At 34.7% G+C, this 72,089-nt stretch overlaps 4 protein-coding genes and 3 pseudogenes across 4 annotated transcripts; 4 read left to right on the plus strand and 3 right to left on the minus strand.

Moving 5' to 3' along the window:
* The first annotated feature begins 5,969 nt into the window (after positions 1-5,969).
* On the plus strand, positions 5,970-9,372 carry LOC143609802 (receptor-like protein Cf-9 homolog; annotated as a pseudogene).
* Positions 9,373-11,438: 2,066 nt separating this feature from the next.
* LOC143609811 (receptor-like protein Cf-9 homolog) lies at positions 11,439-14,657 on the plus strand (annotated as a pseudogene).
* A 12,273-nt stretch (positions 14,658-26,930) lies between these two features.
* On the plus strand, positions 26,931-30,070 carry LOC143609818 (phosphoinositide phospholipase C 6-like). Its single transcript, XM_077084464.1, has 9 exons — positions 26,931-27,349; positions 27,854-28,050; positions 28,120-28,255; positions 28,373-28,504; positions 28,587-28,864; positions 28,931-29,048; positions 29,163-29,315; positions 29,454-29,540; positions 29,631-30,070. The coding sequence occupies exons 1-9, from the start codon at positions 27,029-27,031 to the stop codon at positions 29,922-29,924; spliced, it is 1,716 nt and encodes a 571-aa protein (XP_076940579.1). The 5' UTR covers positions 26,931-27,028; the 3' UTR covers positions 29,925-30,070.
* Positions 30,071-32,806: 2,736 nt separating this feature from the next.
* On the plus strand, positions 32,807-38,323 carry LOC143609812 (NF-X1-type zinc finger protein NFXL2-like). Its single transcript, XM_077084460.1, has 13 exons — positions 32,807-33,913; positions 33,997-34,110; positions 34,198-34,253; positions 34,349-34,415; positions 34,605-34,697; positions 34,770-34,855; positions 34,943-35,105; positions 35,179-35,316; positions 35,790-35,980; positions 36,050-36,131; positions 36,759-36,965; positions 37,047-37,136; positions 37,954-38,323. Exons 1-13 carry the CDS (start codon positions 32,807-32,809, stop codon positions 38,110-38,112), a joined length of 2,553 nt encoding a protein of 850 aa, XP_076940575.1. The 3' UTR covers positions 38,113-38,323.
* Positions 38,324-41,471: 3,148 nt separating this feature from the next.
* LOC143609800 (putative serine/threonine-protein kinase-like protein CCR3 pseudogene) lies at positions 41,472-44,310 on the minus strand (annotated as a pseudogene).
* Positions 44,311-50,641: 6,331 nt separating this feature from the next.
* On the minus strand, positions 50,642-55,936 carry LOC143609805 (uncharacterized). The gene is made up of 7 exons (XM_077084453.1): positions 55,649-55,936; positions 53,343-53,892; positions 52,983-53,262; positions 52,764-52,871; positions 51,810-52,088; positions 51,104-51,247; positions 50,642-51,015 (listed from the first exon to the last, which is right to left on the minus strand). The coding sequence occupies exons 1-7, from the start codon at positions 55,905-55,907 to the stop codon at positions 50,839-50,841; spliced, it is 1,797 nt and encodes a 598-aa protein (XP_076940568.1). The 5' UTR covers positions 55,908-55,936; the 3' UTR covers positions 50,642-50,838.
* Positions 55,937-67,939: 12,003 nt separating this feature from the next.
* On the minus strand, positions 67,940-70,222 carry LOC143609807 (jasmonate-induced oxygenase 1-like). Its single transcript, XM_077084454.1, has 3 exons — positions 69,681-70,222; positions 68,636-68,966; positions 67,940-68,314 (listed from the first exon to the last, which is right to left on the minus strand). The coding sequence occupies exons 1-3, from the start codon at positions 70,178-70,180 to the stop codon at positions 68,072-68,074; spliced, it is 1,074 nt and encodes a 357-aa protein (XP_076940569.1). The 5' UTR covers positions 70,181-70,222; the 3' UTR covers positions 67,940-68,071.
* Between the last annotated feature and the right edge of the window lie 1,867 nt (positions 70,223-72,089).

The following is a 72,089-nucleotide window of genomic DNA, read 5'->3' on the forward strand; positions in this document are numbered from 1 at the left end:
ATAGAGAGGCTGCTTTCGATGAGACCCCTGACTCGATAGTAGTTTTGCATCAAGCCTTGGGCATAAGACACATAACACTTAACCATCGGGACACCGCCGATTGATGCATGTACCATTGTCTTTCGGCTATCAACGCCACCACATGATGTCTGATTAACCTTCCGCCAATTTTAACGTTATATTCACGAGATTAGTAAAATAACGTCAAAATTAGTGCGATTTCACAATTACTGTAAGGCCCCGTTACCGGTAGCCCTACTTTCGTGTTGGATTTACTCATAAACGCAGTTCTAAATATCAGAGTTAATTAAAACATTCGCGGAATATAAAAGCTTTCATAAAACATTTCATAACAAAACACGTCTTGTCTTAAAACATCATTTTGTCTTTCAAAATAAACGAAACATTAAACTTAAACGTCTTGAGTCTTCCGATGCCAGCCTCTTATTCAGTGCCACGTGTCTCCTCAAGCGAGCTGCCCCATCCTACTCACCTGCGTGCATACTAAAAGTCAGCTACGCTGAGTGAGTTCTAGTTAATCATACACTATACAATACACATAAACTTATATTCTTTCATTCATACTTTCATACTTTCTTTTGTATTCACTTACTTTCATATCTTACGTTATAAAGAGCATTACGCCCTACATTCCTCGAGTATTATTAGGGCTCAGTACCCTCCTTCCTCGAGTATTATTAAGGCTCGGTACCCTCCTTCCTCGAGTATTATTAGGGCTCGGTACCCTCTTTCCTCGAGTATTATTAGGGCTCGGTACCCTATTTCCTCGAATATTAGTAGGGTTCGGTTCCCTAGTTTTCGAATATTAGTAGGGTTCGATTCCCTCTTCGTTACCATACAACCATACATCATACCTCGAGTATTATTAGGGCCCGGTACCCTCTTCGTAACCATACAACCATACAACCATCCTTTCCTTCTTTTATTAACTTTATCACATTCATACACATAAGCATACATATCATACTTACCTTATACATAGCGTTACAACCTGACAGTACGTGCAATATCCGAAGATCGTTCACGTACCATCAAGCAGTCATTTATACATATCACGTTATGCACATAAGGCATACACTTATCTCTTAGGATAAGCGTATTAACAAACATATTGAGTATGCACACAGCCCCGAAAACATAACACATAAATGGGGCTAGAAACTCACCTGAATCCTGTTACGCTCTCCGTTAATAGTTATTCCCTTCTTGAGCTGTGCACGGCTAACTGTATAATATTTACACGTATCAATTAACTACTACTACTCATGTTGTATTTATATCTTTATATGACCCACAACGAACGGGGGTCCAGGGGCAGCGCCCCTGGCAGCGGGGTCTAGGGGCGGCAGCCCCTAGCAGGGTCCAAGGGGCAGAGCCCCTGGCTGGGGTCGAGCTGCCAGGTCAGCTTGGAAAAATTTTATTTACATTAACTGTCTTAACACATTTTCCATTAGGTTTTTAATTTATTTTCTAAGCGAACTTAACTTTAGGCGAAGTTAAACCTTAAGCGAACTTAGCTTTATGCGAAGTTATCAGTTAGGCGAACTTGGCCGTAGGCGAAGTTATCAATTAGGCGAACTTGGCCTTAGGCGAAGTTACCAGCTAGGCGAACTTGGCCGTAGGCGAAGTTATCAATTAGGCGAACTTGGCCTTAGGCGAAGTTACCAGTTATGCGAACTTGGCCGTAGGCGAAGTTAAGCTTTGAAGGCGAAGTTGCCCAGTTCAGCTACGGGTTTAGTTTTTATCAAGCATTTTGGCGATTTTAATACCCTTGTTATGGTTCGACATCACCCACTACGTTCCCTAACCGTTTTCGGTCGTATATATATCCCGTATATACTATAAAGCTTGGACCTTTAAGTAAAAACGTTCAATACTACGTAAACTTTAAAGGTCAAGAACATACCTTTAGCGCTCGTTCGATCTTGGTTAGCTTGTTTATGCACTCTAGATCTCGTGTAATAAGATCTAATACCAACTAACGTTTACTCTCTCTCGGATCTTGCTCGTTTATGGTGTGTGTGTGTTTGGAGTGTGTAGAGATTATGATGGAAATGAAATGAGGGTTTAGGGTTTTAGGTTGGTTTAGGGGATATTTATATCCCTTAAAGCCCATGGACCTAAGGCCCATTCTCATTTAACCCATCTTAATTAATCTAAGTCCATGATCCGTTCTTTACTCGACATTAATTAATTAATAACGCGAAATCACTAAACGTAACTTTCTTTATTTAACATTATAAATTTTAGGATGTTACAATTACCCACCCGATTGTTCATACATATATACATTATATGCGCGCATCGCAAGCATGGCGATTTAAAAGAAAACTAACCGATCACAATTAGTGATTGTTTATCCAACGGACAGAGACTATCCAACATTATAATACTTATATTCTACTAGCCCAACATCATTTACCAACTCTCAAATTCACACCAGCCCATACTCTACAAGCCCAACACTATTAACAGAAATCAATATATTTTCTAATTTCTACCACCATACATCCCTTCTATTGTTTCAAGTTTCAACACCACCAATCTGCTGCCATATCACCATTATCCCTTCTAATTACAACTATCATTTTTTTTTTGCTTGTTGGAGGCAGAATAATAAGAGCACGTTCACAGAAGAACACCTTTGAACACATTCTAAAATCTTATCTAAGATCTTTATTTCATTTTTCACATGTTAATGCCTTTATAATCTTCAGTTTTCAATCCTTCGTATATTGATTGTTTACGTGCATTTTCACAACCTTGATTTTCTTTTTAAAGACGCAAGTATTCAAATTGAACAACTACAGAATATGATGAATCGAATTTTTTGTAAAAATGGTGACTAAAATTGAAATGAACTCTCAACAAAATATGACAAGCAGAAACATGAAACTTGTAACAATTAAACATCGAAACTGCACTACAACATTCTTTACTATTTGTTGTCGATATGATCAAGTATATATACATCCAGACTGAATTTCATACTCAATGCAAATTCTTTAGTTACATTTTCATTTCATACTCAATATGTATATTGGACTTTATTGTATATTTTTGACAGTTTGTACAACAGTGTGCTACTTTTAGAAATGCCATGTACGTGCACTTGATTAGACGTCACATAAGAGGAACCACTTAGGACAATTTGTAATTTAGTAGAAACATGTAGAAAAAAATATTTGAAATAATCTGTTTTTTGCTAGGAACACATTTGCTCGTGTCAAATGCATGCTTCAAAGTGAACCAAGTGATGAATTCCGTAATGCTTCTAAATTATGAATTCCGTAAAACGTGTTCAGTTTTAATCTTGAAATAGTAACGGGTACAACGGGTACAACAATACATGATTTGTAGAACCTCGTTGCTTGAGTTGATGTTATCAACAATACACAATTACAAATACTGATTACTTTATTACAACGGAGTAATCATACACTCACTAATGCCGAGTGGAAATGATAAAACTTAGTAGAGATATGATTCTCAAGGAAGAAGGGTTCATTGATTCCTGAATGTTCAAACCATTACAAAGGGGATTTCTAAGGCCATGTGTAGTGGAGAGCTACAATTGGGGGCGGATTGTGACACGTGGCGCCCAGTCAGCATGGAGTTGAAATTTGTTTTTGGGGTGTAATGGTATAGGGGCTACAAGTTGGGCCCACAGTGTCTTTTTTTATTATTTTCTTTTTATAATTAAACTAATTAAATAAAAACCAATTTATTAAAATAATTAAATAAAAAAGCATTAAAAAGAAATACAAAAAAATACTTAACTAAAAAAAATACATAACTAAAAATATAAAAAAACATATAGCTCGGTTGGCGTACATGTTTAGGTTCGGGTCGGGAAATTGAAACGGATAGCTCGGTTGGTTTAGGTTCATCGGGTTTCATTGTAAGTTCACGCTCGGTTGGTTTTGCGAACCATGGTGTTGACCGAAAGGAGGGAATGGGTGGTTCGGTTGGTTCGGGTTGTTTCTAGGATTCATTTTGCATATACATATACACACACACACCACATATATACATATACATATACATATACGTATACATATATATATATATATATATATATATATATATCACACACACAACATATATATATACATATACATATATATATACAATAGTAATATAATAATAACATATAATATAATAATAATAAACTTCATCTTCTCCAGCGACAATTATCCCACGCCCCCGCCCATTTCGCCCCAAATTCGCCCAGGGGGGCGGTGTTCGCACCCCAAATTGCCACAAATCGCCCCTTCCTTGCGCCCACTACACATAGCCTAAGTTTGACAAATTTCGGAATTACAAACAATAATCGGAAACTAAATTAGTACATTAAATAAGATCTCAAACTACGTGAGACATCTAGATAACACGTAGAGCTATTTTTGGAAATGGTTAAAGGTTGCGAAAATTGGGGGAAACCTCTTTTATGGAGGAAATTGAGGGCCTAAATGACGGAATTTGGGTGATAGCTGGACTATAGTGGTTTGCTGCAAAGGTCCGACTTATCGAGACCTTTTTGTTGATTAGTAATGAGCCTCGTAATTCCACTCCCCGCCTGAGTTATACCTTTTTATGGTTGGGTCTAGTATGTCTATTTTCCTCTATCAAGCTAGTCCCATATAAGATTTGCTACCCACCAATTAATATTATTGTATGTATTAGAAATAACTGACCTTTTTAAATCTGTTTAAGTAAAGGAACTTCCTGATGTTTTAGTTTCTCATTGAACAATACAATGTTTCATTTATTTGTAAGGATAAAAATACCCTGACTAAACGTTAAAAAACTAATGAGGTTAGTAAAATGGCAGAAATATTAATAGCAGGATTTGGATACAAGGGTCAAGCTGCAAAAAAGTTAGTATTTGTATTAAAGTTGTGTAACTGACCAAATATCGAAAAGAACACTTTACTCAAGTATTTATTATTGACATCTGCATTTCAAAAAAAAAAATTATTATTGACATCTTGTAACGAACAAATACAGAAATTTAAGTAGAAAACTATCAAACAAGATAACTAATTTCCACTCCAAAGCTTGATTAATAAGAAATCAGAATATCACTGAAGCTTCTTCCGTTGGAGATCGACTGTAGACCTTTGTGGTCTTAATAAGCTGTATTAATATTACTGGACCTCAGGATTTATATATATTCTAATCAGTTAATTCTACTGAAGAAGCTTCGTCGATATTTTGGTTTCTCGTTAAGCTATATATAATGTTTTTAGCTTTTGGCATAGGTAGACAAAATAAAATAATCTATGTAAGGGCCTACAACAAGATTAATAATCCCAACTCTTAATCTTTGATGTTGAAACTATCTCAATGTTCAGGTAGACAAAATCTATATTTATTAGAATAGGTATATTCATTTAACATATAAATGACTAGCTATCTTTTCAACCATAAACTAACATGTGTCATAGCTATTTAATTTATTATAATAGGTAGATAAGTAGATTCATTTAACATATAATTTGACTTTTCTCTAATATATAACATGAAATATTTAATTTTAAAAAAAATATAAATACATTGTTTTGTTTAATTTTCTATCAACATTTAGATAGAATTTTTTTATTAAAAGTTGAGTTCTTTTAAAATAAATGTATATTTACGAGACAAAACATTAAACCTATTTTAAGGTCTAACCTCAATCAACTTTGTCATAGAAACTGTCTTGATGCGCATATTTCTCATTAATCAATTTCAAGTTTGGAATTTATACAAGTAGACAAAACAATAAACTTATTTTAAGGGCTAACCCAAGACTTATAAGGATTTGGCCTCTATAAAGTCGGCCTGCAGCGTATATTATAAGCAATTATTGTCCAAAAGTCATCAAATCATCTTAATCCATATATTAACACAGCATATATTATTTAATCCTTTTTAGATTTCTAAGATCCTAGAAATTAACATACACATTACACATCTATTCTGCCTTTTGTGGCAAACAGTATGACAAGTTCAAACTTTACTCTCTTCATTTTTCTGATTATTCTCTTGAGTGTTTCTTCCTCTTCGTTTTCCGCCAGTGATAATAATATCCTCTGTCATCCTCAACAACGCCTTGCATTGCTTCGTTTTAAAAAGGAATTTATCATCTCAAATGATGTTTATTATGATACAGAATGCATATTGGAATTTGGTTCCGCTTACGGTTATTATCCGAAGATGATAACTTGGAATGCAAGCACAGACTGCTGCAGGTGGGACGGAGTAACTTGTGACTCGTTGACTGGTGATGTTATTGGTCTTGACCTCAGGTGTAGCAAGCTTCAAGGTACCATTGATTCCAACAGCAGTCTCTTCCAACTTCCACAACTCAGAAGTCTTAACCTCGCTTTCAATTATTTAAGTTCGTCACACCTTCCACCGGAAATTGGCAGGTTTGCAAGTAGCTTGACTCACCTCAACCTCTCCAGCTCTTCATTTTCGGGCGACTTACCCTCAGAAATATTACATCTATCTAAACTGGTTTCTCTTGATCTCTCTTATAATCATTTTGATTCTGTACACCTTCAGTTTCTCAGTAAACTATTCGAAAACGCCACTCGATTGAGAGAACTTTCCCTCAGGTATATTAACATCCCTTCAACATTACCCTCTAACATGTCTTCCTATTTAACTTCTTTAGACCTTTCCGGAACATACTTACATGGGAATTTACCTGATGACATCTTCAACCTACCAAACTTGCAAAACCTCGATTTATCATTGAACATAGAACTCACTGGCTCCTTACCAAAAGTTAACAGAAGCAGAAACATTCCTCTTAGGCTGTTAGATCTCTCACAAACAGGTATAACTGGGGATATACCGGATTCGATTGTCTATCTCAGATCTTTGGAAGTCTTAAATCTTTATGATTGTAAGCTATCAGGGTTCCTTCCTAGATCCCTTGGAAACCTTTCCCACCTTGTCACTTTAGACATGAAGTCTAATAATGTCGGAGGGATCATCCCCTCGTCTGTCACTTCCCTAACACGTCTTGTCACACTTGATCTATCGGATAACTCTTTGATGGGTCTTCCTTCTTCCAGTAACATAACTGGACTTCAAAGGCTTGTCCACCTATATGTATATAGTAACTTGCTTGAAGGAGTTATTCCATCTTGGTTTTCCTTACTCACCTCATTAAAAGATATCCGCTTAGCTTCCAATATGTTAAGTGGGGTAATACCATCTGGGTTGTTCACGCTTTCTTCATTGGAGGTACTTGATTTCAGTTACAACAAGCTTGAAGGAACGATACCATCAGTATTTACCCTTCCATCGTTGCGTGAGTTAATGCTTGACAATAATCAACTTGTTGGGCAACTAGATCTTCTTGATGAAGACCTCATCCCGCGCTCATTTCTACTACTCGCCAACATCAGTTACCTTTCTCTCTCAAATAACAATTTCTCAGGTGTTTGGGGGTTAGATATATTGCTATCTAGCCTCACAAACATTCAGGGACTCGATCTATCTTACAGTGGTTTATCCGTTGTAACCACTAAGGCTAATCACTATGTCAGCCCTGGAATGGAGGTACTGAAATTGGCCTCTTGCAAGCTAACCGCTTTCCCAGAGTTCTTAAGATCAACAAAAAAAATCAGTGATCTAGATCTATCCCATAACAACATTCATGGCCAACTACCTAGTTGGACAGGGGATATGTGGATTGATTCGTTATCCACTTTAGATCTCTCACATAACTTCATAACGGGTCTCCATCTTCGTCCTTGGAAATATTTAATATTTTTGAAACTCGAGTCTAACTTCATTAAGGGACCATTCCCTTTGTCAATTTGTAACATGAGCTTCATTCAGATCTTAGATCTCTCAAATAACAACTTTAATGGAAGAATTCCAAATTGCTTTGGATACATCAATGAAGGTCTTGTAATGGTCGATCTGGGGAACAATGCTTTTCGTGGCACCTTTCCAAAGATAAGTGGCTGTGAACGGTTAGGGGAGCTAAATTTGAATAAGAATCTACTTCATGGAAAGTTGCCAAGATCTTTAGCTAAATGTGTTTCTTTGGAAGTGCTTGATCTTGGAAATAACCAATTTGAAGATGAGTTCCCTAACTGGCTTGCAACTCTTCCAATATTACAGGTACTTGTCCTTAGATCCAACAGCTTCCATGGATCCATCACAACCCCTCGTACGACTGATTTTCAATTCCCAAAGCTTCGAATACTTGACCTTGCTCAGAATAAGTTCTCTGGCTCTCTTCCATCAATGTATTTTAGAAATCTAAAAGGCATGATGAATGCAACTGAGGACGTAAATAAAAGAGAAGTATTCAAAAAGTCCTATTGGTTCAAACATATATTACCACACTACTCTAGTTATAAAGGGGATGTCGTATGAACTTGTGAGAATCTTGACTACTCTCACAACTATTGATCTATCAGACAACATATTTGAAGGAAGTATTCCAGACACCATTGGAAGCCTAAAGTCCTTGAAAGTTCTCAACTTGTCCCGCAACAGCCTCACGGGTCATATTCCTTACATGTTGGGAAATCTATCAAAGATTGAGTCGTTAGATCTGTCGGGGAACCAACTTGTGGGTGAGATTCCTCAACAACTGACTTCTTTGACTTTCTTGGCAGTCCTAAATCTCTCTCAAAATCATCTTGAAGGGCGCATTCCTCGAGAGAAACAATTTAACACATTCGAGGAGAACTCGTATTTGGGGAATCCAAAGCTATGTGGATTCCCTTTGTCAAAAAAATGTGAAAGCAACCATGAAACTATTCAAAATTCGGTTGAGCCAGAAGATAGCGAGGATACATTTACTGGATTTACGTGGAAGGAGGTCATGTTAGGATACGGATGTGGAACTTTACTTGGATTGGTGATGGGATATCTAATGTTGTCAACAGGAAGACCAAAGTGGTTTAAAAGAATTGCCGATGCAGTAGAGCATATGGTCAATAAAAGGCAAAACAAGATATGATTATATATTGGGAAACTGAATTAGTTTCTGAAAGGTATGTTGCAGGTTTGCACTTAGATTTGCAGCTCATGCTCCTTCAGAGTTGTGTTATATTCAAGCCTGGTTTATATTTCTCCCTTTTTCGAACCATGGATTGTAAGAAATTTGTTACATTACGAGTTGTGCCATATGTTAGTCTGTTTTGTACTGTGTTGTAAGTTGAATATGTTGTTGCGATATATTTCTTAGTGGCTAGTATGATCACCACCTACTTTCACAATTTTCTCTCTTACATTATAAGCCTAATAATATAACCAAAGTAACACTCCATTTTAAATGAGTTGAGTGTCACTCTTTTTTTCCCCTAACTTTACGAGCCTCGTGAAGGTTCTCTAGATAAATATAATAAATATACTTTTACGGCTCATAGTTTTGCTAAGTGTGTTATTGGTAAAGTTAAACTAGTATGGAACAACATTCAACACATTCGTGTTAAGTATAGAAAGCATAGATACACCACCAACCATGGATTTGAACATATTCTTTCTAAATTTTTTTTTTGGCTATGCAGTGGTCCCCCCTCCCCCCTTCCTCACTTCTTATTGGCTGATCGATAGGGTACGCACTAAGAATTCTTCACTTCACTCTTGCGCACGTTAACACACTCACGGGGGTGCCTTTGGTGTCCACAACGTGATGTTTTTTAACGACCCAAGTACTTATGTGGCTAGTGGTAATGGCGTCCATTACACGTAGCCTTAAAGTGTGGGTCATATCTTTGAGTCTTTTAACTTTCTGAATCTTTATACATGTCTATAATAGGATTACAAGTTAAGAACTTTAACCGACCAGAAATTAACACCAACAGTCTGTAAAACCAAAGACTTGTATATAGCACTGTCCGACATCCATAAATTAATAAACGCAAGTTTGTACAATCCTTTGGTCAAAGGAATATACAATGAGCATTATCCAAAACCTACCTATTCAATTCAACAGTTAAGGAAACCCCAAATTCAATATATTGGAATGATTGGTGTATCTTTAATGTGGGTTTATAATTCACTCTTTCTTGTATTAATTCACACCTGAAACATGGTTTCATTTGAGTTTGTGTGAATGTTGATATTTTATGATTTGACAATGCCTGACATAATTTTAAATTTTCTACATAAGATTAATTTCTTATGTCAAAAAGTGTATTTCAGTTGGAAGTTCTTCCGCTATGCGCGCAACAATCAAGACTTGTAGCCATGCTAATTTAACTTTTCGTAACAGAAATTAGTACACACGTGAACAGAATTAGACTATACCATAAGATGCGGGAAAAACAAGGAAATTTTTGTATTGATCATAGGTGGTTTAGGAAAAAAAATGAATAAAAATCCATGTTTCTAAGTAATTTTTAAATATGCATATAATATACTCCGTAGTTTATTTCTCTTACAACTTGTAACCTTTAAATTTTAGAAAAAGACCAAAATGATGTACGGAAATTGAAAAGTTAGTTGACCTGTCGAATCTCACTAGACTCAACTTTATAGTTGGAACTTGGAAGTTTCTTCCTTCCACAATATCTTTCATTAATTGGAGCATCAATAATATTACTAATAATTCATTTATATTTATAATGTGGACCGTGGAGCATATTTTTAAGTCTTTAACACTCTGAATCTTTCTTTGTTACCTATAATAATTTTTCTAACAACGTTTTTTCCAAGTATACTTGTGACAGGATTTAAATCGTCCCTGGTTATTTGATGCCTCAGGTCCGACTCAAAGATCTGTAGGCGGAAAGCCCAACAACCAAGTAAAACCGTCTCCCGGCACATGGCTCGAACCGGCGACCTCTCCTAGGAGAAATAGCAAGTTACCACTAACCAAGAAGACATGTACTGGTTGATCATAGTTGTACCATTAAGTTGATTATAAGTTAGAAATTTCTACCAATTTGACAAGAAATTAATAGTAAGGTCCCATCAAGAAATTAATACCCAGTCCAACAAAGAACATTATTGAGAACCTACCTATTCAACGATCTAGAAAAGCACAAGATCACCATGTTCAATTTCTTATTACTGTATGTCAATTTTAATATTTCATGATTCGATGATGTATTAAATATAGAACTTTATGTAGAAAAAGGGGCTTGATTACTTTTATCCTTCAATCAGTGTATTTCAATTTCGGGTTGGCGTCACGAATTCACAATAAACTTGAACACGAATAGACTTGGACTATGCAATGAGTTGATGAGACGAGAAAACAGCGTCACGATAGACTTGGACAAACGAATAGACTTGTACTATGTGATGAGTTAATGAGACGAGAAAATAGCGTCATAATAGACTTGGACTATCCAATGAGTCGAACGAGGCCAGAAAATGAACATGCATGATTTGGAATATATATATATATTGATAGCATTGTGTATATTTTAAATATAGCAAGGACAAACATGCAACTAAAGAGAATGAGCAATCCAATTTTGTTTCTCTTCATCTTCCTTTTGTCTATTTTCTTTGGTTTTCATTCTTCATCTTTCACTACTGCTCATAAATGCTCTACTCAACAGACCCTTGCTTTGCTACTTTTTAAACAAAGCCTTTCCTCCATCAACAACTCAGTCATTTGGCTTGATTCTAATCATAGTCCAATTATGATGACCTGGAACAAAAGTACAGATTGTTGTAATTGGAATGGAGTCACGTGCGACCAATCCACAGGTGATGTTATCGGTCTCGATCTTAGTAACGGTATGCTGCAAGGTACCATTCATCCTAACACATCCCTGTTTAACCTTCCTCGCCTTGAGAAACTCAACCTCGCTTTCAATGATTTTACTGCTTCCCAATTTCCAAATGGATTTGGAAGGTTTTCTAATAGTCTTACGCATCTCAACATCTCCACATGTGGATTTTCTGGGCAAGTTCCAATGGATATCACATTCCATAATAAATTGGTGTCTCTTGATCTCTCTTGGAATGCATTTGATTTCAGTCTTGGACCTCATGTTTTTAACAATCTGTTTCGAAATTTTACTATATTGAAAGAACTTTTACTTCGAGGTGTTGTTATCTATTCAGTTTTACCTACTTATCTTAATATCTCTTCCTCTTTAAAATCACTAAATCTTCGGGAGACTGAAGTGCAAGGAAAATTACCTCGGAACATTTTCAATCGTCAATCTTTGGAACTTGTCGACTTGTCATTTAACAATTTAACAGGCCAGGTCCCATCAGAAGTCTCATTTCTTCCGAATTTGGTTACACTTGATCTTTCTATGAATGATAACTTACGAATACAACCGGATATTTTCATCTGTTTTCTTCAAAATTCTTCTCTTCTGAGAGAAGTTTCGCTTGCAGATGTAAATATAGGTTCTGTTTTACCAACATATCTTAATATCTCTTCATTGAAATCACTGGATCTCAGCAACACTGGCTTGATAGGGAAATTACCTGATAACATCTTCAATCTTCAATATCTTGAAGAACTTTTCTTGTCAGGGAACAAAAACCTCACTGGTCCATTGCCCAAAGTTAACATGAGCAGTACTAGCATCTCTCTCACATGGTTAGATTTGTCAAACACAAACTTATCAGGAGAGATACCTGAATCAACTGGCCATCTAAAGTCGTTGAGCTTCTTGAGTTTCTCATATTGTGAATTGATGGGATCTCTTCCCAAATCCCCATTTAAGCTTAGACACCTTACTACTCTCGATTTATCACACAACGTGCTTAGTGATCCATTGCCATCTTGGTTGTTTACTCTTCCCTCTTTAGAAATTATATATTTAGATGATAACAAGTTCAGTGGAAATATACCGTTCGAGCTGTTTTCTCTTCAATCATTAAAAGAACTAAAACTTGCTTACAGTCTGCTTCATCAAGGCTCCATTCTTCAAACATTTCGACAACTCACCAACCTCACTTACCTAGATCTTTCATTCAATAATTTCAGAGGTGATTGGGAGTTGGATACATTGTTATCAAGCCTCGCAAGCCTTGTAGATCTCGATCTTTCTTACAGTGGTTTATCTGTTTTGACGAATAATGCTACACGGTATGTCAACCCTGATTTTAACACCTTAAGTTTGGCCTCTTGCAAGATAAAGGTGTTTCCAGAGTCGTTACAAGCCATGAAAAATCTTATATTTCTAAACCTGTCCAACAACAATATACACGGCCACCTTCCTGATTGGGCAGGAGAGATAGGAGAAATTATGCTGCTCACATTTGATATCTCAAACAACTCCGTAACAGGCTTGCCCCAATTTCAATGGCCAACACTACATAATCTACATATTCAGTCCAACCTGATTCAGGGACCATTCCCTCCATCAATTTGCAACATGAGCAGTCTAAGGTATTGGGATATGTCCAATAATAACTTTAGTGGAGTAATTCCGAAGTGTGTGGAAAATATCATCTCTTCTCTTTTAATGCTAGATCTTGGGAACAATCGATTTCAAGGATCCATTCCAAACGTATATGGGGATTGTGGAGAACTAGAGGGGTTTATATTGAACGGAAATCAACTAGAAGGAGATGTGCCCACTTCTTTGTCCAAATGTCAAAACTAGAAAATTCTTGATTTGGGAAACAACCACTTAAATGGTGCCTTCCCCGGCTGGCTAGGAGATCTTCTAAATTTGCAGGCACTTGTATTTAAGTCAAACAATTTCCATGGTCCAATTGTAACATCTTCCACAGATAAATTCCCATTTTCATGTCTGCGAGTTCTTGACTTGTCTCATAATAAATTTGTTGTCCGACTTCCACGAAAATATTTTCAAAATTTCAATGCTATGAAGAACGTGGAAAAGAATGGCACGAAACTAGAGTATTTGAAGATAGGCCGTGTGTATTACTCGATTGTCTTAGTGGCGAAAGGGGGGAGCGAAATTTCCCACAAATTGTTGTTGATTACACAATTGTTGATCTATCAAACAATAATTTCAAAGGGGTGATTCCAGACATTATCGGAAGTCTTAACGCATTGATAGTGCTTGACTTATCCCACAATAGCCTCACAGGTCGAATTCCACATACCCTTAGGAATCTCTCAGAGATTGAATCATTAGACCTTTCTTGTAACCAACTCACAAGCGAGATCCCTCAAGGCCTTGCAGACTTGACTTTTCTTGAATTCTTAAATCTCTCACAAAACAATCTTGTTGGGCGTATTCCACAAGGGAAACAATTCAACACGTTTGATGTGAACTCATTCGAAGGGAATCCAAAACTTTGTGGGTTTCCATTGCACAAAAAGTGCGGTGGGTATCCACATAAACCACAACTTAAAGAAGATGGAGATGAGGAGGAGAATGGATTTACTTGGAAAGCGGTGGTGTTAGGATATGGATCTGCGACCGTACTTGGACTGGTGATAGGATGCCTCGTGTTGTCGACCGGAAGACCAAAATGGTTCAATGCAATTGCTGATGCCGTGGAGCATATGATCTTGTACAAGAAAAATACAAGACACATATATATCCCGAAAAGACATTAGTTTCTTGAAGGTATAATTTGTTTCACATATTTTCCAATTTCATCAAGCTATGCGAAAAAGAAAAACATAATCTTTTTGTCTTACTTTTTTCAATTTTTTGTGTCTCAGGGGGAGAAGTTTGGGGTGGAGCTGGGATCTTTTGAATAATGCAGTCGTGTAGCAATTACTTAACTATGTAGTACCTTTTTGATCTCTTAATATAATATGTCAGAGTTATATATTGCTTAATGTATTTGGTCAGTGGCTGGTCATGTGTTAATGTGGTTGAACCTAAATTTTTATTCATTAAGTGTGTGCTTGGAATTTTGATGATCAAGTCATCAAACAACCATTATGGAGACACATACGTGTGCATTTATAGGAAACTAGTATATGCAAATTCAGGATTCTGGTGGCATCGATCATTAATTTGTTGATACAGCTTGATTTTAAAAAGCAAAATCGTGATTCAGAAAGTCTTTTAACGGCTATGAAGACGTAGGGAAATCTGTAAATTTTCTGGATCGCATGTTTCTAGTTTTCTAAATTTTTTGCGAAATACTTTGTATGCGTGAATTATTTAGTTATTATTTCCAGCATATTTATGTCATGGTAAGTGGGATTCAAGATAGTCATAATTCCAATACTGAGATTTTATTGCCTGCAATGAATTCAAGAAAATCATTATTCTAAACTTTATTTTCCATTTATGTGGCATTTTCCACATGAAACACCATTCCAATCATATAAATGAATTGAATCATTCTATGAGCTAAAGAGCTCCAGATGGATCTAATTAAGTTTCCACATGAAACACCATTCCAATCACAGAAATGAATGTTAGGGAATTAATTTACATGCAATAGTCGAAGGATGTCATCCGCAAATTTCTTACTAGAGAAAGAGTTTCACCTTTTATCAAACCTCTATGGCTCTATCTACATTTGCAACAAAAAATATCCACTTTATATGCTATATATAAAGCTAAAAATGCTCCCAAAATGACTTCAAATCTATTTGTACGTGCTAGATATTGATCTAACTAAGTTTCCACAGGTCTCTTAGTTGCATTCAAAAGAAATATAAAGACATTTGGTTCTTTGACTAAGATGGAAAGCTTATCATAGTAGACAAGAATAGAAATGCCCATGAATTGTTCAAGGACTAATTAAAATTCATTTGAAATGTTTATCATGATAATGATGTGATTCAGATACGTAGCGAGTGCTAATTATCAGCAAGTATAACCAAGTTTTCCGGACTTTGGGTGTATAAATATCTCCATGCAATTCTAAGTCGGTTGTCGATCTATCTTCGATACAAGGGAGCCAAATGCATTTAGGCTTGGCAAAAATTGCACCAAATAGTAGCTGGCACAAGTTTTAGAATGGATGTGCTTTGTGCCAAGAGAAGTATTTAGACATGTTAGTGAAAAAGTTGTGGCGGATGCGTATTTGACATTACCCCCCCCCCCCAAACACACACGCACTACACAACTAATTATCATGTTGTAGTAGTTATACCTATAACCTAACCAAGTCTAGGCGTGATCCAACAGGATTGGGTTCTACACATATTAATCTTTAAGGAACCTTACATTGAAGAACCCAGGCTTATACGGAGTTACGGACCATCCTTCACGATAATAAGTGATAAGTCCACCATAATGCTTAGGCCATAATAATGCTATATCATGTAAGGGAAGATCGTATAGCGTTGTCGAGCGGGAGCTGTGCTTTAGCTCTGTTTTGGATAAAAATCTGCTAAGGATCCAGTATCCAAATTCGTAAATGTGAGGTATAGTGCTAATTCGATAATATTGGATGCGTAATCGTAATTTGTGTGAACACAGTGATTTGATCACGAGGGAAAAAGCCCTTAACCAAGATAGTCTTACTTCGTTCAAAACTTATCAAGGTAATCTCTGGTCGAACTTCCACGGTCAAGGATTAACTAAGTAATCGTTGGTCGATTCTTTTCGGTCAAAGATCAACAAGGTAACCTTTGGTCGATGAGTATGTGATTATCGTGGTCTCCGGCACAAAAAACCCTCGGACGGTGAAAACTATCACCGTCAAGTATATTGATAAATAAAAGGTGGTTGCAAGTGTTATGGAGTTGATGATCGATGTTACCAAGTAAGCTAGTGTGTAGAGAGAATATATGGTTATGCTCTAGTGTGTGTGAGAATACATGTGTTTCCTAACTGATCATCATCTCAATATAAATCAAAGATAATAACTCAATGGAGTTATTAATAATAAATACCATTAACCATTTTTCCTAAAAATCCGCCTTTATCTTGAATATACTTGTAACAACCACTTTGACCACGTGCTCCATCACTCAGGCTGCGAAATAGGTGGTAGACCAGGTCTTCTAGCCGTTACATTTGTTATATATAATGTTATACACAGGAAACAATCGTTAGTAAATAATAAGTACTGAGGATCCTTGATCCTGATGGGATCTGACTAAGGATCACTGATCCAGAAACTTATGCCAGGATAACGTATCCACAGTGTCAAATTTCTGTGCACTAACAAGCTCATTTAAGGTACGACACGCGTGCTCCAATCAAGCCTAGGCTGGTTCAATATTTTTATCAAAATATATAAAAATAGTTAAAATGAACATTTAAGTTAATTAATAAATAATAAGCGAGTCGAGCTCAAGCTTGACCTTGAACTACAAGCCAAACTCAAACTTAAGAAAAAGAGCTCAAAAATGTCAAAAATACACTTTCTTTTCTTTGTTTTACAATTCAATTATTGATTTATATATAAAGAGTTATCTCATTCTTATTTTTCCTGTTTATATTACATGTGAATACTTGGAGCTTGGACAAGATTTATAAACGTTGGGATTGCTGGATTTAATAGTGGGCTTGTAGCTAAGAGGTTCAAGACTTGTGAAGGCCCACTTGCTATTAGCTCAGTTTAATATACAGTTGGGTTATATATTAGAAAAGTGGCTGGATATTGTGAAACAAACCTAATAGCTTACACATAGAAGAAGGAGATGTAGGGAGAAAGGGAGAGATTTCATTAATAGGGTGTATATTACAATGAGGTATAATAAGATGTATACAAAGAGAAGATAACTTGGACAATAAGCCTAATCTATATTAGGTATTGATAACCACAATAATATATATTTATAACACTCCCCCTTGGTTATCAACTTAATACGCATGTTGATGTTGCCTCATTAAAAACCTTGCTAGGAAAACCCAGTGGCACAAAACCATAACTAAGGGAAAAAGAGTGCAGCGCGTATTGTCTCCCCCTGATTTATAAATCTGTCAAAATGGTAAATATCGATCTACTATGAAAGTTGCTCAAAACTTTGTGGTCAATCATTTGCGTCTTCGTTCGTTGACATTTGAATACTTAAGTTGAATGATGTTGTATGATCTACACGTGAAAACTTCTATTGCTTCATCTGGTAAACACTATGATCTTGTTGTATTTCTCTGCATCAACAAGACTAACCAAACTTTGTTTGATGGGTTAGTAAAATATAAACACATATTTTCATACCTGAAATATATGTTTTAACCCATTCTGATGTCTCATAGCAGGACACATGCTGTGTCACACCCTCAAAATCCACTAACGGCGTTTTACCGTCAGAGGGTGTGAACTAACAGGATCGGAATCATTAGTTATAATCAAACATCATATTCAAAGTTTTTAAACCACAAATATTAAAGTTTAATGAATGCGGAAGCGTAAATCATAAGCCAAGTGTTGCGTCACGCAGGACGACTTAAAACCAAATTAATAAAAGTTTAAAAGCAAGTTTTCAAAACGATAGTGTTCAATGAAATGCATGTCCCTATACCGCGCGCCCGCCCCGGCTACCTGAGATTAACATACTAAAAGTGTCAACACAGGGTTGCTGAGTTCACATATATAAATAAAGGAAAACGTTTACGTTTAAGTGTTTGTTTTTGCGTTACCAGATAATGTTAAGTCAATTATATATCAATAGGTAGCTAGCCTATAAAACAAGTATTACTAAGTGTTCGACACCGAAGCTGACTGTTTAGCATATGCCTTGTCACCATGTCTACCACGACCATGGTAATGTGTTAGCCAAGATTACACCCACTCGACCTACAGTCGAGTTTAGAGTTGGGTGGGGTTTGTCAAACCCAGTAGTACTACTCAACAGTGACTCGCTATTATACAAATACTAACCGGTTCGATGTTATGAAGGACTTTAGTTGGTTTGTTTGCCACTTAGCCTTACAAGCGATATATAACCAATAACAAAATCTAAAGTGTTTGGAGTATGTTATCTCCCCCAAGTAAAAAGCGTTTAAAAGAGTAAAGGGGGAACGTGAAACTCACTGTTTGCGAAGAATTCAAAAACAAATCCGAGAGATGCGCGTCAAAGAAAATCCTCACTAGTGCTCTAAAACAAAAATGAAATTCTCTAAGTATTTAAACTACTATTGAGTCTCTAGACTCGGCACATAATACCTATGCATGAGATACGTTTTGTGTTTCGTTTGTGAATTATGTGTGACTCGACAAACACACACGTTACATATGTATACAACTACTTAAGCATCAAATACTAACATTGTACATTACTAGTAAATTATCTCCCCACAAGGGCAATTTAGTCAAGACATGGCAATTATCTATTAACAAACGCGTTTCATGTATTTTCACATAGTTCAGCAGCTAGTTTTATCAAGACAGATTTCTACTTGAAAGATTACTCTATTCAGCAGATCATAATATATCAATTAATTCACCAAAAATCGTCACAAAAGAACACATGAGTTAGGTTTCCAGAACTATTTTTATTGTATTTTTATTCCACATAGTTTTCTCATAAAGACCAAAACATTACAGTAAACTCACAGCAGTCAAAATCGTGCGCAACAGAATGATATTTGTTATTCCCGTTAAATGGTAAATTCAATTAATGCAAGACCAATTGAGTTAGATTCTTAACTCAATATGTTAACTTCCAGAAGTGGAACTAACCCATTTGTTCTTGTAGTTTATGAGATATGATAATTTCAAAACAGCCTAACAACAGACCCCACAATTCAGACTTGCACTACGTTTTTGTAAAATAATAAAAGCTAACTTTTACACGTCCAAAAATTACAAATTTGGACTGTTTAGAAACTAGACTCAACCTAGTACACTGTAGTGTTAATAATTTAGACCGATTACCATATTAACATCCAGTTACAGTCGTCTAAACATCAATCAACAATCTGTCCAGTACTAGTTTACATCAGAACTCAACATAACAACAATCTATGAACCATAACCCATGCATATCACACTCTAGACACAAGATTTACCAACCATGCATATCAATTTTACGTTACACACATAGTTAGGGTTTTACTTGAAAGTTTAAAATCAAAGAACAAGTAATTAACAAGCAATTATAACACAACTAGTTATCAATTCACTAGCAATTCATCATCAAACATACAATCAAACCCTAACTCATTTTAATCATCACTTTCAAGAATTTAGGGTTTTGATTAACCCATTCAATATCAAAATTAAACACATAGAATGCATAGAGAAGTAGTTAATTACCTAATAGCACCTTAATTCTTCAACAAAAGCTTGAAAATCCTTGTATGTGTGTGTGTGTGTTTACGGCAGCCAAGAAGAGAGGGAGAGGGGGCCGATCGGTCTAGGGAGAGGGGAGGGAGTGTAGGGTTTTGTTAATTATTATAATAATAATAATATGTTACACAATGGCCCCTCTACTTTTAGTTATTAATTTTCTAGTGTAAACAATTAGTTCTTGCTTCTTGTGTTTAGCATTACACATAACATATTAAGTAACATATATGTTAACACATAATTATCACGTATTTGTTGTTTTGATGTTTGTCGTTTGTTCACCAATGGTTTGAGTCGACTCGTGTGTGTTTCGGTGCAATCCCGAAAGACTACATGTGTAGTGATTGTCAAGCGTCATTTAAAACCGTTTAAATGTAATGAGATGTGCGTTATAGATCAAGTGATCTTAAGTTTGAATTGACGGAGTTTAGATTAACGGAGTTAACCTGAAATTGACGAGTGTCACATGCTGATAAATATAAATAAAGAAAATAATAATATAGCTAACAACATAATGCATATATGTATTTAATTATGGTATTTCTGAACCAATAATATTCATATTCAGATAGACAATGATATAGAGTCATTGTTAGACATCTTTTAACATGCTAAAAGGATTAAATTTGTCCATGGTAAAATGTCTTAACATTTTCTAGATGCACTTTGATGGATTTATAAGCATATAATTACACATATACTCAAACTATAAGTCGAACAATAATCATACTGTGTCAAGTTCTTTCAAAAAGAATTTTCTCTTTGAAAGCTCATAAGTTTTTCTTGGTGATATGTACATCATTGTAAATTGTGATTATAATGACCTTTTAAGAGTGAAATTTTGATAAAAGTATGACTAATTATATCCAACTTATCTCCCTCTTTATCATAATATCTCTTGATTTGTGCCAAAGTCAATTCGAATAATTTAGTCCATACGTAATAATCATAAATCCATGCATTCACGAATCCATCATGGACTTCTTGTCAACTTGACAATTTATGCATACGCATTCACTTTTCTATGATTTTTTGCTGCATAAACTTGCTCATTAACACATAATTTTATGTCACATATCAAAATTCCATATTGTACAATTTTTTTGTTTATTGAGATATTGTACTCATCATGTGCATTCTCTTCTATGTGTATGATTATTGATGCACAAGAATTCCATCATTAAGATGTATCAATCAACCTTTCAAGTATACAACTGCCTTAGGAAACTCTTCAGGAGTTCCATTTATGTTCAACATATTCAATAATCGTAAAGTATTCAAATACGGCCTGGAAGCTATAATTGTAAACCACGATCGAATCTATGGAAGCATTGGTTTATACATTCCTCTTAGTCTCGACTCTAGGGATAATTTTTTTCGCTATCTTTTTTAGAGAACCGCCGAAAATTTCAACTAAAAAATAAAAAAATTCAATGATTTCTCATTATCGCAATTGAAGTAATGAGCCTCCCAGTATTGGGAGGCTCATTACTTCAATTAGTTCCCATGTTCCTCGAATGGATCTCTTAGTTGTTGAGAAGGTTGCCCAAAAGCGTATATAAGGCGTACCTAGTAAAACTTACAAGTAAACCAGATACAAAGATGGCGACTAGGGTTGCTGTTTCCATTATTATATAATTTCAAGACCACAATGGATCTATGATAAGATCGTTTATTTACAATGGGATGGTATACAAAGTCAACAGATTTCAATGAATAAAATGGGATTTATGGCTCTATACACAACAATTAATATGTTCTCGAGAACTTACTTTACATGATTTGATAATTTAAATCTTTCATATATTTTCTTGTGAACTTTCAGTATCAACTGAATAACAATAATTATTAGACGCATATAAATTCTCTCATTATATTACCAGACTGTTTAGTTATCGAAAAGTCATTGCTTCCACCATTGGAGAATGTGTCTCCTCATAATTAATCATGGGTCTTGCATCAATTTTTCCTTATATCACTTGATGAATTTTCATAACTCATATACAATACCCGTTTGTATCTAACACATTTTATAACTTTAGTTGTACGGACTGCTGGTCCAAAACTTTCCGTTATTTAGAGAATTCAACTCTGCCTTGTTTGCGTCTTTCCGCTTTGGCCAATCATTTTTCCTAGGCAGATTTAGATTCTTGATCCTCGTCATCATTTCAAGCGCTAATTATATATATAAATGAAAGTATAATGACGTCGACTTTATTTCGATTCCATATATATTTATAGACATGATACAATAATTTTTTAGAGCTCTTTGTTTTCAGGTACCTAAAGTTCTTTAAGAACCATCATGTCTAATCTCATTCAAGAGACCTTTTACTGCACCTCGACTTGACCATCTTTATTACTTGCTCCAATTTTTGAGGAAATTTTACATTTGGAACCGATCAATCTACCACGCTACAAGCGTGCATTAGACTTATTATCAATACGTGTTTGTCCTTTTGGGACATTTATTAATTGGAGAATTAGCAGTTTGTATAAGTGTCTTAGTTAGACACTCCCTTTTGGTCAGTGAATCGTCTGGTAAATGATTCGTTAATCTTTATACATGAATTATCCTTTGAACTTTTAGTTCATATAATTTAGTTTGAGGATCAGTGATAATTCATTCCAACTAAATTCGTTTTCCAACTGCTTTATATCTCCCTCTAATGTTGGGAATGTTAATTCACTAAAATGAACACCGATGAGCCATAAACAAATATCTCACTAATGGCTCTAAGTATTTAATCATAGATAAAATTTAATACCCGACATAAATTCCCAACTTCCTGTGTGGTCTCATCTTTGTGTGTTGTGGTGGATTAATTTCAATATATAACACACACCAAATATTAGATGATAAATAATTGGTTCCTGACCAAAAACCAACTTTAATGGGGAGTAATTATTATAACTTATTGGCTTGATGTGAATTATGATATTGTATGTAACATACATGTACCCAAATGCAAACATGAATTGTAGCTCTTATAATCACATTCTTTGAAATCAATTGTAGACGTTCAATAATTGTCTCACAACAAAAGCAATTTATTTGTGAACATAATCTATATGGAGTTCAACAATTATCCCAATGATTATTAATAACTTGGGAATCGAATTCATTATATAACCAAATATAAATATGAAAATCCATAATATTGTGCTTGCTATCTCATTAGCTAAGCCACAAATCACACAAACTTTAAGTTGTGAAATTGATAACTATTTAGACGATGCATCAATTTTGAAAACACTAAATGGTATCATGTTTAGGATATGTGTATCATTTTCTCAATTCCATGACATTTAGGGATTCACACCCTCCTTCATTTGGTTATATAATTCCCTTCGAGAGCAATATTACATGTATAATTGTTAGAAAGAATCTTTTAGTTCCTCAATAAATTTCACATCATTGATTCGGTGTGGTTTAACCGACCATGCCATTATATAATCATGATCCATAAACTTCATGTTTATGATCGTATATGTATTATATGCTTCTTTAATACAATACATAAAATGTAAGAGAACCTTTTATTATCGTTTCAAGCGATCATGCAGTTTCATTTTTGTATCTCCATATTTTGTTCTCATATATGATCAATCCATTTGCCACTTGTGGTGGTCGATCTCATTATTAACATGACCATGCTAACAAATTCCTATGGTCGATCTCATTTTTTTAATATGACCATCATTATAGAGATTTTCTCAATCGTGTTCATGATCGTAATATATACAATGATCATTATATAGTCACATTCACTTTAGGGAATGATATAAAACCAAACCATTTTCATGGTTTAGTCATATTTTCTCCGACATGAATACAAAATCACTTCAAATCTTTTCATACATATTTAATAATATGCTACTTCACGCGCATATTTGAGGTTTGACAAATAAAAAGGTGTCTTATCAAGATTTTCCTTATAATTAATCATCGAGAAGTAATTACATGAATGAGTCATGTAAGATTTATCATGCTAATATTTTATAACCTTTAACAACGAGATTTACATAGTTTGACACATCAAGTGTCGTGTTATAAATGAATCTTAACCATTATTCAAACGCGTTTATAATCTTTTGTAACGGTAATACAAAACCACATCTTTGATCATATAGTTTTCTTCAATACTATCATCGATCTATGTAATATATGTTAAGACATAGAACACAACTAAATTTAGATTCTACAATACTCGACATCATACAATGTCTCAATATAAAACAAGTTTTATTAAAACTTTGATAAATAAGATGTTTGTTTTCATCCGTTACAAACAAATATATAAGTCATGTATCCACGTATCATACCATAAGCATTCACACGTATATACGTTGCATACATATATATATTACTACACTTTGAAACATAAACAAATTTCTCATTGAATTTCTTTAATGCTATAATAAATTATTTACTAAGAGTTAAAAACCTTTATTTTCGTAACATATAATTCTTTTCCATATGTGTTGAAGATCTCAATGTTACAAAAATATCTTTTGTCATACATACGTTTCAATTATATTTGATTAAGCAAAAGTTATAAAACGTATATATGATTACATCCATATACTAATTTGTATATCCACGACATACATAAATTAATAATTCTTGCTTAGTTATTTTTTTATTATTATTTTTTTATTAAAAAAAACAAGAACTTAATTAATTAATACAAGGATTCATTTAAAACTAGACAAAGCTGTCGTGAACCTCAACGTAAATATATTTATGGAAAGTTCTAATTAACTTGGCAACCAAGTACGTAAAATATTGTTACCATTAAATTGTAAAAAATCTTTATTGTGAATGAATTAAACCATTAAATAGTTTAAAAGAAAATATATTGATGATATGTTCCTTTTAAGCTTTTAACCATTAGGAACTTCATCTAAAGGAACCTTCCATGTATATCTCCATTATTATAGATTAATAATCTAGTCCGTAATTCATTATACGTAAAAATAGATTTTACTAATTATTAGAAACTTCTTAATTTGTCAAGAGATCAAGTTTATTAATCTAAATCAATATTATGCATATATAATTTCTAAACATGATGAATTCATACATCTTAACAACCATATGCATAATAATATGATAGATATCTTCACAGAATATATATATATATATATATATATATATATATTTAAGATTGCTAAAAGAATATTCAGTTTTACAAAATATAATGCATGAACAAATAGTATTTTCTTCTAAATGAGCAAATACATGTAATGACTGTAATCTCTCTTTTCTTCTCAATATGAAACTTAACTATCCATTTATTTTAAAACCAAATATAAAAATTCATAAGCTTACCCGGTAAAAAATTCGAAAACCTTTACAAAAGAATCATTAAATTTTAATATAATTAAACCACTCTTGTATCATTGTATGCATAATAAATAATAACATGTTACTGGACCCATGAATAATTTTTCATGTACCAATTATATATATGGAAAAAAGTATCATCATAGTGGACTAATTATTGTAAATATGAATAATTTTTAATATCTTTGATTTACCAAAAATCAGATTACTACCCAATAGGCCAATATTGAACGACTTCCTTAGGTCCTAGTCTATGTGAAAAATAATATCGAAAAGAGAAGTGACGTATTTTAGCCTTTTGACTTTTGTCTACTATTATTGTTTTATGAACAAAATAATGTTTTTTTTCGAGTTAGTTTATTACAAACAGAATATCAACCTCTTATAAATCAAAGACGTGCGCATATGAGTATAAACATGAATTACAAGGGCTAGTCTTGTTACCTGAATTATAAATGAAGAACTCGTTTAGCTGAGATGATTGCCTCACTCTTAGGTTATTGGCAAGCTATTCATTGACTTCCATCTTCTTCTTTTGCCGGTATCTCCATGGGGTTTTGACCAAAGGTAGGGAGCAAAAAAATAAAATAAAAATAAAAATGAGTTAAGCAACTCGTGCTGATAACGTATTGTGAAACAAGCCTAATAGTTTACACATAGGAGAAGGAGATGTAGGGAGAAATGGAGAGATTTCATTAATAGGGTGTATATTACAATGAGGTATAATAAGATGTATATAAAGAGAAGATAACTTGGACAATAAGCCTAATCTATATTAGGTATTGATAACCACAATAATATATATTTATAACACTGGAGACTTTTTAGATATAATAGAGATTATTTTCTTTCACCTAACTTTTCTTCTACACTTTCGTTTCTTATTTTTAGATCTCAGTTTCGAGTTAGGGTTTTGATCTTCAGTTTGTTTCTTATTGTATCAAATCATTACAAAGATGATTTGATTATTTGTAGTTGGTTTAAATAGTGGTGTATACTTCATCTCGTTGTGATTATCTGTTGAAGATTGATTGTTATTGTGGTTTATTTCGATTAATAAAAGGGCGAAGTTGAATTTCTGACAAAACAAGCTAAGTTCGAGCTCAAGCTCTTGGAACTCAAAATTTGCCGAGCTCGACCGGCTTGGGTCGACTCGTTTACACCCCTAGTAGCTTAAGTCATCTTGTCCTAACACTACTTTGGCCCAACAGCCTTGTAACATGCTTCATCTAACCCAAGCACTCCTGGATTTGGGCTTACACACTTTGCTCACGGGCTGATGTTCAAAAATCAAAAGAATACTACTTCTAATCCTTTTATTGACTTATAGGCTGAGAAGTCACAGTCACTCCCAAGTTGTTGGTAAATCATGCAAAATTTCAAAAAGAAAAAGTCATCGTCTTCTTTAATTATTTCACTATTTTATTATTAAAACACCCACCACCTGCCTTCCTTTGTGTTTCTTGTCTTCTACATTTTCCATAAAAGTCAAGTATGATATAATATACAAATTTATAAATGCAATATGCATCATGGTACATATAATTTATAAAACAGTGAAAAAAAATAACAACAAGAACAAGACCAATGATGAAGGAGGGTTATCAATACTACAAGATGTTCGGGTTTAACCGGAAGTTCAAGATTACCGAACTTAAGCCACTACCAGACGTGATCGATGCGTTCACTTTGTGCACCAATAAGGAGTCACATATGTTGCCCGATCACTTTCGACGGTTCTTGATCGAGTTTCAAGGAGAAGAAGGTGTTACAGTTGATCATGCTAGGGTGATTATGGAGCAGGTGTTGCATCACATCAAACCGAACTTTAATCTATGTTGTTTTACTCTTGATGATTTCTTCAAGTACCTGTTTTTCGATCACTTCAATGGGCCCGTCAGATCCGAGGTTTGTTAAAACCCTTAACAGTTGTTTATATTGTTTGAATCATTTCAGATCTTCTCTGTTCTCTGTTTGTAATGTCTGCCTTATTTTAGCAGTTTAGGAAGTTGCCAATTTTGACTTTTTGAGTAGATTTAGTCCATGAATCTTCCACTCTGATTGGATTATATTTAAAATAAAATTTTAGAATGCATTGATATTGTCACAGTGGATTTTAATAATCCAAACTTTATTCAGTTGAGTGGCGTTAAGTCCCACTTTCAAAATATACAAGAACAATCCTAACTTTCAACATGTTTTCCTCCAACGAACTTTTCACTAAAGGAAGCGTTCGTGTCATGGTCCACGTCAGCAAAAACTAACGGAGTCAAACTCCGTTAGTGAAAGCTCGTTGGGGGTGAAATATGTTGAAGGTTGGGACTGTTGTGGTATATTTTTAAAGTTGGACTTAGCGCAACCAGTTGATCAAGTTTTTTTTAAACTCCCATTGATTAATGCGTATATCTTCAGGTACACCATGATATGACGGCACCATTGCAACATTATTTCATATACACAGGCCATAACTCGTACCTCACGGGAAATCAACTCAATAGTGATTGTAGTGAAGTGCCGATCATAAAAGCTCTTCATAAAGGTGTGAGGGTAATTGAGCTCGACTTGTGGCCAAACAGTTCTAAAGACGGAATTGATGTTCTTCATGGGCGGTAAGTCTTATAACTTATATATGACACTATTTTTTAAAGTTTAGTGATTAAAAATCTAGATGGCATCAGGACTATGACAACTCCTGTAACACTTGAAAAATGTTTGAAGTCAATCAAAGAGCACGCTTTTGTGAATTCTCCATATCCGGTGATCATCACTTTAGAAGATCATCTTACATCAAATCTTCAAGCTATAGTTGCAGAGGTTAGCGCTTAGCCTTCTTGTTTATTTGAATTATATACTCTATACTGCAAAAGAAAAAAAAAAGTTTTAGATGCGGTTCATATAATGACTTCTAAAGGCAACCGTTACGGCTTTTAGATGGTCATGGAAATATTTGGAGATATGCTTTACTGCCCAAAAGACGGAGATCAAGACGAATTCGCTTCACCTGAAGAATTAAAGCATCGTATTCTTCTTTCAACAAAACCACCAAAGGAATACCTTGAACGGGTGAGCTAATTAATTAGCCTTTCAAAGTTCATTTTTCCATTTTATAAAAGGATTATTTGTTTTATTTGGTTTCTAATAACAGGCTAATAGTAATATGGATGGTAATATGTCCAACTTAAATCATGATTTGTCACAATTCTTTCACGATGAGTTTGAGGATGAAGCCGAAGATGCTGCAAATGAGAATCCCGAACAGAAAACACCTCCCGAGTACGTACAACTCATTGGAATTCATGCTGCTAAAGCAAGTAAGGAATTAAAGAAGGCGTTAACAGTTGATTCAGGAAAAGCTAAACGTCTTAGTTTGAGTGAACAGACTCTTGAAAAAGCCGCATCTCTTTGTGGAACTGATTTGGTTAGGTAATTAGCCATAAAGTTTCATAACATAACTATTACATTTTTATATAACAGGTATGTTTTCTTTAGGTTTACTCAAAAAAATATTCTTAGAGTGTACCCCAAGGGCACACGCGTTACCTCGACAAATTTCAAACCACTCCTTGCATGGATGCATGGTGCTCAGATGGTGGCTTCCAATATGCAGGTGATTTTAAAGTTGAAACAATTTTGTATAAAATAAAATTCACAAAACATACAGTTTCAATTTGGTATTAAATAAGCGACTTTTGGCCTATATAACCGGTTTCAATATAAGCAGGGATATGGAAAATCGCTTTGGATGATGCATGGAATGTTCCGATCGAATGGAGGGTGTGGTTATGTTAAAAAACCTGATTTTCTAATGACCAAGGGTCCAAATAATGAGGTGTTTGATCCACAAGTAACATCATATGTGCAGAAAACTTTAAAGGTAAGTAAACTCGTCTTGAGGGGGTGTTTGAATGCGTGTTTTGGATCAAACAGTTTCAAATCACGCACCCAAACACCCCTTTAGTTTCGTTTAATAATAAACCTTGGACAAATCTAATAATTCAACCTGATTTTTCAGGTGAAAGTATACACGGGCGATGGGTGGCGTATGGATTTTAGTCAGACTCATTTTGATAAATATTCACCACCAGACTTCTACACAAAGGTTAGTTACATATCCAAGTAACTAACTAACAACATCTTTTCTATTTGTAACTTGCACAAGTAGTGTGTTTGACCTTGAGTTGACCTACAGATGTATATGGTTGGAGTCCCGGCGGATGTTATCAAGAAGAAAACCCGAGTGATTAAAGATGATTGGATACCCGTATGGGACGAAGAATTTACATTCCCATTGACGGTCCCTGAGCTAGCTTTATTGAAAATCGTTGTGCGAGAACATGATGTATCTGAGAAGGATGATTTTGCGGGTCAAACATGCTTGCCTGTGTCTGAGTTGAAAACCGGGATTCGAGCTGTTCCATTGCATAACAAAAAAGGAGAGAAATTTGAATCTGTAAAGCTTCTTATGCGGTTTGTTTTCGAGTAAACTAATCACGGTAACTACTTGATTAATATCAATTGAGCTCTTTAGATCTTATTGCAGCTAGACTGGTAACCATGAGAGTATGTACACAAGACTTGTAAAATATGTTGTGAAGAATCTATTCTATCTATGAAACAACTTGTGTCTTGCAGTAGACGAAAATAATCCGCTTAAAAAACATGTCATGTTTGGGTTGATCTGTTTAATAAACATGTTTAATTAAACAGGCGACCCATTACTACTTCATGTCAACCCGATTAACACATTTACAACTTCATTATGACATGACAACCTGTTTAAAACTTGTCAACCCGTTTGACTGGTTTAGATAAATGCGCTAATCTAAGGTTATAACCTGTTTAAATGTTGTCTAGAAATTAAAAGTTTCATTGTAGATTTTGCTTTTATGGTCGTTACTTTTACTTATATATATTTCTCTAATTATATAAAAGAGCAAGATCCATAGGGTTTCATATGTGAATCATTAATATTAATATCAAGGTGAACATGCAATGTATGTAAAAGGATTATGTATTTCAAACTAACAGCCACTGTTTATATAATTATTCTAAAGCAACAAACGCGAAATGGGATTACGCATCAAGACCCATAAACAAATGACCATGGATAAAGATTCTTAGGGATGCCAAGAACCTGAGCTCGACTGGAATACTACTGAAAACTTTTGAGACATGTATTTTGATATGGAACTAACGCCAAATGGATGTAGGCGGTACATGGCATATGAAGTAAAGACGTTTATCTACTCTATCTTGAAGGCTTGGAGTGCACCTACAAGATTCTGAAAGGAAGTCACATGAAGGGGTGTTTGGGATTCCTTTTTGAAACTACTTTTACTTTCGACCAAAAGTTGGAAAGTCGTAATGTTGTAACTTTTGGAACTTTTACTATTTTAATTACTAAAAATCTTGTTTTTTTACTTTTGGGCAAAAGTTAGAAAAGTTATAATGTTGTGACTTTTTAAACTTTACAATTTTCATTACTAAGAGCATTCACATCACATTCTCTATCTTCATAATTATACTAAAAACGTTATATTTTCTCTCTCATAAACAATTAAATAATACTTTTTTACATCTTTATCATTATATTTTCTCTCTTCTTCACTCACAGTCACTTTCAAATATATTAAAAAATAAATAGAGGATGAACAATGGTCCTCCAAATTTACTCAAAATTTACCCATCTCTCTAAATTTTCTCTCTTATTTACTCACAACCACTCACCATTCTCTAAAAATTTATAAAGATTTATCTCACAAAATTATTTTTAGAGGACCTGATATGAATGCTCTAAAAATTTAGTTTTCTCCACTCAACTTTTCACTACCAAACACCTTATAACCTCCTTTTACTTTTTTCAAAAGTTAAAAAGGTAAAAGTAGCTTTTAAAAAGGAATCCCAAACAGACCGAACGGGGAACATCACCTACACCACCCTGTTTCAAGAAAAGAAAGACATCCATGTAAAGAAAATTTAGGACCTAAATATCTTGTGATTAAGGGCGGGGGACAATGAAGTATTAATCGCATTAAATATTTAGGATATAAGTTGATAATTTATTATGTAATTATTATTAAGTAAAAGGGCCAGAATTGCAATTGTTGTAAGTAGGCCCGTTAGGGCAGTTAGGGTTTGTGAACGGTTGTTAAAAGACACCGTTTATAATAGAATTGATGAAGCGTTGTGTCGTTTCATCAAGCGTCGCTTCTGGATGTATATATATGGCATTCTCGTGTAAAACTATCATAAGTTCATAAATATAATTCAATTCCATCTATATTCTCTTGTTCATAATTTTTGTGTTAATCATCAAATCAATTGTGGCTTCTTTAATATCCAACAATTCTTCTATATAAAGTGTAAGCAATTAAGCATATGCAAATTGTTCTAATTCACATAAAAGAATTCACATGCCACCTCTAAAACTTGTTAATGAAATCAATGGAGTTGCCTCTTTTAGCATGAATTATTATAAACTTTAGCGACTAGAGTATCAATAGTCATTTTAAACAAGAACCCATTGAAAATTAGCCAATTGGAGTAATCAATAATCCCTTTTTACCTTTAATCTCTGTGAGATTTGTAAAGAAAACTCCAATAACCCATAAAAAAATCAGACGAGAAAATCATTAAACTTTTGAAATAGAATCTGTACATGTGATGGGCCACGTCAGTTTTAAACAAGAACCCATTGAAAATTAGCCAATTGGAGTAATCAGTTATCCCTTTTTACCTTTAATCGCTATGAGATTTGTAAAGAAAACTCCAATAACCCATAAAAAAATCAGACGAGAAAATCATTAAACTTTTGAAATAGAATTTGTACATGTGATGGGTCACGTCAGTTTTGAAATAGATTATTAGACCATCACCAATAGTGGGTTTTTAGAGATTCTTGGATGAGAGAGAATATGAGTTGGAGGAGAGAGATGATGATGTGGAGGAAAGAATATGTGATGAGATTCTTCCACAAGAATCTCTAAGAATTTATTTGTGAGAAGACATGTAGGAGAGAGGAAAGAGTATATAGTAGAGAGAGTGTATTTTGGTGGACAATATGCATTGTTGGCATTTAAAAACACATTCTAAGAATTTCTCTATTGGTGATCTTCTAGAATTTGTACATGTTGAGAGTTAACTTTAACGTGAGTTTGACGACCAGACTCATAGCAAATAAGTTTACAAACGTCCGGGTTACAAATTGCATCCGCCCGTTAACCATATAAAAAAACACGCAACCCAATCTTTTAATAAACTTATTATAACTAATCTATACATGTGACTGGTCGGGCCAAATCTGTATACAGTATACATATTATTATACAGTCAAAATCACAGTTTTCCAGTTCCGCACTTCCAAACATGCCACCACCACCACCACCACCACCGTCCCACCACTCCGACACCGACTCCTCCGACTCCGACTCCCCTAAACCCCACCACCACCACCACACCGACTTCTCCACCACCATCTTCCACTCCTACATCCAATTATCCAACCACCAATCTCCAGACCTCACCAAAATCCAATCTTTCTTAACTTCTTCACGCTCAGGCGCATTATCCTGCCTCATTTGCCTCGAACGCATCCGTCCCACCGACCCCACCTGGTCCTGCTCCGTCCGCTGCTTCGCCGTCTTCCATCTCGTCTGCATCCAGTCATGGGCCCGCCAGTCGTCCGATTTATCCTCCCTACGCGCCGCCACGCGCGGCGCATCCGATCAACACTCCGTCTGGAACTGCCCGAAATGCCGAATCGAGTTCCCGAAAACCCTGATCCCTAAGAATTATTATTGTTTCTGTGGTAAAGTTGAAAACCCTGTTCATGATCCATGGGTTTTACCGCATTCTTGTGGGGAGATATGTGATAGGGATTTGAAGTATAATTGTGGGCATAAGTGTTTGTTGTTGTGTCACCCGGGTCCGTGCCCGTCTTGCCCGAAACTCGTGAAAGCTCGGTGCTTTTGCGGGGAAGTGGTGGATACGAAGCGGTGCGGGTTTAAGGAGTTTTCATGTGGGAAAACGTGTTCGAGGTTGTTGGATTGTAAAGTGCATTGTTGCGGTGAGATATGTCACGATGGCGAGTGCCCGCCGTGTAAGGCTCGAGGGGTTTATAGGTGTTTGTGTGGGAAGTTGGAATTAGAAAGAGAGTGTTTCGAGAGGGAGTTTAGGTGTGAGGTTCCGTGTGAGAAGTTGCTCGGGTGTGGGAAACATTATTGTGGTAAAGGGTGTCATGAAGGGGGGTGTGGTGATTGCCCGTTGCAAGGGAAACGAACGTGCCCATGTGGGAAACGGGTTTATGAAGGGATGGCTTGTGATGTTGTGGTGCCGTCTTGTGGCGGGACGTGTGATAAGAAGTTGCAGTGTGGGGTACATAGGTGTCCCGAGAGGTGTCATCGCGGGCCGTGTGTTGAAACGTGTAGGATTGTGGTTACGAAGGGTTGTAAATGTGGGAGCTTAAGGAAACAGGTAAAAAGTTGACAGCTTTTTACATTTTAAGTGGTGTTTGAATTTTGATTCTTGAAGTTTGAATATAATTGAATTTATAATAGGTTCCTTGTTATCAAGATGTAGTATGTGAACGGAAATGCCAACGAGTGCGGGATTGTGGACGCCATGCGTGCAAGAAGAAATGTTGTGATGGTGATTGTCCTCCTTGTTCGGAGGTATGGTTTCTGATAACAGTCCCCGTTTTTTAGTTTCCTTGATACTTATCTTTATAAAGTTTTTTTTAAATAATTTGGGAATGTCAGATATGTGACAAGAAGCTAAGATGCAAGAATCACAAATGCCCATCTCCTTGCCATAGGTAACTAGTGTTATCTTGATATTATCTCTGGTTATCATGATTTTCTGTTTATGTAATATGTTAGATTCTAATAGACTTAAGTTTTATTCTTGTAGAGGTGCTTGTGCTCCATGTCCTGTAATGGTGACTATTTCATGTTTCTGTGGTGAGACACACTTTGAGGTAAGTGGATTGCGCATTTTGTTTTTTGATAAACCTAGCTTTCGGTTATGACGTACGATAATCTTTATAAAGTTATAAGCTTTCTTTCATGATTTATGATATAGACTGTGAAACACTGGTTACCAGATTTTGTTATACATATAATCAAGTATTTGATTGTAATTAATCTTTTTCGGGAAAATGTATCAGGTTCCTTGCGGTACCGAAAAGGAACAAAAACCTCCTAAATGTTCCAAAAGATGTCACATAACGCCTTTATGTAGGCATAAGTCAATTACTAAGGTAAATAATTGTGCCAATTCCATTTATTAGTTAGTTAATTTGTACCGACGGTATATATGTATATTTGTCCAGCCACATAAGTGCCATTATGGAGCCTGCCCGCCATGCCGTCTGGTTTGTGATGAAGAATACCCGTGTGGACATCAATGCAAACTAAGGTTTCACATGATTTCCTTGTTATATTTCATTCATATATTTTACTTCTTTTTTTGTTACTTTGCCATATATAATATATATTAATGAAGGTGTCACGGTCCTATACCTCCTCCTAATCCTGAGTTTACATTAAGACCAAAGAAAAAGAAACAACATCTTCACAACGATAGTCATCCCGGTTCTAACTGCCCGCCTTGCCCCGAACTTGTTTGGAGGTCGTGTGTTGGTGAACATATTGGAGCCGAGAAAATGGTAGGTGCAAATTTAAAATTAAATACTTGTGTGAACCGGTAAAATTGATAAAAATTTGATGTTGTATTTGCAGATGGTCTGCTCCAATAAAGCAAGATTTTCTTGTGATAATTATTGTGGAAACCTTTTGGCATGTGGCAATCATTTTTGCACTAAAACATGTCACGACCTCAAGATCCAATGTGAAGAGTGCAATCTACTTTGCCAACGGGTTAGACTTTTATTATTATTATTATTATTTTTGTCTTTTATGTTATTTTTTTAATATTAAGTAAATTACACTTTCCATTCTTTAGATATATAGCAAGTTTAACTTTTTGTTCCTAAACCAAGGAAGTTACAAAAATCATCCTTTATGTTCGTATGTTGTAACAGTTTACGTCTTTTCCGATAACGAGCGTTAGCTTTGTCATTTAAATCCAGTCATGTGCAATGCACATGAGCGTATTTGGCTTAGCAAACAAAATTAACGCCCGCCAAAGGAAAGGACGTAAACTATACGAACATAAAGAACGATTGCTGTAATTTCCTTAGTTTATGGACGACAAGTGAAATTTTTTATATACCTAAAGAACGAAAAGTGTAATTTACTCCTTAATATAGTTATATTAATCTACGATTCGCTTCATACATAATACATCCGTAAAAATGTCTACTTTTATTAAAGTTTTCAACTTGTTACAGGAAAGAAAACCTTTATGTCCACATCCATGTCCCCTGCCATGTCATCATGAAGATTGCCCCCCATGCAAGACGCTAATAAAACGGTTATGTCATTGTGGTGCAATGGTGCATGTTTTTGAGTGCTTATATTACAACACTTTGTCTGAAAAGGAACAAATAGCTGCCCGCTCATGTGGCGGACCCTGCCACAGGTTTGACTTTTTTCAGTCAACAATATTAAGTTTGTCATGAGTTTTATGCATCATTGTTTGTTTATACAGGAAGCTTCCCAACTGCACACATCTGTGCCCAGAAATATGTCATGTTGGCCAATGCCCGTCACCAGAGAAGTGCTCTAAAAAGGTAATAATAAGTTGTATTTTTTTATCTTAAGCTTTTGAGTAAATTACACTTTTCGTCCTTAGGTATATATAGTAAATTGCACCGTTCGCTGTTTTTTATTAAATGCACGAATCATCGTTTATGCTAAGTATTTGTTACAGTTTCCATTCTTTTCACTAACTGTTGTTAAAGTTTCTGTTTATTTTCTGTAAAATGACCATTTTACCCTTGTTAATAAAACAAACTACTGAACCGATTTAAAAAACTATGCAATATTACATGGATTGATTTTGTAAGTTAACTAGAGAGATTGGTCAAACGAATTTGACTGCCCCCTAGTGATGATAAATTTTATTGTTTTCTATTTTTTTTATTATTATTTGTATCTATTTGAAATTGTTTGCACATGTTTTTTCGTAAAATTCAGTATGATGAAGTGCAAGGTTAGATTAGTCATTTCAAAAAACTAACTGAAAATTAAAACCCAGTCTCCCAGCTAATGTAAATGACGAAATGCGTGGCAAGCCTTAAATGTGAATGATGATTCATGTAATTAATTAACATTAAGAACAGAAGGTGTGACTTGGTATATACCTAAAGGACTAAAAGTGTAATTTACAAGTTTTGGTTCTGATTGCTTTTTAACAGGTTATAGTAAAATGCAAATGTCAAACCGTTAAAAAGGATTGGCCATGTCATCAAGTACAAGCTGCTTATCACAATACTGGCCGTGATCCCAAAGATATAACTAAAAGTCAATTTGGTATCGGGCTTCTTGATTGCAACTTTGACTGTAAGAGTAAAGTCAAACCTGATGAATCCGACTTGCACCTTCGGAAATCTGTAGTTCCTGAGGTCTGATATTTTTCCCTTTTTCTTTTTTTTAAAAGTGTTTGATTGAAGGTTAATTTATATTTTATTCTGCTAATTTGTTAGAAAAAGGAGGCTGATGTGGAAAATCATGTAAGAAAGCGTAAAAAACGGAAAGATAGAGTACAACATGACCACCAAGTTTCAACGTTTCAGGTTAGTCGTTTACAGTTTACTAAGGGGTACTCGGTTCGTTAACTCTTAACGGGTAAAAATTCTTTAATTAGCTTTAAAAAATGGCTAAACGGATTGAAGAGTATTTTTAATGCAATACTCCAAAATATAGTTACAGTGAAGTTATTGAATGATATAAGGAGGAGCATAAGCGAACCAAGCTCGAGCTCAATTCGTTTTACGAGGGCTTGAGTTTCAAGCAATATTTTTAACGCTTGATTTTGGCCCATGAGTAGTTGTCAGGGTCGTCTCGGCTCGTTTGTAATTTATTAATTAAAATATACTTAGAATTATTGTTATGTATTTTTTATCAATAATTTATTTAAGATTATAGATATTATTTAATTATTTTGATAATAATTTTATATATTATAATAAGTTAATAATTATTACGTAAATATATGTTTTAGATATTAAATTGAAGTTTCATATATTGTAAGCTCATTTACGCATGTGAGCCAATTCTAGCGTGATAAATGAAGCTTGGGCTCAGATATTAAACGAGCTTATTTTTGGGCTCGGGCTCGGGTTGGAGCTCAATCAGCTTATTTAAGCTCAGCTTGATGCCAGTATTTTAGCAAGCCGATCTTGAGTAGCTCACAAGCGGCTTGGCTCATTTATACACCTAGATATAAGTTTCATGGTAATATTTGGCAAGCTTGTATTTAAAAGGATAAAATTGTGGACTAAAAGTGGCTTGACCCGTTACCCCAGCCCCACCTAACCCGCCCGTTTTTCTTACTCTTCAAGTCATTGGCTTTCTGGCTCACCTTTATTGTCTTTTTGAATAATTGGACAGAAAATGATGGGAATTTTGAGGAAGTTAATGCTGTTTGCGATCATTTTGGTGAGTTTGATTGCAATGGCATATTTTGGTTACAAGGGACTTTTATGGGTCAATGATTGGATGAATCAAATGGAAACACAAAGACAGAGAAAGAGATACCCAAGAATCTAAGCCTGGAATCTTTATATAATTGAGGTTGAAAAAAATATAAACTTTATTGTCTTTTTATTCATAAAATTTCAATAGTTTAATCAACCATGGAAGACTTTAGAAGATGTTTGAAAATAGTTTCTTTACTTTAAGTTCATTACTTTTAATTCATATTGTCTAATATAAAAATAATTGAAGTATTTTTGAGGTTTTTATACATATAATGCAGACTTTGTACACACTGACATTGTTTTCAGAACATGATCAATACATAAGTGGTTAGGTTAAGTCTATCTGAATTGTGTTTATATGAACCGGTTGGTTATCCATCTGGTGATCAGACATGATTCTAGTTTTTTTTTTACCGAATCATTTATCATTTAGGTTTTCTATTTTGTTTATTAAGCCTGTATGATTTACTAATATGTTTTGTTTATTGTAGTAATTTTATATGTACTGATATGTTTTTTTTATTATTTGAATGGCAAATTAGTACACAATTTTTGTTCACTATGTGACTTGAATCCTCATTATTTGGAGGTTGTCATATTGTTTTCAAGCTGGTATTGGATTGGTAAGACGGTTGGTTTTCGTAACTGATCCGATTATGAAAACAGTTCACCCCTAGGTTCCCGCTATACTAACACCCTACTCATTAACCAGACAACCTCCATACATGACTTTTCTCCGTACCTAATACTGTATGGACTTGTCAGAATTGTCATTTGTCGCACTTTTACAAGTAGGATCTTTTATACGAGTAGTATGACCCTTTACGGGTAACATTGAACGAGTACTATAGGCTATACGAGCACAATAGAAAGAGTATTATAGGTCTATACCAGTATTATGCCTATTTGACCCGTATGTTCTAAAAAGTATTTCTTTTAATATTTTTTTTATATTTAATTGTGTAATAAAGCTACTACTCTAAGCAAAGGTGCATGGGTTTACTCTATTTTTCTCTATGTTCCCATCTTGGGGCACATATGCTATTTGCGGCTGTGTGCCCAACCAAACGAATACGTGTCGAGAGAAATGAATTCATATATTTCACCAACATCTAAATAGGTTCAATATCAAATCTCATGTTATCAACAACATGATGATGGACCAACCACTCAACAAGGGTGTTGTATAGGCAGTGGCAAAACTTATACGAAAACTAAAGAGAGGCCGGGGCCATTGAACATCCTTAAGGTTTCTTTATTTTAAAATCTCATTAATTATGTGACAATTAATACCCTACACGGTTTTTGGCTGAAGTATTTGACACTCTTCTATCTAATTTGAAAACCAGATTACCATTTCCACATTTTTCATCTTAAGTATATTCAAATCACCTTCATCTTATTATTTTTTTCATTACTATCTTTAAACGTCATTTGGACCCTTATAATAATCAACGTTTTGGCTACTTTGAAAGTATTATTATATCAACAAACGGTTGTTAAAAAACTTTATATTCTATTTAAACCATAGTTTATGGTTGAAGCAAGACTATTTATTACGAACAATTCTTTAAAGAAATTGTTGATCACGTGGTTGTTAGCTATATTTTATTTATTCAAAGTTATATACCCGTCTAATCATTGGTATCATTTGCAATTTTGCATGATGATTTCTAATTTAAACTGAGTGGGTGTATTTTTTTCGTTTGGTTGAAAAATAAGATTGTAGAAACAACATTATGTTCTATAACAAAACAATAAAAAATTATACCTAAAGTTGTTGAACCGGTGAAACCATGTGTTAATCGTAGGTTGGTAGGTTGAATTCTGCCGTCATAACCTAGTCCATGTACTTACTAATGTCATATTAGACCCACTTAAAAACTGTTGTGTTCAGATTGTGTTTCAGGTCGACCCGTTTGATGCAACATTTTTTATAATTGGTGTATGTTAAATCATTTTTTTTCTTGTTTCTTTACCTCTCATTCCCAATTATCAAACTAGTTTTATATATTTAGCTTCAAATTAGACGATTTGATAGGAAAGATTTTGAGAATGAATAACAACTACTGAATAAAGTTTTTGGAAATCAAGAATTGATATAGATTTTAAAACAGAAAATTAATTTCATTGTTGAAAACTAATAATTATAATGAAAATTAAAAAACAAGAAGGTTAACTCTTAAGTTTTTACAGTTTCTAAATAACCACTTTTAAAATCTAAATTTGAACTTTTCTAAAAACTCTTAAAACACATTAGTAGGTTTACCCATTTATTAAACGAGTCATTTCCAGGACATATTGGACATATTGGCCGACCCAAAACCCATTTTTTTGTCATGTCAGAGTAAGAAATTGTCGCCACTACAATCAACTTGTATTTTATATGAAAGAAAACAAATTAAAATACAAATAAGTATAAATAAAGGAAATAAGAAAAGGTGAAACATGATTAAGGCCCAACATGAAACATGATAAATGTTACACACCGCATACGTACATTTCACACGATCACTATGATTCAATATAGTCATAAAATAAATGCAATTAAACTACATACTGTCTGTAACTGATAGTTTGGTACCAGTAAGCTTTTAACATTGTTCAAGAATAATGCTAATTTTAGTAATAGCTTTAAATAAATTAAGTGTACTGTTAATGTCGATTTTGACTGTTGTGAACTGTAACCCATTTAATAATAAATATTCGGTAGTCAACATAGAATTGAGATGCAACACCGTCCAGTATAAATGCACATTAAAGAGCATTTTTATATATTGATTGTATGTTTGAAAATTAAATTTATATAATGAGATTGAAAAAGAAAGAATCACACATCAGGTAACAATTTAAATATTCATGAGAAATGTAGGGTGTAAAATGTAAGTCACTCGAGATCGACTTGTTAAAATATGAAATTAAGGCAAGCTTAAGCATAACATCATAACTACTTTATGTTTATAACTATTATCATATATATATATAACTAAATAAATTTATTATGTTATATAAAAAAATTATAACAATCAGCATGTAAAAAAAAACAAATAGAAATATATATATAAATACATTGGTTAAAGCACTAATGAATAAAAACCGAGCATAGCAAGAGGTGTACATATGGAGTTTGAAATGAGCCAAGCTTAATACTAAACGAGTTCGGAAGCCACTCTACACCCCTAGAGAAATCTTTTTACTGATTGTATAATTTGGATCGTATAATTTGGATTATGATTAATTAAGATGTATAAAAGTGACCATTTAGAAAAAGAGAAATGTATAAAGGTGTAAAATTAACTTGTAATATTAATAAATTTATTTCTTAGATTTGTTATTTTGGTAGTTAGGAAATAGGAACACCATAATTGACATATGATGTATTGGAACAAGTTTGCATATTTCAGTTGAAATTTTGTAGTCAACATACATGATACATCTACTTCTGAATTAAACCCAAAGTGGACCACTCTCCCTTTCCCCCTAAGACTTGGTCTCAAACCACAACTTCATGGAAACCTCCACACCATTATTAAGCATAAACTTATTGCACTGCATGCATTAAAACTTGTACACTTGTGGAATTATGCAAAGAAAGATCAAAGATGAAATCAGATTGTTCCAAAGACCAAATCCAAAAAGAAAGCTAAAAATGAGACCTTTCTAAACTAAACTAAGCACCAACCTTTTTGGTTCTTGGTGCATCAAAATTATTATGTAAATCTTTTAACAAACAAAAGAACATGAAAAGAATCCTAATCTTTAATCTTTACAAAGTATACACCCAGATGAAATCACCCACAAAATATGTAAAAAAAATCAAACTCATAAAACAAAAAAAATCTAGTAACTCATTCAGAAATAATTGAAATGTGATCACTTGAAATACTACCATGACTATCATCACACAACGATAAAGCTCGTTCTAAATTAGCGACAATATCACTCATTGTCGGTCTTTCTCTACCTTCCAACTTCACACAATGCACGGCGGTGTAAGCCATCAGCTCCACCGCCTCCGACTCATTCACATGTGGCGGCCCTACCCTCTTATCAAGCATCTCTGTCAGACCGCCAGAAATAATTTCCGGTACAGCAAAATCCACCAAACTTACCGGTGTACCCCCATTCCCATCATCACTACTTTTGAATATTGCTCTTTTTCCCGTTAAAAGCTCTAACATGACAACTCCAAGGCCATAAACATCACTTTTAGCAGTGACTACATTTAATCCATAATATTCTGGATCAATGTAGCCGACTGTCCCAGCTGCTTTAGTGGGCCCCAGCTCTGAATCGGGATCAGGGCCCATTAAAGACAACCCAAAGTCAGAAACCCTAGCAACCCAGTTTGCATCAAGTAATATGTTAGATGATTTGATGTCTCGGTGAATTATAGGAGGGACCGCGTAGTTATGAAGGTATTCGATTCCTCTTGCAGCATCTAATGCAATCTTGATCCTCATTTTCCAAGAATTTAACAAGCTACTATCTTTATCGACATTTTTCTTATCGTGTAAATGATCATACAACGCACCGTTTTTCATGAACTCATAAACCAATAATTTTTCTTCACGTTCCTCACAAAACCCAACAAGGCGGACCAAGTGTTTATGATGTAACCGCGATAAGAAAGCGAGTTCTGAATCAAACGCGCTTTCTTTCTCTTGAAATTTTTTGGCTTTTTGACTCGTCTCGCCACGTTTAATGGCGACTTCTCGACCATCCAACAGTTTACCTCTGTACACTACACCAAAACTCCCTGCACCTATCTTGTTCTCGAGAGAGAAATTGTCGGTTGCTAACGCCAGGTCAGCAAACGTGAACTCCTCTTCACGGTCAGCATGTTTCGAAGATGTACCGCTTCGTTGCCTTCTAATAACTCGTGACGCTTGTCGCCTAATCGTCGAAGATCTTGAAACCGTGCTGCTGTTTGATAACTGAGGACCATTTTGATTAGTACCGGTAATCATAGGTTGAACTGAGTTATGTATCTTTTTGTTCCCACAACATATACCAGTCCACCAACAATATATCAAAGTACAAAACCCTGCAAATGTCCCAATTGATCCTACTATTGCAAAAGCTAATAAACCTCTTCTTAAAGGTCTCGAAGGGGAAGACACTGGCCGCATTAGTGGTGGTGATGGTGGGGGTGATAATGGTGAAACTGGTGGTGCTAAACTAGCTAAATCACAAGGCTTACATATGGAACCAGAGCCAGAACACAGAGTGTCATACTGCGTATACATTTCGCACTCGCAATCCGATCTAACACAGGGTCCTGGAAGAACCGGAAGCCTGAATAACGAAAACGAATCATTCCGAATTCTAGCCCATCCTTCTCCCCAACAAATAACAGAAAGGTTGTTAGTTGTTAATCCACAAGTAAAATCCAATCCAGCAACAATAGATTCAAATGAAGTATTATCAATATGTTCATAATTAATCATACTCCCACCTCCACCTCCCCAACAAACTACAGTATTATTTAAACTTCTTAAAGCACAAGTATGGTTCAAACCTAAAGCGAGTGCCGAAAACTCAAATGCTTCATGATTCGGCACATCGATCTTACGGTTATCATTATTACCTCTACAAATCACATACCCGGTCGAATTAACTCCACACGCGTGATCACCTCCAACCGCAATACTCAACATACGAAAACTATTAAATTCACCTTGAATCGAACTAGCCAAGACCGAATTCGCACCGAAACAATCAATTCCATCGGTGTTATTCAACCGAACACCGCAACTAAACCATAATCCAGCTGAAATCGAACGGATCCGAGCATTTCGAGTCGAAAACTCATCAGGATCTCTCCAACAATTAACATTCCACCCAGAACTATTCGTGATGGCGCAAATTTGTCTATCTCCGATTGATATTTCATTCAGAACCACGGTTTCGTTGTAGTACAGACGCCTTGGTGTCAAATTTGGGTCCCAGCACAATAAACTGGAGCCTCCAGACCTGACACCACAGAACAAGTCCCGGCCGCCAGCAATGGAGAGAAACGATACATCTGAGTATACATTGAACACTGTTCCGTTTTGCCAACATTGAATGTGTTGGCTCGGTTGACTAGCAACGATGCCACATACGGTTATATTAGAACCGTAGCTTACGGCCACGGTGGAGGCGGAGCCACCCAGGCCGTAAGCAGTATATATAATAGAAGATAATAATAATAATATCAGGATGAAGATGACATGGGTGTTTATTGTTGTCATCTGGAGGTTTGGTGATCAATGGAGTTTTGCATAGGTTTTGAAAGGAAATATGATGAAAGAAAATTAATAATAATAATAATAATAATAATAATAATTTGAAAAGAAACGGAAAATCAGAGTTTTAAGATAATATATTTGTAACGAGTAACGACTGAGAATGTGTATATAGTAGGGTGACGGTAGAGTGACATCCTGTCATCATAACTCATAGGTTGCTAGCTTTGACCACTTGCCTTTTGAATAGTGTTGGAAATCGGGCCCAAAAACAAGAACATAAAAGTTTGATTTCAATCAAGATCGACTATTTTTTTATTATTATAATTCTTAACTCATTCAAATTACATAAACCCAAGCTATCTATTTATAATAAACTAACAACTTGCAAGACAAGACAACTTATTATAGACAACTAAATAATATTTAATAGTCTTACCATACTAAATAAACATACCAAAATAAACATAATAAAATACTTTTATTTAGTCCCTTCAACTTTCGATATCCCGTTTCAAGATTATATCTCAATAAATAGATGAGGACTTTTTGTTTTTTGTGAAACGATAAAAATAAACTTTTATATAGATTATAAAAAAAAGGATTATAAAATGTTATTGTGTAAACATTGCTTGGGTTGTTATACACGTGCACGTTTTGTTAACATAAATAAAAAGTTGTAATATAGTATTGTATATTTGTATTTGTATTGTTATCATTTGTTTTTTTAATGTTTTTTAGAGTTAAGTGTCATTTTAGCACCTGTGATTTGTCTAATTACGTAACTTTAGTACCAATTTTGAATTTTATGCAAATGGTTACCTCAGTTTCAAAAAACTTGCATTTTTAGTATTTTTTTTAACCCCGTTAGTTTTCTTCCGTTAAGTCCGGGATATTTGCGTAATTATATTATTATTTGATTTATTATTTTATTTTTCTCACCCTTTTTATATTGTTGAACCAGAATAACAATCAAGACAGTACGTTACATCATCATCACAACCTTCATGTTCTTCCTCAACCTCATCTCTTCTGCTTTCGATTCCGGTGGTTATGGTAATGCCGGAGACGGTAGATTACAAGGTGACACGTGCATCGCACTAGCTCTTCATCATTTACTCGCTATAGTGAACGAGATTACGATGAGGAGAGTTAACGTCGTCGAGCCGTTGGTTGGTACGAGCCGTCGCCGACGCGTTTTTATGGACGCTTGAGAGAACTAATCAAACTGGTGATTCACCTGTATACCGTCGTCGTCTTCGTAAATTTTCATCCATTTTCTTTTCCGCTGACTGGATTTGATTCATCCGATTCCTTTTGTGGTGGATCGTCTTCGTCGTCGCAGGCAGCTACGTATCTCCGATTGCGTGTTTTTTGTGTGATTTTATAGTGGAGAGCATGGGCTGGGTTGTCAACTGGTGATTCACCAGAATTCCTTTTTATATTAGTTTGAATTTAGTTTGAGTAATTAGGGTTCAATGAGAATGAATTTGGGGAAATTGGTTAATGGAAGAAAGAAAAGGAGAAAAGGAAAAAAAAAACAAAAATATAATAATGCAATTACTTAAATACCCCTGATTTAAATTATGAAATTACGCAAATACCCTGGACTTAACGGAAGAAAATTAACGGGGTTAAAAAAGTACTAAAAATGCAAGTTTTTTGAAACTGAGGTAGCCATTTGCATAAACTTTAAAATTGGTATTAAAGTTGCGTAGTTGAATAAATCACATGTACTAAAGTGACACTTAACTCTGTTTTTTATGAAGAATTTGAAATTGAAGAAAGTTACAAGTGAGCCATTTTCGAAAGCTTCTAAGTTTGAAGCTTCTTAGAGTGTTCCTGAATGATACCAAATTTCTCGAAATAGTCTATTATAAACAAGAAACAATTTCTATGTTACAAGTAAACAATTTTTGGGCTGAAACGAAGAAGGTGGAGAAACATGCTAAAGCCTGCGAAGAGAACCAACATGTTTTTGTCCCTCTGGCTTTTGATACATTTGGCTCCTTGGCACCGGAAGCTATCCGTTTTCTAACCAGGGTCCAACAGGTTGTGCATAGCAATGTGTCGACTCCAAAGGGGCAGGGGTATGTCTTTAGCAGGTTAGGGTTTGCAATTCAGAAAGGGGTGGCGGCGCAGCTTGTTGCCCGCCTACCTGCTATATTGATGTAATATCTATGTTTCAATTGAAAATTGAAAACAGAATTGTTATTAAAAAAATATACTATTTTACACATATATAGTTTAGTGATAGTAAGATTTTGTTATTTTATTAGCATCTACCGGTTGTTGAGAAATAACGGTATTTTATTATTTAGAAACTAACCAAAAGTTATTCTACAAAACCACGTTCTATGTAAAAAAGTAAGATTACATTTATATTTTTGTGAAGAATTTGAAGTTGACGAGGAAAGTTACAAATCAGCCACTTTTCAAAGTTTCTATAATTGAAACTTCTAAGTTCTGTGTTCCTGAATCAACAAATTTCTCTCTTTTGTCTATTGTAACACTTTCTATGTTAATAGTAACATATTATTTTAATAAAACATAATCTTACATATATTTTTAAACGAACTTAGATAGACCAGAGAATATTATAGAAATAAAAACACATAATGTTAGTCATTTTCGTTCTCTAATATTATTATGGAGTGGAAAATGTTTCAAGTTGAATAAAATTAACTCGATCATAGTGTACTTTATAAAGAGCTATTAGGTACATGATGAGTTTTGTTTATTTCTATTGATATTTCGATATAAATTTTAACAATTAACAAAATTCAGATTATTTTCTTAGTATCTCAATATACATTTAACATTATTATTATCTTATTGATAAACGAAATTAATAAATAAGGTGAGTATATAATATATTTTTTTAATTAATTGCTACAATGGCAAGACCGAGTGCAAGACAAAGCGTGTTGCATACAATATATATTACAGTATTACACACACTTTCCCACACTTTCCCTCACCTTCATCATTGCCCTAGCACATGAAATGCCTAGAATCTTGGGCACATAAGTTATTTATTAAAAAAAACAAGGGCCTTTTTTGTAACTTTACAAGTTAAGTGTTTATACATGGAAACATAGCATAGACTTTTTAAATTTATGTGTTCCTTTAAGTAAATTAAACAATAGACTTTCAACTTTTAAATAGTCTTCATAAATTATACAAATAGTTCTTATGTGTAAAATGACTAAATTGACCTTTTAAATAGAATTAGTCGACGAGGTCAGCATTAGAGAACTGAAAGAGTTACTAAACCCCATGCCTTAATATGTCAAAAGATTCATTTTCAAACACAAAAATAAACATGTCAAACCACATGGACGTAAAACGTAATTTAATCATCAGTATAATACCAATAATATATATTTCTTATAATCTCTTTTAGTACAAGGAAACAAGAATTATTGGTAATATACTAATATATATATTAAGAATTTATTAAGTTATAACATGGAATTATGGGAAAACCTTTTCGAATCTTTATCCATATTAGTTTAGACTTTAGTTGAAACATCTAAATGTATATTCATGAAGCCATAGTTTTAGAATAATAAAAAAAATGGTAGTGATAATGGTGTTGGGCTGTTGGGAAGATTAGGTATATAAATGGATTGTAAAATACGTTTCATTTGAAAGTAATACATTATTATTTAAGGTCCCACATGACACTACTTATGTAGTTATGTAGCTTAAAAGATATTGCCTCCAGCAATAGAATTAAGTTGGACTTTCGTGTTTGGTGGAATGTTGTGTTGTGGACATGTCGGTACAACCTATACAAGAACCGGGCTGTATCCAATGGGGATATATATGTCCTGCTTTAAGCTTCACAATCCTCCATTGTCACCCAACTTTCCATTAAATAAACCCGATAAAGCTTCTTTTTGTCACCTTTTGTTACAGGACCCATGACTTTTAACACGTATTATGTTGGATTTTTGTCAATTGATAATACGCGAACGTAACCGACACATGATATGGTCATGAAGACGGACGGCGCAACCTAGTTTAGGGCCTTAAATATTTAGGTATTTTTCATAGACAAGTTAGATGAAATTTGATCTAATAATGCTATGTGCCCTGATTATCTAATAATCTACAATTTGTTATCTCAAATCAACGAACATGAAAAAAATAATAATGAAATTTTCAAAGAAGAAAAATAATAAGCCAAAAGAAATCAGGAGAAAAGGTGGTACAAAAAATATTTCTCAAAAATAATAAGCCCTTAAGAATTAGTGGACCTAAAGTTATTTTTTTTTAACTTAAAGCTATAGGGTCGTCCATGGTCGTGCAACATTTGACCTGAGTTAGTATAGATATAAAAATAGTTTGGCATACGAGTACAAGTATTAGAGGTTCATCCTGTTTTATCAAAAGAAGCAATTCTATGTGTGTTAAAATCTCGACCGTCCCTGTGAAATTTTGACACCGATCCCTGTGTAATTTCGAGAACGATAAAAAGACCCTGTGAAAATTCGAGAACGACCCCCATGAAATTTCGAGACCGGCCATAATAAAAAATAAATTTACAAATTTACATTTATAATTATATAATGGTATATAAATAACTAAGTTTGAGTTTATTTGAAACAAATTTAAGGTCAAATGTCCAATCAATCTATTCCTAAGTTTTAAGTTTAAGCTCAAAACTCTCAACCCAGTATATAGTTAACTTATCAAAAAATGTTACTATGACCAAGTAATTTGTTATGAGTTCAACATATTATAGGAGCTTTAATCTTCATAAAAAATGTTTCGACTTTATACATACGTTGGTTTGCTCACCAACTTCATTTGTATTGATTTATCGTTTATTGAAGATAGCTCTCGTATTACCCGTCGCAACCGCAAACGTTGAAAATACTTTCATGGAAAGTCTGATTTGCGTAATCAAATCGGTTATGAGAATTTAAACGATAGTTGTATTTGTTATATTGAAAAAAGCATGCGTACTATATGATGTTTTTGTTAAGCTTCAAAAAACGAAAACTCATAAAGAACATTTTTAGACATATGATATTTTAGTTATGCATTTGTAATGAAGTTTCACGTATTTTATTTTTTTGTTTGATTATCTTTTTTATATATTAATTGAGCCAACCTGATTCTAGCCGATCGGAGGGGGCCAAGCGGACCAAAAAAATTATATACCGATTACTTGACACGACCGACCGAACCGGATCGGAAAAATATTATGTAACCGATGGTCAACTGAATACCGACTAAAAGGTTTTTCAAACCCTGTGAGAAAATATCCACCGCTGTATGTAAGCAAAGCTACATAAATTTCTGAAATATAACCAAAATAAGCTGTTTGACCACAGAACTCAACAAAATTGACTTTCACTCCTAGCCAATTACCAATATCGACTTAACCGCAGGTTGATTAAGTCCACACTTTTATAATCGTCGGCTGATTTAGCCCCCGCTTTTACAGTAGCCGGATGAAGCGCGCAGCTCCTATATCACGCGTGTATTATTTTGATTAGCTGTTTTTGTGTACTCCTTTGTATTTTTAAGGTTTCTTTTGTGATGGGTTAAATCCTAACCATCGTATATGTCATCACCTGATTATCTCTCTTTGGATATATCTACTTTAGGTGGACTAATATTCAAAGTCCATTTTGTTTAATTTTGATGGACAAACAGTACTCTAGGCTCTAGTTTGGTGATTTTTTCTAAATTACACTTGCTCTACTGTTCAAGCCTTGATAACTTACACACCTAGACAGTTTGCTCATGATTAAACAACTTTGCCGAACTTTATCCCAGATCAACTCTTAACATATGATTCGCAACACATCAATCTACTTTGTATTTGTATGAATGTGTATATCCACAATTCGGGTTTGATAAAACCCGAAATCCAATGTTATCAACTACCGGACTTCAAAAATCAACAAAGTTAGTAACCAGGTGATAAAACATTAGTTTTTAAACAATGAAAAATAACACCTAGTTTCTAACAATTAATACATGTTTAAGAAAATTGTATTTGACAATAAATACACTATACTTTCAGCCTTCAGGGGCTAGCCGCTGCCCAATCTTTTGTATAGATATGTGGGTCCCACAAGACTGCTTTTGTTCAAGTTGTTCTGTTTCGCCAATATCTTTTGTATATTTTACGTTTTGTCCCTGAAGTTACAAAGATACAAAAGTACAAAACTAGAAATAGCTAACTCACATTTAAAACTTCATGTAAAACTAACAGTTAGCTGCCAGTTAGTTTTAACTTCTAACTTTTTACCCAATCCCAACTGTCTACCCTCTCATAAATTAATGTCAAAAAAACTGTCAACTTAAATAATACAATATTTGTGACAATAACTTCATAAAAAAAAATTAAAGTAATTAGAGGGGCTCATATCATATTATTTGAACCAACCTATTTTTAGCTAGTACAAAAAATATTATATTTCCTTTATGAAAGCTGGGAGTCATGTATGTATACGAGTGCAAGACCGTATACACCATTCTCTCATCTCTACATACAAAACCGACCCGGATTATTAATAAACAGAAATGAACAAATATTAAGTTTAATCGTAGGGAAACGAGAGCCACGGGTGATTCAAAGCTTCTCTAGCTGTTGGTCGTCTTTTTGGGTTGATTTCAAGTAAGTTCCCTATGAAATCGAGTAACAACGTATCAGAAACTTGTGCGCGTTCTTCTAGTGATGTTTCTTGTGGGGTTATGTACTCCATTTCATTTGTTTCCTGCATGCATTAAAAACAAGATTTTTATAAAGTTTAGCCATTTTTTTTATCTTTTTATAATGATTTAGAAAGAAACAAACAAACATACCTCGTTTATGCGATAAAGATCAAACTCGTCCGTGAAATATTTGCTTGTTTCTTGGCCCCTTGCTAGCATATCAAAGTCAATTGGCCCGAGCATTCCAATCACTCGTGCAAGCAAGAACACAAGTTCATCATTTGGAAACAAAACCTATGTGAATTCAAATATAAGCCATAAGTTTTATAAAAAAATTAAAAAAAAAAACACAAAAAGATTCAAGAGGTTTAGTTAATATGAATTTGACACAACATATTTCAATCTGGCAGAGCAAGATCACTATGGCATAACAGATTTTAATCTGGTGTAGCAGTATTTTATTTATCTAGCATAAAAGATTTCTATCTGGCTCAGCAGATTTCCATTTGAAGGCCTTTTTTTAATTAAAATAAGAAAGTCAAGTGATATTTGAGTAAATAGAACAAAAAAAGTCAAGGGCCATTTTGTCAAAGTCCATAGTAAAAATGACGATTTTGGTAATTTTCCCTCGTTAGTAAGGGCAATACCATAAAATAGTGGCAAAAATGTAAAAAGGAAAACTTTTAAATTACCATACCGATGCTAAATCCGTTTAAAACTTTTAACTACCAGAAAAACGATAAAGTTATAATCACCATAAAAAAACCGCAGAAAAAAGTATATTGCTATTTTATAACATTTGTGCTATTAATAAATAATAATGACGAAAGATCAAAGCTTTTTAATGAAGACATACATCACCCGATGAGAGTTCGGCTAAGATGCAGCCAAGTGACCAAAGGTCAACTTTCTGGTCATATGGAAGCCCGATTATGACTTCAGGAGCCCGATAAGATCGAGATTGCACATATAACGTCAATCTGTCGGTTTTAAAGCAGCTGCTTCCAAGATCAATAACCTTGATCTCACATCGGCTATAGCTTTTGATAAGAATATTTTCAGGCTTTAGATCACAATGTATTATCCCCAGTTCGTGCAAGTAATCCAAAGCTTCCAAACATTGTCGCGTTATTGCCTGATTATGAACAAAAGTCAACATTTCAACAAAAAGATGACAGAGGTGTCCATTTTGACCCGTTTGTATGAATGGGTTGGATTCGGTTGTATATTATCTCAAACGTGTTAAAAACTTAAATCAATAAATTTATTGGTCAAAAGGGTTTAAAGTCAACCTAATTCTATGTGTAATAATTAGTAACACACTAATTGGTTATAAAAAATCTATATTTTGGATGATATAAGGTATTTGCATGTCAACCTAATTCCATCCATTTAGGGTCAATTTCGGTTCATCGGTTGCATATTATCTTAAACAGGTTAGATCAATAAACCTAAAGGTCAAAATGGTTGAAAGTCAGCCAAAACTTCTAGTTGTAATCATAATTAACGCATTAGTTGTTTCTAAAAGTCTATAACCTAGATGATAAAAGGTATTAGCGTGTCAACCCATTTTGACCCATTTGTATAAATGGGTCAAATTGGGTTGCATATTATCTCAAACGGGTTAAATCATTAAATGTAGAAGTTAAACGGGTTAAAGTCAACAAAACTTCTATTTGTAATCATAACTAGCGCGTTAACTATTTATAAAAATCCATAATTTGGATGATAAAAGGTAATTGCAAGTCAACCCAACTTGACCCGTACTGAAAGTGACTGATTTCAACAGAATCCGTTAAAATTAACAAACCTGCAGCCTTGCCATGGTAAAATAAGGCTCCCCACCGGATTCTTTATTGTATCTTTGAAATTCGTATAAGTTAGCGCGCAGCAGTTCACTAACAATAATGAGATGTTCCTGTAAAAATGTCAAGAAATAATGATAAATTGTTTAATAAATTAACAGAAACTGAACGAAGAACGAAGGATGTATCAACCATCAAATTACTTCTAAGTTCTAACGGCTTACATGAAAATAAAAATAATCATAAAGCCGTAATATATGCCGTGCATCATCAGGATCATGCTTGTTTACAAGCTTCAAAAGCTTGATTTCATCTAAACTTTGGTCAAAGTAATCTTTTTCGTTCTTTATTATCTTCAAACAAACATCAATTCCTGTTTGAAGATCACGGGCCCGCACAACTTTGCTGAATGCAGCTGAACCAAGATACTCTGACACGACATATCGAGAGCCAATCACATTGTTTAAAACAATCGGTAGATCCTTATGCTCTTCAAAACCCGTCCTACATATTATAGTCAAAATATTTTACATTAAACAAGTAAAAAAGCATCCATAAATTAAGCAAACCGTGTGTCAACCAACCTGTTTTTTCTGTGTATTATTCTTAAATCAAATACTTCATATTCGTCTTCGTATCCATTCGTTAACAATTCATCAACAGTAGCAGCATTATGATCACTATTTTGGTCAAAGTCAACATCTTTCTCGCACGTCTTGTTTTGCAAGACACGGTTTCTCTTAGATTCGCCAACAAAATCATCATCACAACTTTTATTATAATTCTTGATATCAAGAACATCATCATCCAAGTACCCGATGGAGGTGGGCCATACTTTATCAAGACGGTTACTTTTATCTAATAGCGGATCAAAATCAAGGTCAAGATTGTCATTTTGGTTCTCTTTCTCGTTAGTCATAACAAACTTGTCCTCACTTTGACCACTAAAAGGGTCAAAATTGTCAAAACTAGACGGCATAGCATAATCTTCATCTTTTTCTCTATACCAACTTAGGTCGTTTTGCATGTCGAATTCTTGATAATCACGAGCCGTACCGAATTGAGATAATCTATCGGACGAAGCGTAAGAGCTGGCACCTCTAAGAGTCTGGATCGCGTATGGGTTTTTGAAATCTACACAAATCAGTCACAAAAATAATTAATGTTACTAAATCAGGCTTACATTTAAATCTTTGCGGTCAAACGGTCAATTTCTGAACTCAAATGTTGATGATCTTTTTGAACTTGTTTCAAAAGTTTTAAACGTTTGGGAGTGCTAGTACACATGTGGATTTCATTAAATGCCCTTGTTTTATGGTGAATTTAAGTAAGTCATTATTGATTTCTGATCCTAAATATAACTATTTTGACAATAAACTGAAGGAGTTACTATGCACCAGAACCATCAATATCATTGATGAGATCATGAGATAGCCTCATATTGGGCCAAGTTCAACAAGACAGGCCCCACCTAAACGAGCCGAGTCACTCGTGAGCTACTAAAGCTCGGATCAATAAAAAGCTCGAAATGAGCCAAGTCTTATCGAGACTGAGCCAAGCCCGAGCCTCAAAAAAAGCTCGTTTAGTTATCGAGCCATATATCGGAAGATCATTTAGGCTTGTCAAACCTTAACTCTTTTGGACTTATATGTATAAATTTCACACTGCATAGCCGAGTTTGAGTCGAACTTTGGCTCGTTTAAGGTACTGCACACGAGCTTGAACCGAGCTTAGGCCCGTTTAAGTTTTTTTTTAATATATAAAAAAATAAAAAAATGTATGTAAAATTAATTAATAAATAAATGAGCCGAGCCTGAACCAAGCTCGAGCTTGGGAAAGACGACTCACGAGCCGAGCATGAGCTTTAGATATACTATTACATAGATGATACATACATAAGATTTACACAGGCTTCAAGCCCGTGGGCCCACCAACGGGTCATCTGTGGTTGCAACTTGCATTGTGATCCGGTAAAAGGAGAAAATATATTACAACATAACATACAAGAGACGGAACTGAACCGGGGTGAAAAACTTTCAACACCAACGTCGCGGATTTTGGATGCAACAGGGGTGAAAAACTTCCAACAGAGTTTATAACAAATATAAATTTTGACTTTTTTTCATTTGCCAATTTGGAATAATTCATAGTTTTCAACAAGAATATAACTCCTATTTACTAGGAATCCAAGAGAAAAAATTATTTATTTATTATCTCAGATACAAACAAACAAGACCCCTGAAGTTAAGGAACATAAATAAAAAACAAACAAATTAGATTGTGGTCCTAAATCCTTAAATCCCAGTCAACCAAAATCCAAACAGAAAAATTACCTAATTTACCATGTGTGACACTAAATAAACAATTCATTTTCATGTATAGTCAAATCAATGTGGAATTTAGGGGTGTTCATCGAGTTTGATATTTTTAAATTCAAACCCAAAACCGGAACCTGAGTCACAGTTTTTTCAAGTTTGAGTAATTCCGGTTCGGGTTTAAGATTTTTAAGTTCAAACCCAAAACCCCACCCCGTCATACGTGAACCAGAAAAAACTATAACATGTTCAGGTCGGATTTCGGGTTTAAATTTAAAAATCTCAACCAAAAAACCCGAACCCACATTACCCAACCCGAAAAAGTTGTTGGGTTTGAGATTTTTTTAATTCAAACCCAAAACCCGACAAGAACCTGTCACAATTTTTCCGGGTTCGGGTTTTTTCAGGTTTGAGATTTTAAAACTTAAACCCGAAATTCTCAACCAGATCACAATTTTTTCAGGCTCAGGTAATTCGGATTCGGGTTTTCATGTTTGAGATGTTTAAACTCAAACCCAAAAACCAACCCGAATTATCTTTACTGATAAACATAATCCAAGAACACAATTCGTTACCTGCGGCGGTGGTGGAGGAAGCCAAGCTGACGAACTCCTGATCGGACGAAGCATCAGAAGAGGTTATTACAAGATCTTCTTGTTCTTCCTTTGGTTTGATCTTGAGAGGTGAAAGTGGGATTGGAAAGAGCAAATTGTGGATATCATTTGCATCGAGTTGTGACTTCTCGAAGAGGTCATCGATGAGTGCGGATTCTGAGACTGAGAGATTGTTGCTTCGGAGGAATTCAAGTACGCCTTCGATGTCAGATGCTTCCATGTTATGTTTCAGAGGTCAAATGTCTTCAAGAAGAATAAGTGGGATTATTATTATTCTTTTTCATGATTTGTTTTTGTATTCGAGGTAGAGACGTGAAAGAAGGTTCTGCAACAGAGAAAGCTTGCTTTGGTTATTTAGTATTTCTTAATTAATTAATTAAACATTTTTATTTGAAGCTATCTTGTATACTAAAATATAATAATTATAATTTAAGTGTATTCACAACGATTAAATTTTAAGTAAAGAAAATTTACAAGCTTGCAAAAAATAAAATGTTATTAAAGCAGTAATACTCACGGCTTGTTGGTGTATTTGGAAGACGAGAAACAAGACAATCTTCAATAATTATCGAATCTCAGTTGGTAGACTCAATGAGGACATAAAGAGGCATGGCTTTCACTGGCTAAAATTGTATAGGTAAAATAGAGGGGTTAGACTGGGAAACTTGGTGTTCGTTTCACTATCTTGATGTATTGTAATCGTGTACGTGTAACCGGTGTGTTGTTTGATAAATGAGCACCTTGCTTGTTGTTTGTTTAAAAAAACATATATTGGAAAAGATAGCGATGCAGTTAAAATTTTGTTTTCTTGTATATTTTTTTCTAAACACTAATGTATAAGGATTTATAAGTAAGGAATTGTGAAAATCATATCAGCATTTTAGATACTACATAGAACATAATCATGTATATAGGAATTGACAAAGAAACGTGATTTAAAAATCGTCTTTTATATTACATTTAAAACAATAGTTATAATCTACTAAAGGAGTCTTGTAGGAACGGAAGACTATTGGTATAGACCTAGAGGTCATGTGTTTGAGACGTTAAAACAGGCTCTTGCGGGAAATGCAAGGTAAGGATCTGATATCAAGCAAAATTTATCTGAAACACTAGACATGCACATGTGTAAGTCTCGTGCGCTAGATTTGTCGTATGTAGTTGTCAGTTATGTGTTTAAATTAATTTTGTGTTGAAACCTTTAGAATAAAAATTACATCAGAAAAAGAAAGATTAACCTTTTAACGCATTAATTACGGTAAAAATAGAAGAAGTGTTAACTTTGTCTTAACTATTTATTATATCTATTAATAAGTATAAAATAAGGTTTATAAAGAAGGGTATATAGAAACTCAATATATATAAAATTAGTATTTTATTATTTATTATTATCAAAAAGTATACTCGAATAACAAACAGATAACTCGTGAGTTTTTAATGTGGTTAAAATATATGAGTTTAATAACCACCAACTGTATTGAGGTGATTAAAAATTGGCAAGGGTAATAAATGACTATTTACCTTACAATAGGGGTTTGAATAATCACCACTTATTATATGGCCCACCGCATTTCATAATGATGTCTAGTATTTTTCAGTTTCTTATCCCGCCCTCGTATTTTAACTTTTTGTCACTTGTGCCCACGTTATTTATCATTTAAGCTTTTTTTTCTTTTGCGTTTTTATTTTCTTTAATATATACGTTAATTGCTTTTGTTTGGCGTTACATACTTCAAATTTCAAACCCATTGTTCTCAAAAGATTCTAAATATATTTGTATTATAATAGCTAAAGGTAAATAATTAAAAAATAAAATAAAATTGATCATTGATTGAGGTTTTATAAGCTCACCCCTCTTCTCTCTAACGCCCATAAGGGGCTAGCACCCCCATTGATGACGCCTATTTTTAATGCCTGCATTCAAGGCGTTAACCGCCTACTTGTACAAGGGGGGTTATCCCACAACAGGTAGTATTATGAGTTTGAAGTAACTTATCCTATAATAAGTTTGTTATTTAGCTAAATCCAATTACAATTTGACCCCAGTCTTACTTAGCCCAATCAAATCCAATAACAACAACCGGTTATTCGGTAAAACCAAAAACCAAATAGAATTTGAAATATTGGTTTCAATTTCCTGAATTCTTTTCAATTCGTGTTTCGGTTTCTGCCAAAACAACCTTCAAACTTAACCGATGAACCTTTTGGGCCCGGACTATGCCATTTAATGATGTGTAGTATCCAATTTGGGCCTTTAGCCTTTTTGTGTAACAACCAGATCATGGGCCTCACTTTAATAACTTGAACACCCATTGGCCATTATGCCTTCGGTAATCTAATCGGTATAATTAGATGTGCACAAATCGGGTTTTTTCAAATACCCGGGATCGGGTATGGAATCGGTTTCAGTATGATTGGGTATTGAAAAATCAGGTAGGTATTGAGGAGAAAAACTCAATCCTATGTACCCGAGTAGGGTATGATCAGGTTCGGGTATTGGAATCGGGTGCGACCGGGTATTAATACCCGGTTTTGAATTTGTAATTTTTTTATACATTTTTTAATTTGTTTAAAATTTAAATTTGCTTTGTAATGTATAAAAATAATGAAACTTATATTACAAAAACCATAAATCCACTTAATTACAAGTTATTTACTTAGTAATATTTATTTTACAAAAACTTAAACATCAAAGTTGTGAAGTAAACATAAAAATATACTATAAAAACTCATGTATTATTTCGGGTATTAGAATATTGGTATCGGGTATCGGGTATAATCGGGTATCGGGTATGAACGGGTCCGGGTATTTACGGGTATAAATTGGGTACGGTTCCGGGTACGGGTATTGACCTCAAAATGCATACCCTACGGGTAGGGTCGGTTCCGGTTTCGGGTATAGAATACCCGGGTATAGAAAAAACCGGTTCAAGGTATTTTTTCGGGTCCGGTTCCAGGTTCGGGTTTTTTGTGCACCTCTAGGTATAATACCACTTCTCCACATACTCCACCACAAGTTCCATCACTTTTGGTTTTGGAGTACACAACCTTGTCTCTCACTATGTCCTAAAGTAGACACAAATCTTTATGTAAATCGATATACTATGGATCACCGAGTTTTTGAATCGTGACGCTTTACTATCAGTAATAGTAATATTCATCTTATATTAGCATAAGTTATAATTATAACAACAAATAATAGTGCAAAGGGTAAAATCTTAATTTAAATAAATAAATGTTGGTCGACTCAGTTTGAAATCCAACTCTAAATCCAAAACCACGCGATTACTTGACTTGATGCAATATGAATATACGGGTCAAACTTTGGATCAAGACTTTACTAAATCAGCTAACATTAGTAGATTATTGATACAGAACCTCAACATATATTCCTCAATTCTAATATTATTTCCAATTAGTTTTCATAAACTAAATATATATATATATATTGTTGCAAATACAACGGAAGTACGTAACATATCTTATGTTATCACTACGAATGGGCCTTTGCATCTGGGCTTCACAAACCATATTTTCTTCAATAACTAGACCTTTGTTAAACATCATGTCATTTTATTAAGAGTATAACGCAGGCCCATTGGCCCATTTGTTTGGTGTCTATAAAGAAATTGAGTTTGCAAAACAAAGTGATGCTAAAATATGTTTAAAAAAGATGAGATAATAGCATTATAAGACAATTTAAAAGCTCAACCATCAAGTTATCATTATTCTTAACACCTACGATTGGTTGACTAGTTTCACTTAACCGGTTCTTATATGGAAAATCCTTAACTGGTTCTTTAACCATCGGGTTGTAACTGGTTTCTCCTATACCAGTTAAGAACCATTTTCATGTCAATTTCGAATTCAGTTAGGATTTGCACCTCTACCTTAACCTTGTACCATGACTAGTACTTGGGTTCGGGGCCATCAAAGTTTGACCCATTGAGATCGGCTCTCCTTCTCTTATATAGAATAAGAGGTAGTCCTCTCTTAGGACATCTATAATGGTGGATAAAAAATTATTAAAAAAAATGCCCGGGCACATCGCTGCCACATAAGCACCAAGGCTTGTTCCACTTAGGAGTTTGGTGTGTGATGGTATTCTTTAACCACATTAACTAAAATCGATTTTATTAATTAAACAAACAAAATTAAAAAAGGTAACATGTGATTGGCCAACATGGGAAAGATGGTTCGGCTACATCGTGCACGTGGAACACCAACAAGGGCAACACTTTCTATCCATATAGGGCGTAAAGATGTGCCAACGTTAATATGGCGAGGTGGGGCATGTGAACACGCTCCTCTACGATGTTCTTACATCTCTAGAAGCTTCATGGTTCTAGCATTTTCCCTTAATTTCTACTCCCTTACGTCTATTTACCTTCCATTTGGTTAAATTCTTCTGAAATTTATCAATTATCCGCGACCAACCTTTGACGGAGCAAGATTGTCTCCAACCGGGATACCCAAATAGGTAAAACCTATTCGCCTTACAACCTTGTACCCGAAGCCAAAAAAAGAGATCTCACCAATCTCCATTTCCACCCCCAAATAAATTAGATTTACCAAGTTTTTGTTTCAAATTGGACGCCATGTAAAAGCAATTAAATGCTCGAACAACGTTGGAAAGATTCTCGACTAACAATTTCCCAAAAATAATAATGTCGTCCGCATAGAATAAATGTGATAGTAATGGATCATTGTTCCCGATATAAGTGCCCCGAAATAAACCAACAGAAACTAAGTCTTCCAACACCATCTTTATCATAGTCTTGATGTTTCTTTCAAATGGTTAGTTTGATATTATGTTTACATGAGACCTTTATTATTTTGTTTGATAATGTCACTTAGTTTTATTTAAGACTTCTATGTAAAATAACTAAAAGGAGTCGACTCACCGGATTATAATCCTATCCAAGTTTAATAAGAGCTCAACTCTCCACCTTAGATTGAAGATTGTGAGCCGTGCCAAATCCTCTAGTATGACTCGGCCTACCCTACGATTTATTACATGTGCAGGAAGGTGGTTTTTTTGTTTGTTAGCATTTATTGAATATAAAAAGTTGAGTGTTTGATTGGCAATCTACTTGGCCATAACTTGATGTTTGGTTCTTGCTGGCCTATCAACTCAATTTGGCCATACCCTTTTTAAATAGGTCACATGTTCTTTTCGCAATTTGGAATTTGGTAGCCTCAAAAGGTTGTATAAATAATATAAGTTGGTATCAGGGCCGTCTCTGAAAAAACGAAATTTTTTTTGAGCATTAAGAAATTTTTTTTGGGCCTTAAGTAAAAGAAACATTTTGTTGAGTTTAAACAATTTAATTTTAAATAGGCTTATTTGATTATGATTTGAGTTGTTTAAAAAACTTTTGTATAAAAATAAGCTTAAAATTGTCTGACCCACAACATTTTGGTTAGATACCATATTTTTTACAACTAGACCAAATTAGTGGTTATGTAATTATGTTGAAACATTGATTATACATATTTTTCTGATAAAAAATACATATAATTTTTTTTCAAAAAAAAAAAATCCGAACCTATCGGGGTGTCGGGCCTGTGGCCGTCGACTACCTGACCATGCCTCAAGGCTGGCCCTGGTTGGTATAGATTTTTTGGAACAACCTTTTGACTTAGCGGTAACCTATTTGGCCTACCAATCATCAATATCAACGTTTAGGTATTAAGACGAGATTTTAATTGTTCATTATTAGTTTGACGCTTCAAAGATTTGAACCCATGACCTCCCCAGAAGGAACCCATATGAGTAAACGCTCTTACCATTAGACCAGAGACATGATGACATATACTAGTATAGATATACAATATAATTAAATTTATAGTACATATGTTATTATAATAATAATAAAAGTAATACATAAACTCATATTTCATATCTTAGGAAACTAAATGCACAAACAAAAATCAAGACTGAAAGACAATATTTGCTTTTCTTTCTACTCTTTCATTTATTTACCTTTTTTATGAAATATAAACTTCAGTAACCATCAAAACATAACAGCCACAAGAAGAAAACAGAGCCTCTCCAATGAGCACGGAGGAGCCACTATCAACACAACCAATTATATTAAGACAAACTTCCACCAATTAACCCAACTACCTAAAAACAAATTAGATCTATTCTTAACTCACAAAAAACCCAAAGATCTAATTTCATCAATAACCTCCTCCATTTTAGTGTCTTTGCCTACGTGAGTCTTCTTATTTATAGCCTTCCACAAACTCCAACAAGCAATAATAATAATTCCTTGAATGATCTTCTTCTCAGTCTCACCTTTGTTAACCTTGTTATGAAGATTGAAGATATTATCAAGACTTCAACTGAGAATACAAATATAGGGGGTATCTTGAACTAGACGCTAATATGTTGCCAAATCACTGAATCAAAAGGCAACCGGAAAAAACGTGATCAACCGAGTCAAAACCTGAGTCGCACAATACATAGTTAGGAGGTTGAACCCCGATACTCCTCCTAATTAGGGTTTCATACGTAGGAAGTTTGTTCAACACAACCCTCCACATAAATATATTACATTTGAGGGGATCCCACTTGCATCACAAAGTGGCTAAATGTTCCAAATCAAAGGTAATAGGAATCATCGATTTTATGACCGAGCTAACTGAAAAATCACAAGAGCCGTCCTCTAATCATTTCCAAGAGTCATATCTCCCTTGCCATCCAATAGATGACATAACTTTGAACAATTTTTCCCACTCGAACCTTTCGCATTGGTTGTCGGTTCCATCCACCAATACCATTTACACCCATATAGGTAGTTTAACCACCAAATCCTCACTTATTTTGCAGCTTTTGGGTGTTTGTGTGAACTTTTAAAACTTGCTTATTTGGTTGTTGAAAAGCAAAATGTGTTTGTCAAAGCTCTCCAAAAGCTTCAAATGGGAGCTTTCAAAAGTTGCTTTTATTTTTCAAAATACAAATAAGCAAAAAAACAATTCTAAAAGTTCACTCAAACACCCCCCTTATTCTTTTCCAAAATGAACAAATTAGGAAAACTATCTTCCAACAAGGAGTTATCATAACAAAGATCCGACTAGGGATGAGCATGGTACCGGTATCGAAAATCCCGATCCTGAAAATTTCAAATTCTTGGTACCGGTATCGATACCAAAATATTCGGTTCGGTACCAGTACGGTACCGGTACCGGGATTATACTGGTACTGAAGGTAAAAAATCGGGAAATACCGATACCGTACTGTCCCGTACCGATCCCAAAAATTAAAAATTTGGTACCGATTCGGTACCGACAGTACCAAATCGGTACCTATTTCGGTACCGGTACCGATTTTGCTCATCCTAGATCCGACCATATAGAACCTTATGTTATTCCCGTCTCCCATCATTCCTCTAAAAAGGTACTCCAACTTCACCATTCCCATCTCCAATAAATTAAGACTTTTTGCCACCGCCTAGCACCTGAAACATTATTAAGACTTTTTGCCACCGCCTAGCACCTGAAACATTTTTGTTAAGTGGGACCACTTTGCTATCATCTCTAGACCAATGAATACATTCAATAACTATTTTTTCCAAAGCCCATTCTTTTCTGATTCACATCTCTGCGTCTAAATAGGGGATTTTTATTTAACACTTCGAGTTTGCACAACTATGTTCTAGAAATCATAGTGAGTTTGCACAACTATGTCTCACCAAACCCAGATAACCTTTAAATGGGTTATAACATCTCATTTATTTGTGAGATAACCCTTAATTATCAAAGAATAATTTTCACGGTTTATGTGTCTTACCAAACTCTAATAGCCCTCAAATGGGTTATAAGATCTTATTTATTGACACTTTCATTATCAAACCCTAATTTAATTTATTTGTTTTACATGTTCTTCGTTACTGGTCTATCATCTCCATCTTCTTTCGATACTACCCACCATCGTCAACTACATCAACGCCTCTTTTTTTAATTAGACAAATATTTGTGTTCATGTTTGTACATTTAAAAAAATCAACATGCTCGTGTTCGTTTATGTTTGTTCGTTAAAAATCTAAAAAACCTAAGCATCTCAACTGATAAAACCCAAACGTTAAAAAAATATAATAACAAAATAATATATATGTATTAAACTAAAACAAAACTACGTTAAAAATAATATAAATCATCATAAAATAGAAAACGATTAAAACAAAACTTTAAATAAACTCCTGTAACACGGGAGGATCAAACTAGTATAAGATATATATTTACATTACTAAAAAAAACTTATAGTTATATGACTCATTATATTTCATATAAAAAATACTCATCTTCACAATTATTTATGTGGTTAAATAATTATTTTACGTATCACATACCTATTACACAGTATAATACATTTCAGATTATATCAACGATTGTTGAAAATAAATATTTGCTCAATAATAATATTAATAATATATATATTTTTGTAATTTTTTTTTAAATAAAAAGTAGTATATTATAAAGACAAACACCGGCCAGACCCCACCTTACGAGGGAGACACCAAGCCTATCTTGCTCTCTTAAATCAAATGTGTATGAATCACTGGTCTTTTAAAATCATTCATATGGTGAGTAGAATTAAAGGTGAATTTTTGTTTGTTAGTGTCCATTGAATGAATATAAACAAAAGTTTGTGCAACTTGGCCACCCATTGGGTCAACCTTACTATATCGGGCCCATGCAACTTTCCATAATTGATAACCTAATCTAGAATCTTCACCATTCATTTATAGATGGATAATTCCAAATGGTGAAGTGGTTTACAGTAATGAAATAACAAAATGTAAAATTGTATAATATTAGATTTTTTTTAAATTATAGCTGAGTTGATGTGTACTGTTTGCAGTTTAAGATATTAGGCTAAGGGTAGTGGGATTTGGTTGAGTCCCAAGTGATTCAATATATTTGCGTCATGTAGGTGTTGATGTGGCACATGATCAAGCCACTCAACCAAGCCCCAGAAGGTGTAGTGGTCCAGGTGATCAGGGGCTTGATAAAACATAAATAGCGTTTTTATTTAAAACATAAATAAAATGGAAAATAAAAACATAAATTTAAAATACATAAAAATAGCGTTTTTATTTTTTTTCCGCCAATTTCTTCCGAATATAATCTTTTTCTTCCTCCATTATCGCTTGATCGGACAGCGGTAGGTAGCTAAAATCTTTAGCTAGAAATGCCAAACTCTTTAACCGATTTTTTGTATGTCGAGCTTCACTAATCGAGAGAAGGGTACTTGACAATTTGTTAAATTTTATCTCGAGCTTCACCAATCCCGCTTCTCCGGTTTTCTTCTCCTTATCTTTTTGGGATTGTTCTGCGGGTTTAGCCAGCTCCGGTTGTGTGTTGATATTACCGTAACCCGAGCCCGACATGGTTTCAAATTTGAGAAACTTATAGAGGTTTTTAAAGTATTAGAGAGAAATGTAGAGAGAATTGTGTGTTATTGTTATAAAATGGGTAGTTATTTATAGTGGGTTTGAATTAAAAAAATAAAAATAAAAAACACATTTAATAGCCTCCAACGACTATTTTTAATAAGCCAAAACCTCCCAACGGCTATTTAGCCCCGCGGTCACAACCGCGCCCCAACCACCTGAGGGGTGTAGTGGTGTTCGCGAGCCACGTAGGCGGCCGCGCCCCCCGCTCACCCCCAACTAACCTCAGTCTTAGGGGAGGGGTGGTTCTAAATCCATCACCCACCACACGCAATGGTATTGTGTCACATCACCCCACCACATTCCATCACTAGTGATGAAATTTGGGGGTGGGGGTTATAGTGTGATGAGTTTTTTTTTTTAATTTTATATAATAAATACTAAAATAAATAAAAAAATAAAACAAGATTAAATGTTACAAAGATAAGTAAATAAAAAAACCGACAAAAATGGTTGATATAGGTCTCGTCACGTTTCCGTCAACATAGCGGACTTTTATATCATTTTTATAGCATTCAAAAGTTCAATGTTTAATTCGTAAATTATTCTAAATTCTATTTAAAAGAAATGTGAAAGTTAAGGGGTTAATTGTGTAAATTGTATTTAAAATAATAATAATAATAATAATAAAAAACGCTGGGTCTCCTTCTTCCCAATTTTTCCAGTGACCCATCAATTCCGGCGACGGCCCAACGTTCAACAAAACGCAGTAGCAGCCCCAAAAAGCTTCTCACCATCGGCCAACGGTCAAAAATCTCAGGCTTGTACACGTGATGGCCATCACGCAAAACCCTCATCACGCGTGATAGGGGACACCGGCGACGGTGTTCGTGATGGCATCACGCGTGATGGATGTCCATCACGGACCACCCCCAGTCCCCTTAATAAAATTATTTTTAGTGTTTATATAACAATTTCCGTCCACATTTATAATTATCTTTTTGTTGTATTTTTAAAAGAGATAGGTTTAAAAGGAAACTTTAAAAAATTAGAGAATTGAGGAAACACCTCTTCTAAGTAATTTCAACCCTTTATCATCTCTGGTGCACCGTCGATCATCACATCACATCATTTTTGTAAGGAGAAAAAACATTAAAAATATCAAAAGAGTTCTATAAAGAATTATAAAACAAAAAGAAAATTAAAAATAAAAGAAGTAGAAAACGCAAAATGTTTATCCAACATCTCTCATTCCAAACAAAAAAAGTATAAAAAAATCTTGGTTTAACCTTCAAGTTTAGTTTAACTTTTACAATTAGATTTTTCTTATAGTGGGGATTAGGTTCTTCAAAAGATCAAAGAACACAAAAGGTACACCATAAAATTAAATAAATACTTTAAGATTGAGTTTCCCGGTTTTCCATTTTGTTGAATTTCCTCAATAAACTCACCTATAATCTTAAAAGATAGATTTGTAGGTCTAAACATCTTTTATTATTTTATTGAATTTCAACTTTGAACCACTTATTAAATGAGTTATATGTTGTAAAAATGTTCTAATATATAAATGGTATATTAGTTTTTATTAATCTCAACCATTATATTTTAGTTGTCGGTTCCAACTAACGAATTGACTCATGACAGTCCCAACTTTTAGCGTATTTGTTCCCAACGGTCTGAGACTAACAAAATCTTAACGCCGTTAGTTGCATGTCGTCGGAAAAACGTTTTTAGCCGAAAAATTCACATTTTCCCCCGAAAAACTCAGCATGTTCGTTCCAAACATCTTTGTAACTTTGTATCAGACCTTTAGAAAACTTTTCGAATAGAAGCCCCAATTATTGAGGTCACTAGATACTTAGAACCATCGTCGAAATCGGGTGGTGGTTGTTGGTTGGTGGTGTTGGCGGTGTTCAGGTGGTATTTTCTGGGGGGAAATGTGAGTTTTCCGGCTAAAAGCGTTTTTCAGAGACCTGCAACTAACTACGTAAAAATTCTGTTAGTCATGGACCGTTACGAACAAATACGACAAAAGTTCGGACCGTTTGAAGCCAATTCGTTAGTTGGGACCGACATCGACCAAAATGTGATAGTTGAGATTAATAAAAACCAATATACCTATATAAATTGATATCACTTGGGTGCAAGTGGTCTATTAATGCGGGAGGGAGATCGAGATAGAAGTGCGCATGGTCACTCAATTTTCACGTCGTGTGAAAGTGATGGTTGATTAATGTTACAATTGTTAGAATTATTGATCTCATAAATAAAATTGTTCATAAGTCAACGATATTATATGTTGGCGATCACAAGCTTAGACCATGTGGTATATATACCGTTCACCATTCGTCATACTAGCAAGCGTCACCTTAGCAAATTCTACTCCATTCTGCCCCATTGTTCAATCTATGTTTTATGTATATGTATGGGCTAGTGTTCTCCTCGGGCTTGACCATGTGAACCACTTCACTAGTGGAATGCAGATAGGGGACGCGATGTTCACCCCTCATACAATGAACGCCACGTCAGCACCACCTTAGTTATGATATTCTAAAAAAGATTGATCACCAATACATCTTTTTTATAAATATCGGCCACTTAAGACAACCTTATTTTTTTTACTTTAGAAAATTAAACTTACAGGTGCAATGATATTCCTAAATCCCAATGTGTAAAGAAAGTATGTTACATGTATAACTCAAACCCATCTTTTTATATAAATTAAGGACAGCTTACAAGTCCAATGATATATCCAATGTGTAAATTCAGAAAATATGTAACATGTAACTATTACGCATCATAACTCCATAGGACCATAGCCAATAATTAACTAACTAAAAAGATCATATTACACATACTTGCAAAAAGATTATCTTACACACATACACCCTAGTTTCAAGAAAATGACAACTGTACATGATTAATATATATCATATACACATACATACTCTACGTACTCCATGACATAAAAGGCTATCCATCTTTATGATTTTAAGGAATCTACTTGAGATTTTCCTTGAGGTCCTTTTGTTCGTATGAAAAGTCTGTATTCATCAAAAGTCATCGGCTGGTAAAGAGACGGTGCCTCGGTGGTTATCAGCTCAGGCGCGGGCTGAATAAGCAAATCACTCTTCGGGTTATAGAAATACGCCAACGACACTCGCTCTTTGTTTGGATTCACAATCACCCTGTGTTCTACACTCTTGTATGTAGCGTTGCTTAGTACCTATAAATAGAAATAAATACAAAATGTATAAATAAATAAAATGATGTATACAAGGGAGGCCAAATAGACAAGGTTGCTATTTATGATTTTACATTTTTATGTGGTATATGTCTATTTATAACTTTATATGATCACGACAAAAGTAAAGTTACTAGCATCAATATTATTTATAAGTTGTAACGATCACATCAAAAGGCCGAATTAACATGTGCATTTAGTGTTCTTGTTGTCTACATGTGAATGTATGGCCCTATTCACATTTTTTTTAAAATATACAAATTGAACTTCACAATGTTAAAACTTATCGAGAAAAATATCTACCTGAATTTGATCCCCAATATTGACAATGATCCCATGACGAACCGGTTTTACAGTAATCCATTGTTCGTCACGTCGGACTTGAAGCCCGCTAACATTCTCATCCGAGAGGAGAAAGGTGATACCTCCCGGGTCAGAATGAGATGAAAGACCTAAGGTCAAGTCGGGCTGCGGGCATTTTGGATAAAAGTTCACTCTCAAACAAGCCCCAACATCTTCTCCACTGAACGCATTTTGAAGATAATCGGATGGTAATCCGAGGTTTGTCGAAAATACCTCTAGCAAAACGTTACCCAATCGTACTATCTCTTTGGAGTATTCTTCCACTATTTCCCTACATTAAATCATGTAAAAGTTTAACTACAACTTACTCATGCAAATGACGTTAATGTATGTTTATTATGAGAACCAATATTACATTTTTTTCCCAATTAAATATACTTCATTAAAAATAATTAAGTGTTTACATCATTACAGAAACAGAGGACAAACACCCCACCTTTTATAGTGTGGTGGTAAAAGTGTTGTTTTACACAACAAATGTCGGGTTCGAGCCTCACAAGGTACAAAATGTGGAGATTAAAAAAATTAGTAAAAAAAAAAGAAGAAGAAGAAACATAACAAATGAGCAACAAGCTAGATGTGACGTTAGCTATTTCTTGGATAACAAAGCTAAGTTTGAAAATGACATTAATCAAACGTGCAAAATTCAGAGTATAAAAAGAATTAGTTAAATACAAAAGAAAACATAAGGTAAACGAACAACAAGCTAGATGGGACGTTAGCTTATTTGGATAACAAAGCTAAGTTTAAAAATGACATTCATAAAACATGGAGTCATAGCATTATTATTCATTACCGGTTAGACATGACTAACTAGTTTTACGCACTCAGACGCTAGAAAACCAAAAGTATCAAATATATCCTAAAATACAAGTACCACATATTTCACTTGTACATAGTGTTGTCTTTACGTAGTTGTCTAACATTTTGCATATTATCTACAAATGTTTTATGTGTTAATTAAATAATATGTTAACTAGCTAACCTCAAAGAAGATGGCTTCTCAGGCCATTTCTGATGATCCTTTAACGAAGAAGGAAGATAATGAAGAAAATAATAATCACTCCAATCAAGAATTGCACCCTTCTGAAGCCCTAATCTGCTTCCATAACCTTCATAAGTTTTCGGCGAATTCGCATACTTTTGTTTCACTTCCATCGACTCATGAAAAAACTCCCTCCAAATCTCTCTAACTCCATCAACTAATTCACCCTTCAACCCATGATTAACCACTTGGAAAAACCCCCACTCACGACACGCGTCCGAGATGTTTTTCATCGTTGACTCACGGACGGCTAGATTGTCGTCCGTGAGTCCGGACATGTCGATGAGTGGGATGTTTATGTTCATGTCTTGAGGAGATGAGTTAATTGATGGCCGGTCTGATGGCGGTTTGATGTACCGGTCTGGGATTATTGAGGTACCGGTTTCGGACAAGGATTGAACCCGAACCACCGGTTCGGGCCAGTCACAAGGGCAAACCATTGTTATTGAATAGAGAGATTATGATGGTGGTGGTGAAGAATGTATGTATGGATGGATGGTGGTTTTATAGGGTGAGGTGCATGTGGATTGGGTGACGTGGTGTAATCGAGCTGATGTAAAGGAACACGTGCAGAAAGTGTATGTATATAATATATTAATATAATAATTATGAAGTGTGTTTTTGACTCTTGTGCGTGACAGTGCATGTCTCAGTGTCGTCACTCGTGAGTGTGTCACGGTTATTGCATATAAGTTTAAATCTCATGGCCGGTGCCCAATAGGCTTTTTTTAATATTTTAATTTTCTTTTTAGCGAATTTTTCTTTCAGGTATAGTTCGGTACAATAGGTAACCTAATCGATACTAACAATTGAATCTGCTTCGATTAGATGTTGTAACAAGTGGGTTTTATCGACCGGAAAACGTTGTTTTATACATGTAATTTTTTACAATACTAATTGAAGAGGTAGGTCCCCGCAAAGCCCAGTTGGACCTGCAAGACACACCTTGAAGAGGTACGTCTGCACAAAGACCAACTGGTTCCGCAGGACCCACTATGCTCAGAGAGATGAAGACCTTACACGCAGTAAGCCAGCTGTTCCCGCAGGAAAGCCTCACTTGGTACAGTACCCTGCCTGTTCTTGCAGCTATCGGTACAAGCCAAGAAGGAAGGCTACCCGCACTAACAGTAAGGCTACACGCATAAGGCACTAACTCTTATACTTCAGCAATGTCACCTGAAGAAGGAATGAGCAGGGCGGGAATATTCCCACCCAAAAGAGCCAGTCCGTACGCTTCTAGAAGATCTTTTGTACTATACCTGCCAAGGTATGGACAAATAGACAAGATCTGACAAAAGCAGCCCATGAACCAATCACATGGTGACAGCTCACCGACAATAGTACGAGGAGGAGCACGCTCCAGCACAAAATGTCACTATCAGCCGCTGCCTACCCACCAACTCCCATCGTGGCACGAACGTAGCCCGTAGTTGGTGGAAAAGGAATATTATACAGCTGGTCGTACCTGCTTGGAAACCTACTTTCGGCTATAAATACTCCAACACCTTGGAACGGTATCATTATCTTATCTTCTCTCTAGCTATTTCTCTCAATATACACTTATATTCAGAGCAATCTAGTCTGATTCTCACGCCGGAGGGTGGTCACAAGGAGGAACCCCCCCCCCTTCTCAGTTGTTGGTGCATTTTGTGACCGTCGCTATGCAATTCTGTTAAGAGGAAACGAAGTACGAAATTAGCAACTTCGCCATAGGCGAAGTTGTAACAACTTCGCCTTAGGCGAAGTTATAACAACTTCGCCTACAGGCCCAAGCCCAAGCCCGCGAAGTTGTTTATATATATATATGTGTGTCTTGTTTAGGTTTGGTTATCCAGAAAAAGTTAGAGTGTGTTTTGTGTAGTTCAATTGTCTAGAGAGAAACAGAGAAGGAGAGTCGTGTGGGACGACCCGAGGTAGAGCTCACCTCCGGTCGGCCGTGTCTTTGTTTTCCTGTTTGGTATGTAACGAGTTATGATTATTATATGAAAGGATCTGCAGATTCGTTTATCCCGTTCTTGTGTTTGTTCGTGTGTTTATGTATGTGTAACCGTGTTCTTCGTCTTCTACACCAATAAACGAGTCTAGGAGGATTCCGCACTCCTAGACCTCGTGCGGATCTCGTATCGATCGGCGACGCCCCAGGGGGACTTACAAGTAGTATCAGAGCCTTAGGCTCTTATGCTATGGTTCGAGATCTGCGTTTTGGTGTTTCTGGCACGTTTCTGATGCGTTTTTGGCCGAACAGCCGCCGCAGGCGAAGTTATGGGGTTCAGGCGAAGTTGTCGCTTAAATTTTAGGGTTTATGCGAAGTTATCAGTCAGGCGAAGTTATGGACAGGCGAAGTTAAGG

This window comes from Bidens hawaiensis, unplaced genomic scaffold, assembly GCF_021521415.1.
Source record: "Bidens hawaiensis isolate Kalapana, Puna unplaced genomic scaffold, B.hawaiensis_p1.1 tig00016075_1, whole genome shotgun sequence".
Lineage (NCBI taxonomy): Eukaryota > Viridiplantae > Streptophyta > Magnoliopsida > Asterales > Asteraceae > Bidens > Bidens hawaiensis.

Bases quoted from the DNA above. Each gene is read 5' to 3' on its own strand.
- LOC143609805 (XM_077084453.1), bottom strand. From the start codon at position 55,907: ATGGAAGCATCTGACATCGAAGGCGTACTTGAATTCCTCCGAAGCAAC. The intron at 51,248-51,809 runs GTATGTCTTCAT...GAATTCACATAG, and splicing joins CCGAACTCTCATCGGGTGAT to GTTTTGTTTCCAAATGATGA. The intron at 51,016-51,103 runs GTATGTTTGTTT...TAATGCATGCAG, and splicing joins ATCTTTATCGCATAAACGAG to GAAACAAATGAAATGGAGTA.
- LOC143609807 (XM_077084454.1), bottom strand. From the start codon at position 70,180: ATGGTTTGCCCTTGTGACTGGCCCGAACCGGTGGTTCGGGTTCAATCC. The intron at 68,967-69,680 runs GTTAGCTAGTTA...GATTTAATGTAG, and splicing joins GAGAAGCCATCTTCTTTGAG to GGAAATAGTGGAAGAATACT. The intron at 68,315-68,635 runs GTAGATATTTTT...TTCTATTTATAG, and splicing joins ATATTGGGGATCAAATTCAG to GTACTAAGCAACGCTACATA.
- LOC143609812 (XM_077084460.1), top strand. From the start codon at position 32,807: ATGCCACCACCACCACCACCACCACCGTCCCACCACTCCGACACCGAC. The intron at 35,981-36,049 runs GTTTGACTTTTT...TTGTTTATACAG, and splicing joins TGTGGCGGACCCTGCCACAG to GAAGCTTCCCAACTGCACAC. The intron at 37,137-37,953 runs GTTAGTCGTTTA...ATAATTGGACAG, and splicing joins ACCAAGTTTCAACGTTTCAG to AAAATGATGGGAATTTTGAG.
- LOC143609818 (XM_077084464.1), top strand. From the start codon at position 27,029: ATGATGAAGGAGGGTTATCAATACTACAAGATGTTCGGGTTTAACCGG. The intron at 27,350-27,853 runs GTTTGTTAAAAC...GTATATCTTCAG, and splicing joins ATGGGCCCGTCAGATCCGAG to GTACACCATGATATGACGGC. The intron at 29,316-29,453 runs GTAAGTAAACTC...CTGATTTTTCAG, and splicing joins ATGTGCAGAAAACTTTAAAG to GTGAAAGTATACACGGGCGA.